Genomic DNA, 71,713 nt, shown 5'->3' with positions numbered 1-71,713 from the left:
ATTATAACTATGCTATAGACTTCGCGGACATTTTCGGACATTTTTTTGCCGATGTATGATACCATGTGTATGATGTTTGTGGACTGTGAAGCACTGGCAGTGTCCGTGGAGAAAATGTATAAAATGTAACGTTTTTGAAATGGATGCATCTGACTGGTTGCATTTGAATTGAGGCGCGTAATAAATAATGATACTGTTCTGTGAGGATGTGCAGTTTTCTCTTTTTTTCCCCATCCCATCGAGAGACCGCTATGTCCGAGACCAAGACAAGACCGAGACCAAATAGAGTCGAGACCAAGACAAGACCGAGACTAAAGAGTCGAGACCAAGACAAGACCGAGACCACAAAAAATTGGTCTCGAGACCAAGACCGGTCTCGAGAACTACAACACTAGTAATGACATCCATTAAATAATTTTTGACTTAACATTCACAGGTCAAATGTCATTTGCACTCACCCTTCCATTTGCTTCCACTAAGAGGCGTTACTTCAAGTTTGGGGGGATTTTAGAATTTTAGAGCTGCAGAGATCCACCGGTACAATGCCTCTGCAAAGTTTGAGGTAGCTCCATTTTTTACTTCTTGCATTATCGGCTTAACAAAAAAGTGTCTGCAGCAGTGGCAGGCGGGTCCCCCATTGGGGGAATATAAATATTAGCTTTAACATGTAGTTATGCTGTTCATACTGATAAAATTGCATGATACTGAAATTGCAAGTATATTGCACTATAATGTGTAAGGCAAACCATGCATACAAAAACAAGCGAATTACAAAGTGTGGGGTAATTATAACTAACAGCCCAGTTATATGAGTCCCAGGAAGCTTTTATTAAGTCTTTCACACATATCTAACAAACAGTCAAAAAGCAATAGTTAAGAGGGCATTGGCTACACATCAAGCAGGACTCTCCACTGAAGGGCAGGACAGTCCTATCTGGTTATACTTCTCTGAAGGAGAGGGGGTAGTAACAATGGAGCACAAGATTTCATTTGTTCAGATGGAGCAACAAAGTTTTATTATAAAAAAGGTCATGTGAGCAGCTTTAGTGTCTCTACAGAACTTGGTGTACATTAATGACAAGGCTGTGACTAAGTGCAATACCACTGCTTAACACAGATACCCAGTATTCCTGAATATCCCAGAATATCAAAGCTGACAATTTCCTAACATGCAGAAAATGCTGCAGCAATAAGCTCATCATGCAAAGAGGTGCTGTTAGGATAGGAGTACAGCTTGTGCAAAAGGTATTCCTCAGCATGCTGGCATCAGGGGAATCAATGCAGACAAATGGTTGTCTCCATTTACTCCAATCACACACCTTCCTTACTGAGGCCACTTCATACTGCATAAACCTCTAGGCCAGCTACTTATTGCATACAGGAGGCATCTGGCAATTCCTGGAGGTATCGTTATTAAGACACAATTCGTGATTTTTACATGCATTATATATTATAAGACCATCACTGTGAAGACAGAATGCAGCTTTAGAGATGATTGGTCTTTCCAGTCTTGTTTGCAGCAGAGTATAGTTTCAGTTGCAGGACTTCATACAGTCAATATGAATTATGAAATCCACATCAGGTTCCTCGTCAGGGTTATGGGATCTGAAGAAATACCAGCCTTTTTTGTTGCAGGTACTTATAGATTAGGCTGCTCGTCTTGGGGAGCTGGAGATAAGGGTAACCCTCTAATGACGCCGGCCCCCTCACTATTCTGCTCCTCATCCTCACACTGCTGAACAGAGCAGAGGTACTGCTGCAGAAGAATGCAGTCCTGATCCTCGACCTCAGTCTCCACAAAATCTCCAGGCTCGCTGCTTAGGATATCTAGCACTCCATGTGGCAGCCCTGATGACTGAAAGCCCGAGTCAGGCAGGAACAAGGGACCAGGGGCAGCGTAGGGGGATGCAGCACTGCTGCTCTCTGGTGTAGGGTGCTCAATGGCAGTGGGCACAGGCATGCCCCCCAAAGCACCCAGACGCTCCTCCATACTGTGCTGCCATTCCTGCATAGATTGTAGCTGCAAACACACAGAAGACACTAGTCTGTTATTAAGTACAACAATGTCTGTCTATGAATTTATACCCAACCATGACACTATTCCCTATTCTGCTCCCTGTGGTGGAATGTGTCTTCAAACTCTGTCAAACAGCTAAAAATAAGCACATCTTCCTAAAACTTAATCGCACAACAAAAAGCTATGTTAAAATGGCATGCCTTTGTTTAATCCACTATGGTGCCAACTTTATCAAAGAGCTTACAGAATAAGTAGAGATACTCCATTTGATGTTCCACCTACTTATTCCGATTATGATGACGTGATAGCAAAATACATTCAGTAGTTAACTTTGAATTTTGATCTGTTCCTAGGCTAGATATATGCTGTACAATACTTTCTACCAATGCTGGCCTTTGGCAGCACCCACGCAGCCATGCTTCCAGTTTCTGTAACGATTACGAACGTAAACATCTCATACAGTGTTAAACAGCATATAAATAAACTTGTATTCATTTATTTACTTTTCAATTACTGGTATTTAGTTTGCTACAATAATTGTTAATATACTTATTTAGCGACAATAGTTCTTTACTTATATCAATTTTTCAATTCAATCAATATATTCTACTTAGGTTACATTGGAACATAAACCAACAAGCACACGTAGTAACATTTCATATACTCATTTTGACTACTTGTAACTACCTCTCTTTGAAGGGGTGTGTAATCGTGAATGAATGTGTAGAAGAGAAGAGAAATAAAGTGCAAATATACTGATAGTAGAGCTATATCAATACTGCAATTCATTGATATATTCAGTGTGTCATGATTTTTCATTGATATTTTGAACCTTTACATCTATAAATGATTGCAGTACTGGTTATCTTTGGTAAAGTCAAATGTTTCACTTTACAATTTTTTCCAATATTTGCTGATTAAAAATATGCTGTTTGTGTAACGGATGCTATGTGCACTGCAATGCAAAAATGCAGTGAAGTGTTGACTTCTGAAACAATAAGTCAGATCTTTCATTCTAAATGTTTTTCCCCCATATGTGCTATTTTAAAAACAAATGTGTACCTTATGTATGTACAAATAAATGCACTCATCCTTGGCCGAGAAAAGGGTGTTAATGACCGTGAAATAAATTTGGCCTGTTTTAAAATTTTAGTACTTCCATTAATTAAAAAAAAGGCATGTTAACCATCTGGATACAATGATAATATTAATAATGATAATCATAATAACAATAAATCAATATTTATTTATTGATCCCCGTGGGGAAATTGTCTTCACGCCTCCGCTGTCCGCAAAGGGCTGCCACCCCTAAAGCACTGTGACATATTGAATCGTGACACGTATTGGTATCATGATCAGGAATGTACCATAGGCTAGTTGGCAATACCTGGCCCTAATTGGTTATATGATTTTTAAGGACTCACCTGTTTCCACAAAAACTTCACAGCCTCCTCCTGTACCATCCTCTGTAATCTCTCCTCCTCCTGCTGTTTACGTACACTGCATATACAAAATTATTACATACATACACAAATACACACAATAAGTTAGCAACAATTCTTCTGGGAAATGTACCCCAAGTCAGCAGGGGAGTATCACTAAGTCTGTGATAATGACATTCACAAAAGGCTTCTGTACTGCCAGTAGGTTAATTTTGGTTTGCTAAAGAAAAAAATACTTAAGTATAAAGAAATTTGAAACCTTAAGTCCAAATTCATCACAAACAACAAATTTATGGGCTGCCCCGCATACTGTTTGGAGTTCTTGATAAAAATTGCATCAAGAAGCTAGCATTGTAAAATCACTTATTGACAGATGAAAATTACAATGTTCTTGTTACAATGCTAAAAACAAAGTCATGACTATGTTAATATTGTGCCTAGGCTCAAGTGGAAGTATTAGTTACATGTAGCAAAGTAGAAAGATTACACTTTAAAATAATAAAGATACAACATAATAAACATGTATACCCATACCATAGTTGTTTATTACCAGGGATGCACAAAACTGGTGCACAAGTATACATTTACTGGGGCATTTTAACCTTTACACTACTAATGTGTACTTCATTTGCAGTATAAAGTTTAAAATGCATAGTAATTCCTTGTCATAACAGCACAAATGCACGCAATGTTTTGGTCTATGACGTTACTGGGTGACAAGGATTTTTCCGCTGTTATCTTTAGACAACTGTCATGTCTTGCACTGGATGCTAAGGATGACAATAAAAGTTTCTTCCAATATTTTAACTCCAAAAGAGCTCTAAAAGCTGAAATCTCTAATTAGCAGGATAGTAAGGGCCCTTTTAATTGAAAATGAAATTGATATAGTATAGTAAATGAGTTTAATGATTATTTTTCACGGATGTTCACAGTAGAGAACACAAGTAACTTGCCACCAATTAGTACGAATTCAGTGTCGTCTATGACCAATATATGTATAACTGAGGCTGATGTGGTACTAAGCCTAGCTAAACTCAAAATAAATAAAATCGCAGGGCCCTGATGGCATCTTACCTATAGTTTTAAAAGAGATGAGGGATATTATTAGCCAACCTTTAACTCTAATATTCCAGAAATCGTTATCTGCGGGTGTGGTACCTTCAGATTGGGAGCATGCTAATATAACACCCATATTCAAAAAAGGGGATAGAAGTAATCCAGCAAACTATAGGCCAATCAGTTTAACTAGCATTACTGGAAAAATAATGGAAGCTATAATCCAAGTGAAAATGGTAGATTATCTGGATGCAAATAACATTCTGAGGGATGGCCAACATGGATTTAGGAGAGGTAGATCCTGTTTAACGAATCTACTTGAGTTCTTTGAGGAAGCTACAAGTGAAATTGATCACAAAAAGGCCTACGATGTGATCTACTTAGATTTCCAGAAGGCCTTTGATGTTGTCCCCCACAAACAGCTCTTGCTAAAGCTCAAAGCTGCAGGGATTTTAGGAACTGTGGCAGCTTGGATCGAAAACTGGTTAACTGACAGGAAGCAGCGAGTAGTTATTAGAGGCACAATGTCATAGTGGGGTGCCGCAGGGTTCAATTTTAGGACCATTATTGTTCCTAATTTACATTAATGATATTGACACCAATACAGTAAACTGGTTAAATTTGCAGACGACACCAAGGTGGGTGGTGTAGCAGACACTGAACTAGCAGCAGCGAGGCTACAACGGGATCTGGATTTAATTAGCGACTGGGCTGATACTTGGCAGATGAAATTTAACACAGATAAATGTAAGGTAATCCATGCAGGGAGCAGAAATATAAAGTACAGATATTTTATGGGTTCCACTGAAACAAAGGTAGCTGATTACGAGAAAGAACTCTGTGTGTATGTTGATGCTTCCATGTCCCACTCTCGCCAGTGTGGGGAAGCAATAAAAAAGGCCAATAGAATGTTGGGTTATATCTCTAGGTGTGTGGAGTTTAAGTCAAGGGAGGTGATGTTACATTTATATAATTCCTTGGTAAGACCCCACCTAGAATATTGTGTGCAGGTTTGGTCACCATACCTTAAGAAGGACATTGCTGCCTTAGAAAAGGTGCAATGGAGGGCTACGAGAATGATTCCTGGTCTTAAAGGAATGTCTTACGAGGAGAGGTTAGCTGAGCTGAATCTGTTTAGCCTTGAGCAAAGGAGACTAAGGGGGGACATGATCCAGGTCTATAAGATTCTAACGGGTCTGGATGCTGTTCAGCCAAATGGCTATTTCAATATTAGTTTAAATCCTAGAACTCGTGGCCATAAGTGGAAATTAACTGGAGAACATTTTAAAACAAATTTGAGGAAGCACTTCTTTACACAGCGTGTAGTCAGAGTATGGAATAGTCTTCCTGCTAGTGTAGCGGAAGCTAAAACCCTGGGTTCCTTTAAATCAGAGCTAGATAAGATTTTAACAACTATTAGTTAAGTTCTCCCCAAACAAGCTTGATGGGCCGAATGGCCCCCTCTCATTTGTAAATTTCTTATGTTCTTATGTACATGTGGTCCACCGTTGACTGAAATGTTATGCGGCACATGACTGCAGAGATGTTGGTTCTGTGTGAGCCATCACAGTGCCTCACTTTAAACCAGCCAATCAAAGCAGAGCTCATCAATATAGTAATATTTTATTGAGTCCAGCAAACAGGGGAAACAAGTCTGTTGCATTCTAGGGCCAAATAATAGGGTTGTAAATGGGCCTGTAAAACCAATTCTCAGAATTGGAATCAGAATCAGCTTTTATTGTGGGCATTTTTCGACCCAACAGAGTTCCCATACCTTCTACAGTATGTAGGTACCAGAGAACAATTTCAAATACTGTAAAAATGCATTCTATGGCACTCATCTATTCAGAAGACCACAGCACTTTAGTTTCCTCAAAAAATTGGAATTTAACTGGAAACAAGTGATTGGCTGGTAGGAGGCTATTAACTCTATATAACTCAGAGCAGCTATGAACTTGGTGTAAAACTCCACTCCGTATACCTGTGCCTCATTCATTAAATTTTAAATGGTGGGGTTCCTTGGTGGGCATTATCTCTTACTTCTCAGCATGAGAAACACACGGTGTGGTGTGGGTGTGAGCATGTGAACTGTTTGAAATGCATGTCAATGCTTGAGACTTGAGAGCCCTGAAAGACCAAAGGGTTGATTCTCCCATCATACACACGTCAATAAAGCTCTTTAAAAATTGCATACTTAAGCATATACTCCCAAATAAGCACAGACACACCCAACGCACATAAACCAAAAAAGAAGGCGCAGCCATGCAAAAAACTAGAAGAGGGGGTTATGCACTCAGTGATTTTGGCAACAGGTAAAATGTGGAACATGGACTACTGTATTTACATTATGAACCTAATTTAAAATCTATTTTGAAAATGAAATCATGGTGGAAGCCTACTACGCTCATATTTGGTCACTCTCACAAACATGAGAATCCTTCAACAACAAAAAACGAAATGTTAAAGTGAAATACGACATTCGAATTTTGTGCAGAGCCACTGACAGTACCTTATTCGGTACACCAACATTATGTAATCTATAACTCTGATTTAATGATTCCTCAACCATTTTACCCAAATAAAACTGCAACAGTAGTTGCAGAGATCAAAAAACACAAACTAGATAAAATGTTTTTAAATCTTTCAACTTTACTACAAGTAACCCACAGCAGACAATCAATTAGTATAATAAGCTGTATGTTCATATCTTTACTCCACAACTGATTAACTACAAGAGGCAAAAATCAACATTATAGACAATAATGAGTCTGTCCAACAATTTTAGAAGTTGGAGAAAACTGGTGTTACGATAATGAATTCGTAGGAATAACCCATATTGTAAGAACGAATCCATATACAGTGGTACCTCAGTTCTCTAACTCATTAGAACTCAAATTTCTTACGTATTTAAATTTTATTATGTTTTTATTTATGTATTTGTGATTTGTTGTGTTAAGTGACCTTGGGTGTTTTGAAAGGCGCTGAAAATAAAATGTATTATTATTATTATTATTATTATTATTATTATTAATAATAAAAGTCAAACCAATGAGTTTGAAAAAAAATTACCTAGAACTCGATCTGAATCTCAGAAGTCAAACCGTGAACGGCGATCTAAGATAAGTTGTACACGCCGGGAAATGAGTCACGCGGCATGTCTCTCAGCGGAAACATAGAGTAACGCTTCAGTTTAAGCCTCGCATTCGCTGTGATAGCATTGTGCATGTTTACACTAGCTGAATACATATATTTAGACACATTTAGACAATGATAGACAGTAACAGTAATTATTATATAATAAAATACATGTCAAAATAAAGACTTATTATTTTAATATTAATAATAAACCATTAATACATTTAATTATAATAATATTGTCGTGCCGAGCGGAGATGGAACGGAGACAAAGGCGCAGACATCAGGGTATCAGGGAATACAAGGTTTAATTACATGTAAGGCAGGCAAAACGCAGACGGACAATACAATGACCGGACTGGGGAAACAAACTGAAACGTGGACTAAACACACAGGACTAACGACAACAACCAAAAACAGCTGATCACACGGGGATCGGACTATCGGGGCAGGACACATTGTTTTTTTTAACTTTACACATTGTTTGGATACATTTATTTTCTTACTTTATAAATTACTGTTTTGATAAATGTGCTTAGATGTGTTTAGTACAGTATATGCTCTTGTTTTATCCTGTTCATTTTGTGTTTAAATGCTAAAAAAAAAAAACATATTTAGATGTAATTTTTTGGGGCCGGGAACCAATTAATTGGTCTTTCATTATTTCTTATGGGGAAAATTCGATCAGAACTCAAACTTTTTAGGATTCAATCCGGAGTTCTGAACGGATTAAATTCGAGTTCTGAGTTACCACTGTACTTTGACTTTTTCCCTCTTCATTCAGAACAATTCTGTAAACAAGCAAATACAACTTTGACTGGTCAGATGAAACAAAAATGGACCTTACTGGCTATAAACATTCAAGGCGGGTTTGGCGTAAAAAGGATGGCTAACCTTATCCCAATTGTAAAATATCATGGAGGTTCTGTGATGTGGGGCCGTTCTTCCTCCATAGACCCTGGAAAGCTTGTTAGGGTACATGGCACTACAGACTCCATGAAATACCAGGGCATTTAAAAAAAATTGACTGCCTCTGCCAGGAAACAAAAACTGGGCAGTCACTGGATGTTCCAGCAGGCCAATGATCCTAAGCACATGTTCAAAAATGGTTAACTGACCACAGAATCAAGCTTTGGTCAAGGCTATCTCAGTCCCCTGATCTGAACCCTATTGAAAACCTATGGGCTGAGCTGAAGAGGAGAGTGCACAAGAGAGGGCCTAGGACCCTGGATGATCTGGAGAGATTCTGTAAAGAGGAATGGTCTAAGTATTCAGTATTTTCCAACCTAATATGTTGTAGGAGAAGACAAAGTGCTATTATACTGGCAAAGGGAGCTTGTACAAAGTATTAAATGATGTGGTGCCAATAATTGTGCCATATGTGTTTTTGTTCAAAATTTCTTGATGAAGGATTTGTTTTTCTTTGGAAAAAAATTATTGCAATAAGTCGGATTTCTCATTTTTTCAGTGTAAAATGAAACTACTTTAACAAAAGGTGGATTGCTTCTAACTTTTTTTTACAAATCTTTACAAGGGGTGCCAATAATTGTGAAGGGCACTGTATTTATATATAGTGTTCATATAAAATCTTGGGATGTCATCTTAATTTTCTAAAAATGTCGCAAATTTACTGGTTTCAAAACAAGTCCATTGACAAGCAATATTCAACATACAGTCCCATATCTTCTTATTCAGTATCAATTTTTTGACTTACTAATTCGGTTTTCTTCTTGTCCTTTTGCTATTGATTGGAAGCCAATGACTACAATGCAAGGTTATATTAAACACAAATGTCTGGCTTTTGCAAATGTGATATTAATTAAAAGAGTACGCAATGAGAGTTCTTGTCGTCAATAAACATTTTAACTCCTAATAGCTAAAACAGCTGTTTTAGAACTATAATTTGGGTTTCAATTTATTACTACTTGAGATTAATGCTTTACTTAAAAGTACTGGTCGTTTCTAATATGATATATTTATTTTTTGTAAACAAACGAATAAAGCAATGATTCTTGTTACAAAACCAGTAAATTTGCTATACAGGCATTGACAAAAGTCTTGTCACATAAGGACATAGTAACTTAAAAAGGCATATAACTTTATTTCTAATCAATCAATTGTTATGATAAATGGATCAATTTAATGCCAAGGGCGTTCACATTAATAACTGGGTGCAAAATGAAACAGTCAAAAAGTGTCCTGATGTTCACAGCTTGTTAAATTCCATAACACCTGTTTTTGCAAGGACAAAAGTCTTGTCATGTCTTTTAATGATTCAACCAATCACAGATTTGAGGTTCACCTGTGACAAATACTGTAATTAACATAATCCCAGGTGTGTATAAAAAGACCCCCAGCAAACCAGACCTTCACTTGAAGTGCAACCTGACTTCTGACAACATGCCAAAGATTCAACCACAGACCAAGTCTGCTGAAGACGTCAATGTATCCAAACATCAAGTGGAGAGGATTAAAAAAAAGATATGAAGAAACTGGTGATGTTCATGACAAGCCAAGGTCAGGCAGACCACGTAAGACAACTCTTCGAGAGGACCGTTTGTTGCTTCGAAAGTCCAGGGCCAACCCTTTTTCAACTGCAGTAGAGCAACATCAGAACTGGTCACCAGAAACCTCTGTGTCTGCAAGAACAGTTTCTCGAATTCTCGCACGCAGTGGTCTCCATGGCCGAATTAGTGCACAGAAACCAGCATTAATGAGAACACAACAAAAAAAGCGTGATAATTTCCCAAGGGCCACAGCTTGCAGCAAGAATGGACAGTGGCAAAGTGGCAGAAGGTTGATTTTTCTGACGAATCATCCATTGAACTGCATACCAAATGCTGCAAATACTGTAGGAGACCTGTTGGAACCCGCATGGACCCAAGATTCACCCAAAAAACAGTCAAGTTTGGTGGAGGAAAAATGGTTTGGGGTTACATCCAGTATGGGGGTGTTCGAGAGATCTGCAGAATGGATGGCAGCATCAACAGCCTGAGCATCTTGCTGCCCATTACATTCCAAACCATAAGAGGGGGCAAATTCTGCAGCAGGATGGCGCTCCTTGTCATACTTCAGCCTCCACATTGAAGTTCCTGAAACTGACGTGGATCAAGGTGCTCCAGGATTGGCCAGCCCAGTCACCAGACATGAACATTATTCAGCATGTCTGGGGTAGGATGAAAGAGGAGGCTTGGAAGACAAAACCAAAGAATCTAGACCAACTCTGGGAGTCCTACAAGACTGCTTTCTTTGCCATTCCAGATGACTTCATCAACAAGTTATTTCAGTCATTGCCAAGATGTATGGATGCGGTCCTCCAAGCTCATGGAAGTCATACATGTTATTAATTCTTTCTTCCAAGGCATCATGACTTTATGTTCTGATGTTATTGTAGCATGTTTGTGTATTCTAAATAAAGTATATGTATAATTTCTACATTATTTTTGTATATGACAAGACTTTTGTCCAGGCAAAAGTTGACCTTTCTGTCCTAATTACATGACAAAACTCAATGAATGATGAAAAACTTTATTTTGGTATAATAAGCATAATCTAGAGGGCTTTGCCTTTCTTATAAGCAATTTCTGATTCCAACTGATGAGCTACAGGTCAAGTTATTATTTGTTGTTCCTACAACTTGGTTAAGTGACAAGATTTTTGTCAGGCACTGTATTTTACTGAAGCATGCATCCCAAAATGGTCTCAAAAACGGCATTATTGTGTTTGACTGCATAGACAGGCATGACGTAATACAGCCCTTTAGACCACGTAATGAAAAATGCACTTAAGTCAATGACAAAATGTGCTTAAAAGGTCATTTACATATACTGTAGTTTGGGGTCTCTCCATACAAAGTGTGTGAAAAATGACTAAGTGCCCTTAAACCCCACACTTAAGTCAATGAGAGAATATACTTAAGTGCGTGGGAGAATCGACCCTCCAAGTATCTTCTATAGCTGAGCTGACATTTCCTTCCTATACTGCCACAAGGCACTGCTGTTGTATTTTTGTAGAAATTAGTCTATATTGTAGTCAATTTCTTTGAAACCAAGTGTAAATTTTCATCCATATGTTTTTATGAAGCAGTAGTAAGATCAAAATACATTTTCATTTATCACATTCATTAGGTAAAATGCCATCTGTCACTAAGCAGCACTGTTTCAATTTTAGGAAGAACTATCTGAAATTTTATGTTTTACGTTTAAAAAAAAAAATTGAAAAAGATTCTTTAAATACCTTTTCAGTTATTGCTGTAAAAATACCTAGTGTCAAAACTGTTATTTTCTTTGATATCACTATGTAATGCTGCTTCAATATTGTGGTGTCTGTCTCAAAATTTAATCACTTCCAGATTTAACTAGGGGCTGGACTAACCTAAGCAGCATGGGGCACAGAACTGTGGTACACACTGGATGGGATGTCAGACCATCAAAGAGCACACATACACTCACATGCCCAGTCATATACTATGGGCAAATTAATAAAGCCAAATCCACCTGCACTGAAGTTCTTTCCTCGGCTCAAGAGGACAGTCTGCATGTATCTGCTCCTATACTATATTACTTAAATAGACTTGTGCTCTTGTTAATTTAAGTGCTTTAGAGCAACTGGGTTGCAAAATCAAAGAAGATTGATAGTGAAATCGTACTGCTTTGCGAGTAAGAGAAACTTCTCTCTAATAAAAAAAAAAATTTGCTCACCATTCCAGCTCGGCCGAAAGGAAGGTAATGTGTTCTTGCATCCTGCGCAGTCGGATCTCAGCCCGGACCTCTCTAGCCTGCAGATGGTGCCGTCGGGTCCAGTAGCCACGCCACCATGCTTGGATCTTCAGCGCAGCTTCTGCAGCCTCACAACGTTGTGCTTGTTGCACGCTTACTTCCACGACGGTGCAATCTGAGCAGTCACCTAGGACCAGCTCTTTTTCAGGTTCTGTGTAAGGATACCCCTGGCCAGTCCCTGCGCCTGTGCTTTCAGCAGCTAAGGAGTCAGACTTATCCAGCTCTTTCTTTGTGGATGGCATGGTCACAGGTGGGTGCAGTAAGGCAGTGTCAGAGGAGAGTAGGCTGAAGCTGAGCTTATCCTCATCCGTTTGCACATCCTCCAGGTACAGTGTCTCCCCGCAAGATGCGGGGGCGGGACCACAAGGGGCTATACTGTAGGAATGATCACCTGCCACCCATGTGTTCACCTTTAAAGCTGGCTCAGCTGAAGACAAGTACACAAAGACACAAACACAGAAAGAGAAGAATAAAGAGATTCTTGTTGAACTTATGCAGATATATAAAAGACAAAAAAAAAAACAATCAGAAGCTTTCATGCAAATAACAGCCTTTGTGGAATTCACAAAAAAAAAAAAACACTACAGCATGTACATAGAGATTGACAGAAACTTATTGCTTGTTTTATAGGATTGAGCAGGACTGCTGTCACACACACCTATCTGCTTCCTGGACACCCCTGCCTCAGGTGTGGCTAGCCTATCCTTCAGCCCAGACTGCTGGGCATGGCGAGGGTGCTGCTGCTCTACATCCAGCTGCATGGGTCGTGCTGGGTTCTGGGATACTCTCTGGGTCTGCTGCAGCAGCTGACTTTGATGAAGCCTATGGTATAAACACACAACATTCTGGGATACCATCACATTACACCATAAGCATGGCATTCTGGGATCCACACTCACTCACCTCTGTTTGCTAAGAATTTTCTCCAGTTTAGCATCCTCTGCAGACTGGAGTGCAGAGGCAGAGGTGAGGGGGCAGACAGAAGCCAGGTACTGTACCAGCTGCACATGCTGCCCAGGCCGGAACAAGCGACCTTTACCCTGACTGTAGAGCCACTCTGCTTTTAGCCTTAAATAAAGAGCAGAGCAATTGTGTACTGGTGTACAGGTATATGGAACAGTATGGCCATTTACAGACATTTACCCTTCTTTCTGTGACACTATGTATCCATCCAGGATCTTCAGACTCAGGCACCAGCTGATGACGTATGGCCGGCAGTCGTATCCAGGCAAGGATGGTGTGGACAACACACAGGGATTACTCATGACAGACAACTGTTCCAGCTCTGGAAGGGATGCCAAGTAGGACACCTTAAAGGGCCAAAGTATACAAAGTGATTGAGTGAGGGGCAGAAAATTACTTAAGTAACATGCCTGAGTGTCTCTGTTACCTCATTAAGGTCTCTGATCTCATTTTCAGCGAGGGAGAGAACATGGAGGCTGGGAGGCAGGTGGGCCGGGCCAGTGCGTAGTGTAGTGATGATATTCCCATGCAAGAGGAGTGTCTATGGTACATATGACATGTCAAACACAGACCGTGCCCAGACTATGGGTTTCTTTCAGACAACGAGCACTGCCTCCTGACCTTCAAAATGGAGAGCTTGGAAAGGTCACCGATTTGAGAGATGTTGTTGTCAGAAAGGTCTAGGTGCTGAAGTACTGAGCAGTTGCTGAGCTGATCCATGACCTAAAACATGGTTGTCAAAGCAGGGTCACACACAGGGGTACAATATACTGTGGGTGTCACATAAGCTATGTTCACATTACAAGCCTCATTGTTCAATTCCGATTTTTTTCCTCAGATCGAATTTGCCTTAACAGCAGTGGTGGAGGAAGTACTGAAGCTTAGTACTTAAGTAAAAGTACAAATATCCTGCAAAATATGTACTCAAGTAAAAGTAGAAGTGCTACATCAATAATCTTACTTAAGTGAAAGTACTAAGTATTTACTTTTAAATTTACTTTAAAGTATTTTTTTAAGTAAAAGTACTCACACAATGGTTTGTCTCAACATCTGGGGTGTGCCATTTTGTAAAAGAATAGTAGATATACTGACTTACGCCTCTACCGATGTCATTGCTCGTAATAATTACAAGGAACTATACAGTATATGTGTATTGGAAAGTTTGGTGTGCTTATTGTGCGTTCACTCTGCAATACTGTGTGTACCCTAACTTAGAATTATGTGGATGACAAGTTATCTACTAGGTATTACCCACTAATATTAAGATAAACCATGTTGAATGGGTCCATGTTGAATGTCTCGTCTTCTTGAAATCAAGCCAGTCTACCAGCTCCTGCTGCTAATTGACGCACGCTCTGCCATCATTGGAGCTAATAAAGCCACCTGATTGGTAGGAAATGGCAAACAATGCCAGAACGCAATAGGCTATTTTTTCATGCAAGATTTTGAGGAAATTGTGTTCATAAAATGTAACGACTAACGGCATAAATTGTAGAAATGTAGTGGAGTAGAAAGTACAGATAGTTGCCGCAAAATGTAATGGAGTAAAATTAAAAGTATGCATTATTATTTTTACTTAAGTAAAGTACAGATACGTAAAAATGTACTTAAGTACAGTAACGAAGTACAAATACTTTGTTATATTCCACCACTGCTTAACAGTTTACATTCGCAATTACATGTGACCTGTATCTAACTGTAATGTGAACGCATCTGTTCTCCAAAATGGCACACATGTACACACTGATACATTTTGTCACAGTTGTAGCTCTCTGTTGGTGCTGACTGATGACGACAGAGCTCAGTGCCTGTGTACATATCCGATCTAGGACCACATATTGCAAGTGACTCAAATATGGTTTGAAAAGATCAGATTTCTGTGTACAAATAGCTCTGAAAATATCAAATGTGTGTCATGTTAAGGCAAAAAATTTGATTTGAATGTAGCCTTAATCATATGGTATAGTACCATTACCTTGATATTGTTCCCAGCCAGGTTGAGCCATTCCAGATGCACCAAATCCTTCAGTCCCTCAATATAACCAATGCTGTTGTTGGGCAGGTTTAGCACCCTGAGTTCAGTCAGGCGGGACACACCCATCACCCGGACAAGCCGGTTATTGGCCACAGAGAGCTGCCACATAACAGTGGAAAGCGGTTGACAGTGAAAAGCAGGAACACAATCAGCACTACCACAAGAAATGTCCCTCTAGCCCAGTTTAACAAAAATGGGCCTGTAACCCCCACAGCCAGATCAGCATCCTCAGACCAGTACCTGCTGAAGCCTGTGACTCTTGTCCAGGTGCTCCAGCTTTATGATATGATTGTGGTCCAGGATAAGTGTGTGGGTGTCCTCCTGACATGGAAAATTTGGCTCCAGCTTTTGAAGGCCCTGAGCTGAGAAGTCAAGTGTGGGGCCTGATGAAAGCAGACAAAATTAGATTGTTCACTACCAGACCTAATTAAGTATGACCCAAAGACTATAGTTAAGCAGAAAAAAAACTCTGATCAATATACCGTTTAGGTTTTGGTGAAAACATTTTATACTACATAATTCTTATTAATTTAACAGTTTACATATCTTTCTCTATAGAACATACAAGGTTCTGACAATATACCTGACTGTGACCCTCTCATTAAAGATAACATGCCTAATAATGTTTCCATGGTATACAAAATATGTTGCCCACCACAGATTTACTTGCCCACCAATGCATCAGAATCTACGCTCGTTGTCAAGTTGCCATAAAATAGCACGGTAACGGTATATTTATAGGACAATTCCCAAAACCAGAGACCATGATACTCACCACTGTTGTCTGGAGTTAGACTTGATACTCCCATGTTTATACAAGTTCCGTCGATGATTCGTTACAAAGAAATGCTTGCCTCGGTCAATATTGTTATTGACTATTGTTTAACGACTCGGTGGCACAAACGGAACTCTTCGGTATGTAATCTGAAACGTAAAATGCCCAGCTGCTTATCTACCTCAAAACACGTAAAAAAAAAAAAAAAAACATTCGCACTTTAGCCGATTTACCCATTTCATATAGAATAAACAGATCCTTTTCAAAAACAGCCGGATATATATATATATTTTTTTTTTTTTTTTGGGGGGGGGGGGGGTGGATAGACTGCGGGTTAAATGTTATATTGGGAGTTGTAGTCCATTAACGACGATCCTCCAAGGTAACTATAAGTTGTGTTTTTAAAAAAAAAAAAAAAAAAAAACTACAGTCGGTGACACCTGATAGGAAACATATATTTAGCTTTATATCACAGGAGTATATAAATTGAACCTTCAGAATTTATATAATGTGCCTTTTGTGCCTTCCGTTTATCTTTCCCCTTAATTATCGACTTGGGTGCCATGCTTTTCGCTTGTGTTAACACTAGGTAACCGCGGGGTCACTGCATTATTCGGTTACATGAATATTATGAAGTATTATTTTAAAACAAGTTGCCATTTCCTAAAATGTATACGATTACATATATGTGATTTGATGCTGAAACATATAGGAAATAAAAATAAACATTTCTTTCAAACTTAATATTTACTACCCAGAACCCTCTCTTTCTTTTCCTGCCTTTACAGTCGCCATGAAGTGAGTGGTTTTCAAGACTATCTGGAGCCATCTGAGCTTTAATTTCATAAACAAATGCACATCTGCTGTCTGTACTACTTAGTAGTATATAATAAACCAATAACCATATTTTATTTTTCTGCTACAGGGTCGAACTCTGCAGTTTCAGTGGGTATAAAATATATCCCGGCCACGGCCGACGTTATGCAAGGATAGACGGAAAGGTAATAGCCGCCGCGGACTGCGTCTGATACCTTGTTGTATTAATTAAGTTGCACTGAAAAAGCTCCGTCTGCTTTTGTCACACTACAGTATACAGCCATGTTTCTGTTATTAGCAGGAGTGCCTCCGTTCAGTTATTTGTTCAAGAAGTGTAGCAGTATTATAACGCTGGCATGCTAACAGCTGAATTGTAGTTGTCTATGGAGGGAAATCCCGGACATTTTTCAAAAGGAATTGCAAATTGCATATAACAATCCTCCCTGATGCAGGTCTTCCAGTTTCTTAACGCGAAGTGTGAGTCAGCTTTCCTGGCCAAGAGGAACCCCAGGCAGATCAACTGGACTGTGCTTTACAGGCGCAAGCACAAGAAGGGCCAGTCTGTAAGTCACCTGCTACTAATTATTTTATATTTTCCTGGTTGACAGTGCTGCCTCACAGCTCTGCATTCTGTCCAGTGAAAGCTTTTAGTTGTGTGAGACCAGGAGCCTCTATCATGACCAGACTTCTTGCTTAGTTGGATAACCCAGACTACCTTAAATCCTTAAAATTTATCTGGCTAAGCAAGAATGTTGCTTTGTAATGCAATTGGTTGCTGTATGGTAGATGTGTATTGTTCCCTGGTCCTCCTGTAAAAGGTAAATGAACAGATGGTGGTACTAATTGTTTTAGTGAGTTATAAGCTTAATGTTCTTTAACAGTGAATTTAAATACAATGAATTATTGCAATGAATTAGTCTTTGATAACTTTGTCTCGCTGTCCTGATAGGAAGAAGTGACAAAGAAGCGTACCCGCCGTGCTGTGAAATGTCAGAGGGCCATCACCGGTGCCTCCCTGGCTGAAATTTTGGCCAAGCGCAACCAGAAGCCTGAGGTGCGCAAGGCCTTGCGGGAGCAGGCCATCAGGTGAGTGTCCTGCCACTGTGTCCCTGGGGCTATCATCAGAATCAGAATCAGCTTTTATTCGCCAAGTGTGCTGGGGCACACAAGGAATTTGTTTCCGGCAGCTTGATACTCTCTCGTACACAGGCAATAAGCGACACTATACAAACAATAAATTACACTGTACAAGAAATACAAATGTGTAAACAAAAACTAAGAAAGTACATGAGATCATTCTGATCTCATGGTAACTATGGTTTCCATAGTTAAGGATTATTGATCTGTATAGGATTGGTGTGAGTGATGGGGGTGGCGGTGGTTTGTTCAGCAGGTTATAACTAAATACTTGTGATCAAAAGGTCATTGGTTCATATCCCAAGGCCTGCAGACTGATGGCACAGATGGGTCTTGGGGAAAGCGATGGGATTGAAAGTTTCAGTTTGGATTGTAAGCTTTTTTAGTTGTTATGGTTGGTTTTCTGGGTTAAAGCAAGAGTAATTGTTTTTTAAACAAGAGTGATCATGTTTGTGTGAAAGACATTGGTGCTTTGTATGTTTTTTGTGTTTTTTTCCTCCATATTTTACTGCCATATTGTATGACCAGGGCTGCAAAGGAAGCCAAGAAGGCCAAGCAGGCAACTAAGAAACAAACGGCAGTAGCTGCAAAGGTCAGATCATGTTACTCATCTGTAAATGTGTTATTGCGTACTCACATTTTGCCCGATTGCCTTGTACCCCTCCCAGTTAGGCACCTGGTGGTGACATGCATTTTTATACCACATCAACATGGTACAAATATACATGTTTAAAAAGGTCTTTCAGATATACCTAGGCTACTGGATTGCTATTCAAGGGCAAAGGGTTCAATTTGTGATGCATTATATTGGTTGCTTTATTGTGTTTGTTGTGTTGTATTCTTATTACCGTATGATAAATTTTCAGCTTTTAATCATAACCACTGATACCAAACGTGTAAAAAATCTGTGTACATTTATCATTAAGTTTTCAACGTTTGTGCTAAAAGACAAAGTATTTATGCATGGCATTACAATTGCCCTGACGTGACCTAATGCGATATATGCTTAAAATAGTGTCGCAAAAGAATTTAATAAAATGTTTTTTTGGAGATGCCACAGTGCGCTTCGCATTGAATAAAATGTGCTACCTGTGGAAAGATTGCTCTGCTATGGGTACAAAAAAGCAGAGAAATTTAGATATAGACTATGTGAAGTTCAATTTTGATTATCAGACAGTTTGAGAGAGAGTCTGTCATTCAAGTGGTTACTGGAAGGAACACATTTAATATATAAAATAAACACTTTCACAATAGGTATAATGTAATTTCTAGCTAATAATTTCACGCAGATGCTAACAGCTGCAACACTCAAGGACCTTCTTTCCTACATGATTGCAATCATGCAAAGTGCACTGTGGCATCATGTGTTTATGGCATTATTATTATGTATTTCAATTTTACACATTGTATAACATACTGGGTATACTTCAAGTTAACATTATTTCATTCTTTTGTGACACATATATTGCACTTTAGGGTAATTACAATGCCCTGCATAAATAATTAGTCTTTCTGCACTAACTTTTACAACTCGATAATTATTGTTTCTTGTTATTGCAAATGTAAGGAATAGATTAATGGGTTTCTATCTGGTGATAGCTAGAAAAGATAGTCTAGTGTGGTTAATAATTGTTCAGCTCACCATTATTACCAGATTGGTCATTCCATACACCACACATTTGGACCTCATCGTCACAGATTTTAACGAAACTTGGCATGCTGATTTGGTCACATGAGTAACTCATGAAACTGAATTGGACGAGTCTTGGCTCAATATTGAGGGAGATTTAAGCGAGCAAAGTTTGAACTTTTTTTGGGGGGGGGGGGAGGCTTTGACTTTGACTGGCTATATTTACCTTATTGTAAGTTGCACAGACGTGGTCCTTATACTGTTTTAAAGCTATTGTGCAGCTCTATAGATTGAATGAATATGCCATCCCCATTTGAATACAGTAGAGTCTCGCTTATCCAACCTTTGCTTATCCGACATTCAGTATTATCGGACGTCCCACTGCAAAAAAAAAAAAACGCATCAAGAACTGCAAGTTGTGAGCGTAGTCTATTTTTTGTTGCACCCGACTCTAATGCAGCTAATTAGTTACCCCTACTGTACAGTGGCGCGCCCGTCTACACAATGACTCGTGTCTGTCATTCACCCCACCCTCACTCACTCACTGTCACAACTCACTACTCAGTGCAGCGCAGTTTATCATTGTATGCAGATCGGTTTATCGTCTGTTACATGCGTATGTGTCTGTGTGTGTTCATTTGACAAACGTTGTTTTGTTGTAAAACATGATTATTAGGTTCGTAATATGTAAAATTATAACATAGTTTGACGTTTAATAGGCTTTGTCTTAACACCTCCCATTATCCGACATTTCTGCTTATCCGACTTTCTGCCAGCCTGTTTGTCGGATAAGCAAGACTCTACTGTAATTACTATGTAATAACTGATTAAAATATCCATCCATCCATTGTCCAACCCGCTTATCCTACTGGGTCGCGGGGGGTCCGGAGCCTATCCCGGAAGCAATGGGCATGAGGCAGGGAACAACCCTGGATGGGGGGCCAGCCCATCGCAGGGCACACTCACACACCATTCACTCACACATGCACACCTAAGGGTAATTTAGCAACTCCAATTAGCCTCAGCATGTCTTTGGACTGTGGGGGGAAACCGGTGTACCCGGAGGAAACCCCACAACGACATGGGGAGAACATGCAAACTCCACACACGTGTAAAAATGTAATACCAAAAAACCTATATTTCACAATTGATCAATTTTTTTACTAAAACTAGATCATAATGTCATGAACATCTCCAGAAAATTTGGTCTTCGGTTTTTGAGTTGTTGCCGAGATATCATTACTTATCTGAAATGTGTATCAAAACCACAATTCCTTACAATGCTGTTAGTAGTAGCAGAATAGCAGTTAGTGATCAATGCATGGTACAGGGTTATTATTTTTCATGACAACTACTATTGCCAGAACTAGCTGTGAAAATATAATTTAAATTGCTATACTCTCAATTTATAGTCCATCAGAGCCTTTGATGCAGCTATTGTGCCTTTGCTTGAAATTGTGTATGTCCGCCCTGTTGCTGTCACAGGTTCAACTACTAAAAACACATCCTGATGATCCATAACAAGTCTATCAGGATGGCATGGGAATGAATAGGATGGAGATGGTCCATGAGGATGCAAAAAGCTCAGTCTCAACTCTCCAGTGCTGGGTATAGTTTCTTCAACACATCCTAGCCACCAATTATCATCATATGCAGCCACGACATAACCTTTGATGATTGCAAAATCGAGTTATTGCCTCAGTGTGCACACCTCATTCACCTCTGATGAATGCAGGGCATTTATTAGCTATATTTACTAGCCATGTGGGCCTTTTCAATAGTATGGCAAGTACAGGTGTCTGCGATGACATTAATGAAGCTTCCATTAAATTTAATTGTAGCATATTTGTAACCTTAATTAATGTTATTACTTACACCTGTGCTTGTTATATTATTTCATGTCAGTTTGGCTGCCATTAAAAATGCCCATTAGTGATATGAAACTATGTGAAGATATCTTGGCAACACTTTAAAAACCAATTTTGTGGAGATGTTCATGACATTATGTTCTTGCTTTAGTAAAAAAAAATGATCAATTTTGAAATATAAGTTTTTTTTTGTTATTGATTTTTAAATATTTTAATCAGTTATTACATAGTAATAAAAAATGGGGATGCCATATTATTTATTCAATCTATAGAGCTGGACAATAGCTTTAAAACAGTATAAGGACCACGTCTGCACATGTTATGTTCTTATGTCTGTGCAGCTTACATTAAGGTAAATATAGCCAGTCAAAGTCATAGCCCCCCCCCCCCCCCCCCCAAAAAAAAAAGGTTCAAACTTTGCTCGCTTAAATCTCCCTCAATATTGATCCAAGACTTGCCCAATTTCAGTTTCATGATTTACTCATGTGACCAGATCAGCATGCCAAGTTTCATTAAAGTCCATGACGATGAGGTCCGAAAGTGTGATGATTTGACATGGAATGACCCAGATGGAAATTAATCTATGCAAATATTTTTAGCATGTATGTGAACAAGAGAGAGAAGTTTGACATGTTTGTCATTGTGTGCCTTAGCAAACGAACGCCTGCTGTGCTCCAAATTTGTGTCTGCACTGTGGTGAACGCACAGCTCTGGACACTCTAAGCATGATCAGTTTGCTAGTGCCCATTTTAAATACCAACATGATGCTTTTGATGAGTGCTGGGATAGTTTGCAAAACCTACAGACTGTTTACAAGGTGACAAAACTTACGTATGTGTAAATGAATGTATATGTGAGTGCCAGAGCATGTGAGCGGAGTGGAGCAGAGCGTGAGCGAGGAGCGGAGCAGGCGGAATTTAGTCAGCGCGCGAAGCGGTTTTTTAATTAAGGCTGGAGCGGTTGCTCTGTCTCGCTCCAATTTCGCTCTGATACCGCTCACATTACAATTCTGAGGTGTGCCCAGATCTACCCAGAATTCATCTGTACAATTATCAAGACTGTTACACAAATTGGCTGAGTTGGAAACAAAGGAAACTGATAAATCATGCAAGTGTACTATTCTTATCAAACGTATAGATGACAATAATGTAGAGCAAGAACAACAATGTGGTGAAACTATTTCAGTGAGTAAAGATTCACTTTGAAATCATTTTTCTCAGAAACATGAGAGTGTGCTACGCGAACAGGCGGAAGCCAGAGCAAAACGTGAGCAAGTTTTATATGGTTGTAGTATATCAAGTCCTATAAAGTAAATTAAAGTACAAAAGCCTATAAAGTAAATATTGGTAATCAAATAAATTAGTTTTGTCATTCAAAATAAGTCTAATAGGATTTTTTAAATTTCACATAACGCTGTACGTGAAATTTTATTTTATAGAGACGCAGCAGCAGCATCGACAGAAAAAAACTGAGGAATTTAAAACGTGGATGCTTAACTTGTATAGTCTTTAGGCTATTAAGCCCACTGATTCCTTTATTTTTAAGTCTATTTTTGTTTGGAATACCATTGCCAAACCTGTCCGTTATTGCCTATATGTTGCTTAAAAATAGATATTTTATGTTCTGAGTGGCAATGTTGCCATTGCTCATATTTCTTTATGATATAAGGCTTCGGTTTAAGGTGACATTTGTTAGGCATGCAGATTATTTGTCCCTCTTTTAAATTGGAGAGATTTGATTGGAGCGGGAGGAAATTTTAGTGGAGTGAGGAGCGGTGTTGAGCGGAGTGGCGTAGTGCGAATTAGAGCGGAGGAGCGGCGGAGCCAACAGCCTTGTGAGCGAGGAGCGGGAATTCTCACCGCTCCATTCTGCTTACATGCTCTGGTGAGTGCAGACTTGTCTCGAATTGAAAATCTCACGCCAGCCAGCTAACAAAATTTGGCTCTCTGAATTTGTAATACATAGAGAAACGGACACAAATCTCACTGCTGTGGTACGTCTGCAGGGAATATCAGAATATTTTATATTATCATTATTAATAAAATTAAAAATATAAATACAACACATTGTGCGCATGTGCAAACTACGTGGCTTGACCGGAGAACTATGAACGTTTCCGTGTACGCATACGCAGAGTGAATAAGCGTATTGTATTTATGTGGAGAAGTGTGAACCAGCCTTTAGAAAGCTGCCCTTGTAATGTGTTCACACACTTTCTAAGTATAGTTCATTTTCACTAGTGAGCTTGCAGTTGACATGGATGGTCCCAATACCAAAAAATTATCTGGAATAAGGAAGCTATATAATTATGATAGCTACAGATCATGCCACATGAGGCAGGATAGCATAGATTTAGTGTTTTGTCTTTTGGCTAGAGATCATAATTGTTGGGTTGAGATTTGCATGCCTCCAAGGTTAAAGGATTTACAGTATTGCCCTCTAGTCTAGTTAGGATAGATTCACACTACATACTTAGCCTAGCTGGCTGCTATAGTGAACCATGGTATACTACAGTGATATGAGTGGAGGCTAGGGACTGCAATCTTGAAATGTAATGTTTCTGTGGAAAATTTGCTCACTGTGCATTAATCATCTTAGGATATAGGTGATACCACAGTTTTCTGCTTTCTATTCTGATTCAACTTGTAATTGTGACTTCTGCAGGCTCCTACCAAGGCTGCTCCCAAGCAGAAAATTGCCAAGCCCATGAAAGCCAGTGCCCCTCGTGTTGGAGGAAAGCGGTAAACTTGGTGCTGGAGTTCGGCAGTCAATAAACTCACAATAAGACTGTTCCCCTTTTTGATTTTGTTTGCTGGATTTTTTATGGGATTGATTAAAGGTGATTTTGATGTATTACGTTTTGTACAATGAAATTTGCAGATCATGGTGCTAAAAACGACCTTTTGTCAGGTTGATACTTAAATTCTGATAATTATTTGCACCTGGTTTTGATCTGCCCATTCTTAGGAGTCTTGTTTGTACCCCTTCTCTATTAACAGAGTCCTAATTTATGAAAGTATCAAAGTAGTATGGTTTCAGGAAAAATATGGAAAAATGGTAACTGGAGTGAAATAGAAGTATCTTTATATTAGAAAGTTTATCAATATCTCTAAATTATAAGTTTATTTTTTCCAATTCAGTTTTATTTGTATAGTGCATTTATCACATTACATTATCCCTGCCCAAAACCTCAGAGGTGACAATGGCAAGAATAAACCTCCCAGTAGGAAGAAACCTTGGGAGGAACCAGACTCAAAGGAGTAGCCCATTCTCCAATGGTCGGCAGAGGAAGTCCTCATTTATACAACCCAAATTGCTAAAATCCAGGGCTAAATCAATGTGCTTACTAGCAGGGCCGAAAGCATGACCAAACCGAGCTGGTTGTGTATTCATCATCTGATGGGTCAAAATGCACTGAGATACTGGTGTTCTGCACATGGATTTTCCGAAGGAAAAAACATATATTTGATATATTATTCATTTTTAGTAGTGTCACATGTTGCGATGCATTCCCAAAAACGTGGAACTTGAAATTTTTCAACCTTCTTTTTAAAAAAAAAAAGAGTACTATAGAAAAGCTGAACGGAATGAATTTGTAATGCAAATTCATGCAAGAGGATTCTAATTCTGCTAGTGTTTGATATTTGCATGACACAACAATTCTCACAGATGTGCTAGTGGAAATTGGCACAGTAAAAATTATAATTGCAAATTTTAAATCATGATGTATAGCCTGTCAACAGTAAATACTCTTTGTTTTGGTTTTACGTCAGTATCGCTCTCCAAACTTGGCAACACCTTTACCGAGCTCACCCTTTTGCAGTGGAAAACTAAAACGAGCTCTAACCGTGGTGCAACTAGTCTCGTTTCATGGTATGGCTTGGGTATGTGTCGGTTCCCGTGCCAAAGAAAAAGCAGCAATAGTTGCCCCAGACCTTACGCATTTACTTGATGCAATATTTGTGTCTATTGAAATTATATGACCATAAAAATAAATGGATTCCTGCTTGATGTGGGCCAGTACTCACCAGTACACAATACCAGCATGTCTTTGTTTTTCTTTTCAGAATACCGGCACCTTTCAATATTTTCTGTTACTGAATAACAAGGGGAGTACCAGCACCTTTTACTGAATGGCAAGGGGAATATCAATACCTGTTGGTGATAAACTCCACCATAACAAGAATTAGTGGAAAACAATAACATAAAGAAATAGTATAATAAAATAATGTAATAAGGAACCCCCCCCCAAGTAAAGTTAAACTGAAAATTAAGAGAAAGCAAGGGAACCAGATACACTATATTGCCAAAAGTATTGGGACACTTGCCTTTGCACACACATGAACCTTAATGACATCCCATTCTTAATACATAGGCTTTAATATGGAGTTGGCTCCCCTTTGCAGCTTCAACTCTTCTGGGAAGGTTGTCCACAATTTTTGTAGTGTGTTTATGGGTATTTTTGACCATTCTTCCAGGAGATCAGTGAGGTCAGGCACTGATATTGAACGAGAAGGCCTGGCTCACAGTCCCCACTCTAATGCATCCCAAAAGTGTTCGGGTTGAGGTCAGGGCTCTGTGTAGACCAGTCAAGTTCCTTCATACCACACACCAAACTCGCTCATCCATGTCTTTATGGACCTTGCTTTGTGCACTGGTGTGTAGCCATGTTGAAACAGGAAGGGGCCATCCTCAAACTGTTCCCACAAAGTTGGGAGCATGAAATTGTCCAAAATGGCTTTGAATGCTGCAATATTAAGAGTTCTTTTCACTAGAATTAAGGGGCCAATCGCAACCTCTGGAAAAACACCCCCACACCATAATCCCCCCTCCACCAAACTTTACACTTGGCACAATGCATTCAGGCAAGTACCGTTCTCCTGGCAGCCGCCAAACCCAGACTCATCCATCATATTTCCAGACAAGTGTGATTTGTTACTCCAGAGAACACGTCTCTGCTGTAGAGTCCAGTGGCAACATGCTTTACACCACTGCATCCAACGCTTTGCGTTGTACATCACCCATGGACATCCATTCCATGAAGTTCTCTACACACTACACATAGGTGGAAATTAGCGGGAGAACATTTCAAACTGGATTTAAGGAAGCACTTCTTTACACAGCGTGTAGTCAGAGTATGGAATAGTCTTCCTGATAACGTAGTGCAAGCTGAATCCTTGGGTTCCTTTAAATCAGAGCTAGATAAGATTTTAACAACTCTGAGCTATTAGTTAAGTTCTCCCCAAGCGAGCTCGATGGGTCGAATGGCCTCCTCTCGTTTGTATATTTCTTATGTTCTTATGTTCACTGTTCTTGAGCTAATCTGAAGGCCACACAAAGTTTGGAGGTCTGTAGCTATTGCTTCTAAAGAGAGTTGGCGACTTCTTCACACTGTGCGCCTCAGCATGCATTGTTCCCACTCTGTGCTCCTGAGAGTGACCCATTCTTTTACCAATGTTTGTAGAAGCAGTCTGCATGACTAGGTGCTTGATTTTATATACCTGTGGCTATGAAAGTGATTGAAACACCTAAATTAAATGATTTGGAGGGGTGTCCCAAAACTTTTGGCAATATAGTGCCCCCCCTTGGATTGCCACCTTATTGTGGTGGAGGGGTTTGTGTGCCTTGGTGACCCTGGCGGCTATGTTGTCGGGGGCAATAAGTCAGACGTGTTCCCAATGCGGGTTGGGCTCCGTCAGGACTGCCCTTTATCATCGGTCCTGTTTATAATATTTATGGACAGGATTTCTTGGGGCAGCCAGGGTGTTGAGGGTGTCCAGTTTGGTGGCCTCAGGATTGTGTCGCTGTTTTTTGCGGATAACGTCATCCTGTTAGCTTCATCTGCTGGGGACCTCCAGCGTGATCTGGGGCGTTTCGCAGCCGAATGCAAAGCGGCGGGGTGTTGCCGGTGCAACATGTAGTAACACTGAACATCACATACAACAGGGCAAAAAGGTGCAAACAGGCAACACAATAAAGTGCAAAGGGTGCAATCACATCACATTACAGTACACAACAATTCACAATAAATATACGGAACAATAAAAGGACAGAACAGTACACAACGCTCCAGTATTTTTGAGTGGGGAGCCTTAGTGACTGAAATTGCACATGGTAATTATATTATATTGCACAGTACAATTGCACTGGTTACTATATTGTACAGAGTAACCATGAAAGTGCAGGTATGAGGTATTTCAGAAGAGCTATGATCTAAATTTAAAGTGCGTTCAGAGCCCTGATGGCTTGTGGAACGAAGCTGTTACACAGTCTTGTGGAGGCAGAATGGAAGTTATGATACCGTTTGCCAGATGGTAAGAGTGAAAAACACCCATGTAATGGATGGTAGTGATCTTTCACTATGTTTCTGGCTCTGTTGCAGCAGCGGGTCTTGAAAATGTCTTTCAAGTGAGGTAGGGGCACACCGATAACCTTCTCAGCTGCTTTCACTATCCGCTGCAGATAGTTCCGGTCCGAAGCCTTGCAGTTTCCGTACCAGACAGTGATGCAGCTGGAGAGGCTTTCGATGGTGCTGGTGTAGAATGTCTTGAGGATCTGTGGTGGGAGGCACGCTCTTTTTAGTCTTCGCAGAAAGTGCAGCCGCTGACGAGCCTTCTTAGCTTTAGAGGAGGAGTTGAGGGACCAAGAGAGGTCCTCCGTGATATGGACGCCCAGGAACTTGGTGTTTTGCACCCTCTCGACAACAGCAGGTGATGTTGGCCTGGGATCGCCTCGGCATCCCCTCCGAAGAGCTGGTAGAGGTAGCTGGGGAGAGGGAGGTCTGGGTATCTCTCCTGAAGTTGCCTCCTCCACGACCTGAACCTTGGATAAGCGGATGGTAATGGATGGATGGATGGAATATAGTGTATTGAATGTTAAATTACAACTGTCAATTTAGTGTCCTGAATGTGGTGCCAGTCCATAACAGTCCATACAAACACACACACAATCATACTCTATGGGTGTTTGACCTTTGAGCCATGGAGATTTACAGTGCCGTGTAAAGTAAGTACATCACTTGACCTGAAAATATAACACTTAAAAATTACATTTAGTAACCATTTATGCAATCAAACAACAACTTCTAATTTCTTGTTAGGGAAAATGCGCAATCCATTTTCATTACCTAACCCAAAAAATTAATTAGGTACAAATGATTATGTGATTAGAGTGTCTTTGATAGTACCTTACACAGTACAAACTGGTGTGATTTGGTCATAGTCATTGAGGTAGATTGTACCATGTCATGATCATGCCAAGATCAAAAAAGCTGTCTGATGCCTTCAGAATGCAGCTTGTTAATGCTAATGAGTATTGATAATGAAATATCTTCTGAAACAGCAATATTCTCCAGTACAGTGATTCGCTGAAAGGTATATTGCTTGAAGCCTCATTTCACACAGTGTGCAGTGACATCTGTCAGTGAAAATACATATGTGTGTGCATGTATGTGTATATACTGAGATTTTCTTCATTTGCATGTCACTCACTTTACATTTACTACATTTACTAAAAATATATTCAGTATTCTTTGCAGTATGTTCACCATTTGAATACCTTTATTAGCAAGAAAATGTCATATCTTTCATGCAAAGTAACCTCCTCTAGCAGTTGTAACAGCAAAGGAAATCTGAGGCATTCTTTGTACAAGGGACATTAAATACCACTCTGTTTCATGAGATGAAACAGTTAAATAGTGCCTTAGAGGATTGCCTGGTACCTTGGGTGGAGCCTAATTGTAGGCGGAGCTTAGTGGTGGGTCTCGTTTATGACATTATCACCGACGATTGACAGGTTCCGCTGCCAGCGCCCCCCTTCCTTCCGACCCCCCCTCCTCCACAACCCTAGCTAAAATTACAAATAACTAAAATTAAAGTTAGTAATTTTAAAGCTTGTATTAAAACAATGTTTACATTTGTTAATGTGATATTTCGAGTTTAAAATTTAATGTGATATTTCAGCTATAATAGCATTTAGGGCTGTGTAGTGCTTTTAACGTTAAGTTAAAACATATTAAGTTTTAAACAGAAAATGGCCAAACTTTTTAAAGAAAGAAAAGCCAGAGCAGGTGGAATTTAAATAAGTACAAACATGCCCCGAATGAAACACTGTCAGAAGAGCAAATGCTGAGTTTAAACAAGCACAAGTCCCGAATGAAACCAATTAACATACAGCACATTGTTTTACAAGAAACAAAGCACCTAAATATTATAACACAAGTTTTAAAAAACGATGAAAAAGCCGTATTCAGTTTAACAGTTTATTTCAATGTAAAATAGAAAAGTATTTCACCAGCGACCAGATGTCCAAGGAGCCCCGCAGCTCTGGTCCTGCCCCTTCGAACGACGCGCTTGAAATGATTTAAATGTTTTTTACCATTTAAATGAGGCGGGCACACTCACGCATGCGCATTGAGAACACACACACTCACACACATTTCAAAATAGCACCACCAACAGGGCTACATACAACCTGTTATTTCAAATAACTATAACCATAACGTTTTTAAGTAATGAAACTTTTTTCGGCCAATGTGTTATTTAAAATACAACACCCTAAGCCAGGGCTCTTCAAATCTGGACCTTGATTCTAAATCCAGGCGTTGTTTTCAGTTCTCCCAAGTAGTTAGTTTAATAATTACTTATTCTGATTGGCCAGAGGCTTCACACCTGGCTCACAGATGAAGAAAGGCTGGAAAACCAGCAGTGCTCGGACCTCCAGGACCCTGATTTGAATAATAGGGCCCTAAGCATTTTGAGAACAAGAATCAAGGAATAACGCGGTCAATCCTTGTTAAAATGAGCATATGGCATTACCCCAACAGTGGTGCCACTAATGTTTTAAACTAGAAATAATTCTCTTTAACATAAATGTACTGTTTTTAATTTACTGTTTAATACAATGTATGTGAATAAACTAAATAAGTTTTAGGGTTGAATTTATGCGTTTTAACATAATGTGGCATCGGTGAGCCAAGCGCTGTCTGGTTTATTTTCATATGTCCCAGCATGCTGCAGTATTGTACTGAAAATAGCCACTGTCTATGTCATGCATGTAGTTAATGTTCCTGGTTGCATGCATTGTGTGTTCTGTACTAGTGCCCTGCTTAAGTTTAAACTTTATCCCCGTCTGTTTGACGGTATGTAAGTTACCCACCCATGTGTAGTTCCCATTGTTCGTACCGTGGTTACAAGCAAATCGATCTCTGATTTTGGTGGCCGTTTACGGAAATGGTGATACAGCTTTTGCGCAAAGTTCCTGCTTTGAAATAAATGAAACAGCTGATTCTTTAGCAGGTTATACTTGACTGATAGAAATGTGAATGTTGAGACCTGCTTGTCCCGGTCCATATCCCAGAACGCTCGAGCGGCTGTATCATTATCATAATCATTGACTATAACACTGTGTGTCAATTCATCCAATTTGCTGTGTATGTCCCTCTCATTTTTCAACTTATTTAAAACTTCATCAATAACCCTTTAACACAATTCTGCCATCTCCCACAATGGTTCAAACATCAAGACCCCCTTCACTATAACATTTTTCAACCACGGTCTACACAGTTTTTTTGACCACTTTTCAAAATTATCAAAAAGGTATTGTGGTTCTGGATCATGGATACATGAATGCTGCTGTGGGTTTGAACAGAAAGCGGCGCATGCCTTACAATTCTCCTCTAGGTTCTTGTCTATTATTGTATCCAGAATCCATACCACTACTCCTATAATAAATTGTATAACATTCAGTGGTCTCATGCTTCCGCCCTCAGAGTCTTCCTCCCATGATGCCAGCTCTGTAAATCCCCCGATGAGAAGCTTATCAATCTGGGTTGCCATTTCTGGGGTTTGCCATCCATCATCTGAAACTGAGAATTTAAACACATTCAGACTTTGGTCAATTTTAAACAGAAAAAGCACCAACACTGTAAACTATGTACACTCAACAAACAAACAACAACAAACAAATTTATTTTTGTATAGCGCGTTATCACAACATTATATTGTCTCAAAGCGCTTTACAGCATCCCCACCCAAAGCTCCCAGTGAGTAAGTCATAGGCGACAGTGGCAAGAAAAAACTCCCTAGAAGGAAGAAACCTTGGGAGGGTCTAGACTCAAAGGGGGAACCCATCCTCCAGGGGCCGGCAGGGAGAGTCAAATAGGAGAGATGGCTAAGTGCTATGTCATACTGTCCAAATCATAAGATTTGAGACACAACCGGGGAGCAAGGAGGAGATGACAAGCCGGTGCCGACACTCCTTCCAAACGCCAGGCTACCAGAAGTAAGGCAGCGGGTCATACATGGAAGATGACAGGCAGAATGGTGAGCTGGATGCAAGGACATCATGGGTAGTGGCGACGTGACATGTAGCAGGGTGTGCTGGATATCTTGATAGATTGAGGTCTCTAGGCAGCACACCCCAGGAGGAGTAGGGGAAATAAAATGTGCAATTAGTCAAAGTAGGGGAGACTATAGGCAGTGCTAAAAGGTAGATGAGTGCAATATGAAGTGCAATGTGCAAGCTCCGGCAGATATGGCCATGGCAGCATAAGTAGGAGGGAGAGGCAAGTGGGAATGCAGGCATGGGGAGTCCCTGAAATGTCAGCACTCCAATTCCACAAGGGATTATGAAGCTAGAGTGACAGCACTGACAGTTCAGTTTATCCAAAGCCAATGGCACTGATCCCCACCCAGCTCTACACCTCACACTATAGGTTTAACTGGGAGTGTGAAGTTAGTTAGAGCTAGAACTAGTGTCCCTATAAGCTAAACTAAACAGGTGTGTTTTTAGGCTAGACTTGAATATTGAGAGTGTGCCTGAAACCCACACATCCGGTGGAAGACCATTCCACAGCTGAGGAGCTCTATAGAAGAAAGCTCTGCAGCCTGCCGTAGCTCTTTCTACCATAGGTACTAACAGATATCCTGCGCCTTAAGAACGAAGCAAGCGTTAAAACTGTCGGCACTTTTTTGCTTAAAGCTGGGGTGTCCAAACTTTTTGCAAGGAGGGCCAAATTTGATAAAGTGAAGATGTCCGGGGGCCACTATTTCCTGAGGGTTCTGAAATGGAACAGGCTGCAGACCAATCTGCTGGTGTCCTTCTATCGAGCCACAATCGAGAGTGTGCTGGTACATGCCATCTCCGTGTGGTACGCTGGCTGTACAGCTGCCGATAAGAAGAGACTCCAGGGGGTCACTAGAACAGCAGAGAAGCTGATTGGCTGTCCACTCCCCTCCCTGGACTCCATTGCTAGCTCTAGGTGTCTCTCCAGAGCAAGGGCGATCATAAAAGACCACCTCCATCCTAACCACCACCTATTCAACATACTGCCCTCTGGAAAAAGGTTCAGATCCATCAGGTGCAAAACCAACAGAGTAAAAAATAGCTTCTACCCGTGGGCAGTCAGAACTCTTAATGCAACAGAACTCTTAATGCACCAGATTCAATTCAATTCAATTTTATTTATATAGCGCATTATCACAACATTACATTGTCTCAATGCGCTTTACATTTCTGCCTCGTAAGGACCCCCCATTGAGTAAGCCAAAGGCAACGGTGGCAAGGAAAAACTCCCTAAGAGGAAGAAACCTTGGAAGGAACCAGACCCAAAGGGGGAGCCCATCCTCCAGGGGCCGGCAGATGAGTCAAACAAACAAGATGATATGACTAAGCTAATACAGACAAGATGAAATGACTAAGCTAATACAGGGGTTGAAATATATGTCTCAATGCAGCAGCCGACAGGTGCAGGCACGTGGTGCTTGATGCACGATGGCAGGATTAATAGACACACAGCCGCAGGATGGATGGCGAGGCATCGTGTTGAGCCAAGGGCAGGCAGGTTGGAGGGTAGTTGCCGGAGGTGGAGGTAGTTGTCTTGCAGGCCGCAGAGGCATAAACTCTTCAACGACATTGTGCTCCATGGAGCACACCCCAGAAGGGGTGAGGGAGGAAGTAAGAATAATTGTGTATTAGCCAGAGTTGAGGAAATCAGAGGCAGTGCAAGCAAAATGATCGAGTGCAATATTCGTCTAGGCTCCGGCAGATCTGAGTATAGCAGCATGAGAAAGAGGGAGAGACAGGCGGGAACACAGGCATGGGGACTCCCTGAACATCAGCACTCTAGTGTAGAGCCAGAGTGACAGCACTGACGCCTCAGTTTATCCAAAGCCAATGACACCGATCCCCACCCAGCTCACTAACGCACCCAGATCACTAACATTACTCCTTCAATCCTCCCCTCACTGCTATCTTTTTAAGCTTATGGTGTCCATAAGTATGTATGTGTGTATGGGTGTGGGTGTGTGCGTGTGCACGTGTTTGTGCAGTTTTCGTCCATACTCCATACTCACTGCTGCTACTGACTATGGCTCTGTGCAATATCTTGGCAAATGTGCAATTACCAACCTACCCAATAGTGTCACTTATCTATGACAAAAGCCCTTCCACCTTATTTATTATATTTATGACACCCTTGCATATACCCCCCAATGTCTCTTGTACCTATACATTGTATATACTGTGTTTCTTATTCTTATATCTTGTACTGACACTTTCTTGCATCTTTGTGGTCTTGCTAGCTAATTTCATTGTCCAGGCAACTGTACAATGACAATAAAAAGTCTTGAAGTCACTAGTTCCTTCTGACATTTTTTTAACCACAAAAGTTACATGAAAATACACACTGTTATAAAACAATTTTCATTGTCACGATTACCTTTATTTTTTAAATGGCAATGTAACCAAACATAACATCAACAGTTATAACCAAATCTTATTAGAGTTTAATAAAATAAGTGACATAAGTCTAAGTTTATTATTGTGCTTTAGGCTTTTCATTGTTAATAGTGACAGATGTTACCGTTCAAAAAACACTCAATTTCAGATTGAACAAGGAACAGATAACTTGCTGATACTAATGAGAAGGGTGATACTGAGATCTAGATTTCAGTAAAGAGACCAGGTCTGGCTTGAGGGCAGTGGTTGAGATGCGTAAAATGTCACGTAAGTGGGAGTCAGTCATCCTTGACCTCAATGAGTGAAGAAGGGATGCAGAGTAGAGACCTGCGCGGGACGAATTTTTCAGTCCCGCTACCGCAAGATTCTGTCCCGCTCCCGCAAAAAATATATATTATTTTCTCCCGCTCCCGCCCGCAGTATTCAAGTTTTGTCCCGCTCCCGCCCGCAAAATCCCGCAGGTAAACATATAAGTAGTTTTATTTTTACCGCTTCTTCCCGCTACTCTGTTATTTGTTTCACTTGCTTCCCTTTTGAGTATATATAAAAAAGAAACAGAAAACAAACAAATATGTTTCGTTTTATTTGAGTTTAATTAAATGGAATGATGAACATTGGACACGAACGAGGATATAGATATAGCCTATAGTTCCGCGCATGAACCACGCGAGAATTAGCTTCCGACCTTGTGCCTGTAAATTATTATTTTTATTTAGTCGTTCTTGTTGCTTTTGTGCAGTAGATAAATAATAGAGTATTTGTTTTTAATAAATTAATTTTAAGATAATTCCATTTTGCGGGAGTCCCGCGATTAATTCTATTCTCCCGCAACCCGCACATACATGAGGACCTTACCGCCCGCACCCGCATTCACCCATCAAATCTTGTCTCGCGCCGCACTCGGTGCGTTGGATCCCGCGGGAGTGCAGGTCTCTAATGCAGAGCCAGATAGCATCGGAACCGTGTGGTGAAAGGAGGAATTACATTTTTAAAGTATTTATTTATTCTGACAGAGCTAGCGGGCCATAAATAACACATTATGAGACCGAAGCTGCCGGCCGTATGAAATCTGGCCGAGGGCCGTGATTGGCCGCGGGCCGGACTTCGGACACCCCTGGCTTAAGGTAATCTTGCTTGGTCTCTGGCCCCTCACGGTTGTCTCTGAAAGTAACCGCTGTTGTGCTTAATAGATCGTCGTTATCTGCAACTGTGAGCATAAACACTTTCAGTCTTTGCCGCATTTCAACAATAAAACCCATAGAGATAACTATGAACAATATCTTACCATCATGACCATCCTCTGTTTCACGGGCCTTACCCGATCGGGCTTGACAACATAGAAAACTCATGGTCAAAATAATAGCAACATGTTTTCATAGTAGCTACATCTATATCCTCCTGAGACCCCACCCATTCATTTATGTCCATTTTGTTTTTGCATCTATCTTTTCACTGATGTAAGGAAACATATTTATTCCTGTTGTACACTAAAGAGGACATGCTGTGAAATTAGAAATAAGAATAAATTTGAAAAAATCTAAACTGTAAGATGTCTTATTTCCTTCAAAGACAAAAAACCTAAAATTGAAGGACACTTTTTCCCTTGTGTCTCAGGAGGATATATCAACAATTGAAAAATACGGCAAAAAGATTTAGCATGCCTCCAGCTTAGCATTTCCATCGTTGCATTGAAAGTTGATCCTCGCAGAGGCCGGCTGTTTCAAGCTTCCAGATGTATCTGTATATTGTGCTTGCCACTCACTCAAAGCGTGAGGTGGGTGACCCCCCCCTCCCAGCTGGGGGGCGTTTCCATCAGGCCAGCTAAGACATTCTTTTTTTGAATGTGTATTTGATGCTTGATTGATTCTAAATGCAGCTTACTAGGTACTATTAAATGTAATTAAATAACCATGTCCACCTTCTTTAAAATAACAAAATAACAGTTACTGCTAAACTGTTTTATTCCTTGTTTGAAATATCAGTGGCTATGCCCTGCTCATTTTTCAAAGACAGAATTACAGGTCACGTCTTCACCAAAACTTTTGTAAAGCAAAGTTACCCCCTAAAACATTATGCATAAAATGTTTCATAGCGGTCAATAGTTAGTGTGCTAGGCCCCGTTCCCCCCGCTGCATGTCTAAACATGTGAAACAAAACTAGATCATATAATTTCGCTCTAAAAACACGCTGGCTACGCTTTTACTGACATAAAATAGCGCATTTATTTAAAATAACACGTTAACAAAACACAGCTACTGTTTTTTACCATTTAAAACCGCCATACCCACTTTCATATCTAGCTAGAAAAGATTGACGAGTCCAGAGCACCATTAAAAATACGCTGCTAAAAGTTTTATCTTTAAAACGCATTTAAACCAGTACATTAATAAGCACATGTAATGTATTTTATTCTTTAAAGACTAATGACCCCCATTTTGCTGACATATGCTGTACCGTATATGGCATGGCGACTGGCAGCCATGTTGTTTAACCACGCAACCCACCGAAAACATCAATCACGACATAATAGAGGGCTTGCTAGGCCCCATTCCCCCCGCTGTGGCCATTCGTCGCCTGAAATGTCTAAACATGTTGGGTGTGTTGTTACTGCTATAAAATAGTGCATTTGTTTAAAATAACATATTAACAAACACAACTATTCTGTTTTTACCATTTAAAGCCGCCAGACGCTCTAGCTAGAAAAGATCGACGAGCCTGGAGCACCGTTAAAAGTACACTGATAAAAGTTATTATCCTTAAAACGCATTTAAAATGGTTCAATAATCTTTAAAAGAAAAAAATACATTGCAGGTATTTATTAATGAAATACCTGTAATGTATTTTATTCTTTTAAAGACTATTGAACCCACTTCGGCCCCATATGTTTTTACCTTGTAGGTCGTAGGAAAGACTATCAGTATGATGCATCTGCAATCGCTTGGTGATGACATCATAAACGAGACCCACTACTAAGCTCTGCCCACAATTAGGCTCTGCCAAGGTACCAGGTAACCCTCTCTTGCCTTTAAAGTTAAAGGACAGTCTATAATCTGACTATTACATCACTAAACAACCAGTTTTTTGGATGTTAGACATGCACTGTTACTCTTTCAATGTTATAAAGGAAACTTTTTGTTTTACTTTTCATTCATTAATTTTCATTTCATTCACTCAACTTTCCAATGCTTAACAAGAATAAAAAATCTGCAGTTTATGAAATAAATGGAAAAATGAAGATTTTGGTGTTTTAGTATTAGGGCTGGACAATAATTCGATATCAATATATATCGCGATAGATTTTTTTTCAATAACGGTGATACGATTTTTAAACACATTTCCGATATTTATATATATACACACACACACAGTCGAACCTACTTATCTCGTCCTCGGTTAACTCGCCAACCCTATTAAGTCGCCGTTTTTGAAGTGGAACCGCCAAATTCCCTCTTTGCCTTAGCATTTTCTCATCGGTTATGTCGATTCTTTTATGTCGCCGAACCCTAATATCTCGAGCACAAAAGAGGGCCAAAATCGCCACTTAACATCGGTTATCTCGATCCCCGTGACGATTCGCCGGCTTTTAAAAATGTATCACAAGTGCTAAACAGCGCATATTCAAATCGCATTCGCATGGTAATTTGCTGAGAAACGCAGCTGTGAAATGCGATCCAGGTAAAACTTTTTTAGACAGCATAAATAATATTGAAGCATTTGTTTTCAAGCAGACTGTTAAAGCATTTTAGACTTTGTAAAGAAACCATAGTAACCGCGTGTATGATACTTTTCAGAGCTGTGTCAGAGCGAAATGACTCGTGAATTTAATTTTGACAGTGGTTAGCTTTTTGTAAAAACGAACTACAGTACACCCCGCAGGTTTTTTGTGATTTTGTGAGCGACCTTTGTGTTTTCAATGTTGGAGAATATAATTAAAGGTTTGTATCGAGAAACAACGGTGGTTTTTATTGTATACTGGTAAATCTCTGCTGTTAGTTGGTGCACATATACCTTTTGTTAGCCAATATGTATGTCGGGGCCGGTGTTCTGTCGATATATGCTACCTTGTCGAAAAATGCTACCGTAGTGCTAATCGATAGCCCTAACTCTTACCATAACCCTAACCCCCCAAAACCCCTAAAACCCTTACCTTAACCCTAACCCCTAAAACCTAACCCTAATCCCAAGACTGTGGAAATGCACATGCGCAGAAAGGCTCGATAGCACGTCTCGATAGGTAGTATTTTTCGACAGAACACCGGCTCTACGCTGGGGCAAGAGGGGGCAACGCCCCCTTAAGTAAACGTCCTGCCCCCTTAAATCAAACTTTTAGAAGTTGAGGAAGAAAATAATAATTACCCACAAACTGAATATGGACAAGATTTACTACAGTAGGTGAAAAATCCACTGAAAAAGGCACAAACGAGATGATAAGTTTCACTTCTTGTTAGCTCTTTCCCTCCGCGTTCTGTTTGTGCGCAGGCTCACACGGCACTCGGCAGAGATCCCCCACTCACCCTCCCCCCAGCTAAACATCCAATCACTGTTAGTATGCAAATGAGCCAGTTTCTCAGTAGGCCAAGAGCATCTGGCTGCAGATCTCCGCCAAGAGCATCTGGCTGCAGATCTCCACCAGGAGCATCTCCACTATAGGGACGGAAACACGTGTTCTCCACAAGTGAGTCCGGAAATGACGTTATGCAAACTTATGGAGCCAGTACCAGATATCACATGAGCTCCACGCACAGCCTGGATTTGTCAGTGGGAAGGTGTTTAGCTTTGTCGAAAGAAAAAAGTGGGTAGAACAAGCAACAACGGTAGCATTCGACCGGTGATTTATTTTTCTCCAAATTTAGCTTTAAATTGGTTACTTATGCTAACACCGACAGTCTACTGAAAAAGAAAAAATATTTATAAAATTATAAATAAATTTATAAATATTTGTCTTGTGCGCACAAGTTATTATTTGGAAGGAATAGATTAGCTGCGTATAGCTGTCATGTTAGGTTTATTTCAGGCCGCCGTACTACGTTTGCTAGACCTGGCATTAGGGTACAGTAACTTAGTAAGATACAACAGCCTTGTAATTAATATTACTGGAAGGAGTAAATACAACGCTGCCGCGTACTACTTTGACATTAAGGCTGAGGTATACAGTCCGTATGAATGGTCGTGACAGAGGTGAAGCGATATGAACAATATTTTTTTCTTTCATTATCGGTAGTCAATAATAAAACAGGTATAAACAGGTCAAATAAATACAATAAATAGGTGTCAGTAATGACCAGAAATGTTAGGGGAACTTGGTGAGGCGAACAAATCAACAAACGGAGTAAAGTACGTGGTAAACATAGGCTTGACGCAACCGAACCAAACATCGGTGTCAACAATATTAAAGATGCACAAAATTCTAGCCTGCGTGCAATAAATTGTGACCAAGTTATATAAGTTATTATGTAGTACGTTGATTATTTGAATATGATTCGCAAATTGACGGAATATAGCGTTATGCCTACTAATATTGACACCGATGTTTTGTTCGGTTGCGTTAAGACAGATTATGTTTTCTACTTTAATTGGTTTGCTAATTTGTTCACCTCACCGAGTTTAAGTAAAAAAAAATTATACTACTGACAACTATTTATTGTATTTACTGTACCTGTTTATCATCGTGTATTATTATGATTAACGATAATGACCGAAGGAAAAATATTGTCATGTCGCATGAATTCATGTTGCTTCACCTCTGTCGCGACCATAAACACGTACGGACTGTATAATTCACCCTTAATGCCAAAGAAACAGTTTGCAGCATAAAAAAAATGGAAAATGAGTTCATGGTCCCACTGCGCATAGTGACGTCGGAATGACATCTTTAATATGTCGTTTTTGGACGTCCAATTTTGGTCCACTGAAGGGGTTGTTTTGTAACGCCAGGCGACGTCTTTTTTTGACGTCTAATGAACGTCTAGTATTGACGGCCGTGGGACCTCCATGTATGGGCTATTTATAGTCCAAATGTGGTCGTTGTGGACGTCTTATAATACCAAAAGCAGACTAATTTTAGACATTGTGTATGTCGTGTCTCGACTAAATTCATATATAAATGAACAATTTCACCATGCTTTCAATTAAAACTTAAATTTATAAATAACGTATTGCTGCGATGGGCAGATGGAGGTATCGCGAGCAGAGAAACACGAAGACTACTCTGTCGGGGAACATCCACTCAATTAATAATCCGTACAAGAATTACATCAGGCACCCAAAGAGCACCAAACATAATTATATGCAAGAAACACACAGTTGTCAGACAACGAACTGTAAGACGCATCCACGGTGGGACATTTGTGTAAGCTAATTACACACGAGGATCAGACCGGGTACACACAAGACACATATAAACACATGCGCAACAATAAGGAATTACCTATTAATTAACAATAACAGCAACAACACAACAATGGCTATTTACAACTGCACGCGGGGCAGTGTATACAACAGAACAGTACAGAGCTAAAGTATCATGAAAAGTAAAAAACATAATTTAGCATTAACCTGGTTTAGCAAGCTGGATGTTAATTTGTTCGACCGGGCATCAAGCTGCTGCCAGATTTTGAAATCCCGCGTTCTGCACATGCACAAAAGTGTCCGCGAGGGACGTGGATAAAACTGTTACAGCTGCTCTGCACTACTCAGTTTTCACATGGTTTTCAGAACGAACATAAAAAACAATGCACGATATAATTTATTGTCATATCAGCGCAAATGCACATAAAATACGTACGCATTGGCATAATAAATCATGTTTGTTTCGAAATAATCATCTGTATTCACATTTATTATGTTGATAACAACAATGTTGATATTTGTAAATAAAACTATATTTCCTGCACCTGTCATAGTCGTCCAAATAACGTCAAAAAAATTACGTTCAAATGTTGAATGTCATATTGACGTGCAAGTTGGGTCATGGATGGACGTTCAAATTGTGGACCTAGTTTGGACGTTGTATAAATGTCCAGAATTGGTCATGGACTGACGGACCTAATATAGACATGATCTGCACGCCTATCCGACGTCCAATGTTTAGTGGGGTGTTACTTGTTGACTGTAAATAAATGTCTCTCCAGTTTGATTTGTTTAGACGTCGAGACATAGTTTTGGTAGACATAGTTGTCATATTACTCTCGGCCTCAAACACAGAGTAAATTATCTTGTGCGCACAGAATAACTTGTGAGCACAAGAAAATAACTTGTGCCACACGATTAAAAAAAAAAAAATCACCCTATGGGACTTAAAATGAGAATTTCACACGTACCGAAATAATAAAAATAACACATGCTATTAACATCCCTTCTTGTAGAATTAAAATACATTATTAACGTCCGTTTCAAATGTTAATAATATAATTTATTTATTTATTATTCACCAAAATAATAAGTATATACTTTAAAAGACTCGATTTCTGTTCGGTCGAGTTAAAGTCCGGGCTGTGTGTGACGATTATGTGATATCTGGTACCACCTCCATGTTTGCATAACGTCATGTTCGGATTCGCTTGTGGAGATTTTTCAGATGCTGACTCAAAACCGAGTGAAAGAAGAAAATTCCCACAATGTATTGTTATGCACAAGAAAAGAAAAGAAAAGATGGCTAGCGTTGTGGGGAAAGAAGCTCATAAATTTAATACATCTTTATAAATACGCTTTCAAAAAAATCTAATTTTTAGCGGAAAATCTTAGTTTAATGTAAGTGAAACGGAGTATTAGGTTGAATTTTTCAAAAACAATTTTCTGAAAATCGCTAATTCCGTGCGTAGAGACAGAGCAGTATCTCTGTAGTATTTATAGAAAAAGAACCGAGCAGGGGTGAGTTTCACAAAACCGTCGAAGAATTAAGAACGTATTTATTCAGAGAGAGAGCATTCAAAGTCCTCTCGGGAAACTCACCCCCGTACTTTTAAAAAAGTTGAGTTAATAAAAAATTATAGGCTACTGTACCGCGATGCACCATATATTTAAGCATGCGGCGTTTGGATAGCATTTGCTAAACGGTACATAAAATAATGTTTATTCTAATTTGTATGTTAATCGCTGTGTACATGCACAGAAAGTCACATTTATAAAAGGAAATAGTAACAATGTTTTCGTTTCTATGCTTCTCACTTATACTCTTACTCGCGTGCCCCTTTGTATGTCTTTTTCACTTCTCCCTGCTTTCCCTGCACCGATCACCTGCTTTAAATTTCTACTCAGTCACACACAACACCCTCGATTTTTACACATCTGCACGACATGACCATGTACATATGTACTCAGCTTCACCACAACCAGATCCGACCTTATAGTGCACACAGACATATAGGATACACACGCACACAAGCGCTCACAGGCTTGCTCATATCTAACTCATTTGCACGTGCAATATTAGCTACACACACATGTCTATGGGCACACTAAGGTTTGTCTCATGGAATGTGCATGTAGCTGGCTCCAGAGAGAAGAGGTTAAAAATATTTAGCCAGCTTAAAAAACTACAGGCAGACGTTGTTTTATTACAAGAGACTCATAGACCTGCCACAGCTACAGATGAACTTAAAACACCTGAGTTTCCTAATGTGTTCTCCAGAGATGGGGACAAGTCGCATATGATAAAGTCCAAGCAAGTTTCAAGTGTTAACCATCAAGTCTCGAGTCAAGTCTCAAGTCACAGTTAAGACAAATCAAGCAAGTCAAGTCAAGGGTTCACCCTAAGCAAGTCAAGTTGAGTCCTGATAAGTTTCAAGCCAAGTCAAGTCAAGTTGCAGTACTAAAATAAACAGAGGTTAAATTTTCGATACATGTTTATTTTTGCACAGAATTTTTTTTACAGAATTATCTGCATATTATGTATCTTATTTGCATTGCTATATTTAAATTATATGCATATCTATGCTACATTAATATAGCCCAGTGATGAAGTTATGAAGCTTAATCGTCATCTCTGCGGTGGACGCGCACTATACACGTTTCATACATAATATATAATCTGATATATTTGTTTTCTATTTGAACTGGTTTCATTGTTATACAGCACACAACATTTTGTTGTTATTGTGAGTGTACACAAAAAAATCATAGACACTTAACGTAACCGATTCGAACGATGAAATTATTCTTGTCTGTATGACCAAAAAGTTTTGAACGAGTTATTGAAGAAGTGATTGCACCGACGCTTTCATCTTAGATTTTCATGCAGTATAACGTTACACGAGCTGCCATTCAACTAACCACACGCAGTCAGTCCATACAAACGCTTGAAAATGCGCACATTTAATATAGACATTATAGTTTACATGTAATATCGAGAAGCCCTTTCATTTCAAGTTGCACTCAACATTAAAATGTGGCTACGCCACTGGTAATGTTATAGCGTTTTATTTATGAGATGATCATCACATTTCTGATAAAAAAACATGCAACCAAGGCCAAATTATGACAAACAGAAAAGATTAATTTAATTAATTAGTAATCGTTTTATTAAATTGACTATAAACATATAAATATCCAGCTACAGCGGGATCTTAATTTAATTAGTGACTGGGCTGACACCTGGCAGATGAAATTTAACATAGACAAATGTAAGGTACTCCATGTAGGGAGCAGAAATATAAAGTACAGGTATTTTATGGGACCTACTGAAATAAAGGTAGCTGATTATGAGAAAGACCTTGGTGTGTATGTTGATGCTTCCATGTCTCATTCTCGCCAGTGCGGGGAAGCAATAAAAAAGGCCAATAGGATGTTGGGGTATATCTCCAGGTGTGTGGAGTTTAAGTCAAGGGAGGTAATGCTAAGATTATACAATTCCTTGGTGAGACCTCACCTAGAATATTGTGTACAGGTTTGGTCACCATATCTTAAAAAGGACATAGCGGCCTTAGAAAAGGTGCAGCGTAGGGCCACAAGAATGATTCCTGGTCTTAGAGGAATGTCATACGAGGAAAGGTTATTTGAGCTAAATCTGTTCAGCCTCAAGCAAAGGAGACTGAGGAGGGACATGATCCAGGTCTATAAGATTCTAACAGGTTTGGATGCTGTTCAACCGAATAGTTACTTCAGCATTAGTTCCAATACAAGAACTCGTGGCCATAGGTGGAAATTAGCGGGAGAACATTTCAAACTGGATTTAAGGAAGCACTTCTTTACACAGCGTGTAGTTAGAGTATGGAATAGTCTTCCTGATAACGTAGTGCAAGCTGAATCCTTGGGTTCCTTTAAATCAGAGCTAGATAAGATTTTAACAACTCTGAGCTATTAGTTAAGTTCTCCCCAAGCGAGCTCGATGGGCCGAATGGCCTCCTCTCGTTTGTATAGTTCTTATGTTCTTATGTTCTTAAAGAATTCGACTTTCTTACCTTTCCTTGTGGTTTTTGAAGTGCCGGATGAAATTTGATGTTGTGGTTGTCGTGTCTGATACTCTCGCGTTGAATTCTCTGCATCTGGCAAATCATTTTTTGTTAGTACGGTCTAGTTCAAAGTCCTTATAGCCAAACGTGACTATATGAGGAGCTCGACTATTGTCTGCCATGTTTGGCGCGGTTTGAGTTGTGCAGCGTTCTTCTTCTTCTTCTTGGTAACGTTAAGAGTTGTGCAGCGTTAAGGGCGCAGGCGCCAATTATGGTGCTGCTGAGTCATAATTATTTTATTAAATTATTTTATTTTATTAAACGAATTATATTTAAAAGTTCAAGTCATTGTCGAGTCTTCCACTTTAAGTCAAGTCAAGTCTCAAGTCACTTACTCTCAAGTCAAAGTCAAGTCAAGTCATTTTCTTACTTCAATCAAGCAAGTCTCAAGTCCTGAAAATTGTGACTCGAGTCTGAATCGAGTCAAGTCATGTGACTCGAGTCCCCCATCTCTGGTGTTCTCAGCCTGTTATAACTCTAGGCAAAGGGGAGTAGCAATTTTAATACATAAAAATGTTAATTTCACATTACTAAACACAATTATAGATCCAGAAGGTCGATTTATAATAATTAAATTATCTATACTTAACAAAAAGTTATGTATTGTTAGTATTTATTGTCCAAATGTTGATAACCCTTCATTCTTCCATGTTTTCTTTACCGCACTCTCTGAACACCTAGATAGCGCACTCATTCTTGGGGGCGACCTCAACTTCACACTAAATAAAGAAATGTACAGGCTCAGTACAGCTGCTCAGCGCAATTGGGAATCCATAAATATAGTTAAGCAGTACATGAGCGACCACGGACTTAACGATGCATGGCGTTCTCTTCACCCCAACCGTAGGGAATATACTTTCTTCTCACACGTCCATCACTCTTACTCTCGTTTGGATTATTTCCTAGTCAGTAGCTCACTGCTAAGTGACATTTCAGACACTGAGATACACCCTATAGCTGTCAGCGATCATGCTCCTGTATCTTTAACCCTAATAAATAAGAAAGCCATTCCACCAATTAGAAACTGGAGATTTAATACATCATTGCTTAAAGATGGAGATTTTATTAACTATTTCAAAAAAGAGTGGGCTTTATATTTAGACTATAATGACCTGCCTGGAACATCAGCATCTGTTCTCTGGGAAGCAGGCAAAGCTGTGATGAGAGGTAAAATAATCTCATTCTCATCACATAAAAAGAAAAGAGAAAACAAGTATATTCAGGAATTAGAAGAAATCCTTAGAACTTTGTAGTGTTGTTTTCGTCAACGAAAATTTTGACGAAATATCTTCGTCAATGAACCTTTTTGACGTGACAGAGACGAGAGGAGACGCAATGTAAATGCTGCTCATGTGACGATAACTATAACGAAATATATCGTGTAATATTGTTGACGAATAAAAACGAGACTAAATTTGGTTTACAAAATAAAAACTATAGTAAAATGTCTTCATTTTCGTTGACGAAAATAAGACGAGACATTATTTCCTCTCGTTTAATCGCGTTATTATTATTATGCAGTATTTCTGTTTCCTAGCTGTGTCTCCCCTTCGGGGGCACAGATGGCGGAGAAATGCGGCTACAAAATATCGGGAAAAAACACCACAAACCTTAAAACCTTAAAAGACATTCCAAGCCATTCCACAATGACATTGAGGTAAGTAAAGACATTAACGTAATGTTACTTTCTATTTTAGAAAGCTCATGCCAACTGTGGTTAACATGTTATCGTTAGCAATAGATGTTATCCTGCTAGCTTTGGGCATTTTGGAGAAAATTATATTTCATAAGCATGGACACTTGGCAATCTGTACAAAACATCTTTCTGATAAGATGTTTGATAAGAATACGTGGGTAAAGGGAACACTTTGAAGCTATGTAGGCATTTTAGCAAGCTAAAGCTAAGTAGCAAACGGAGAATGACAGCTCCGTTGTCTTGAATCCTGGCGATCTAAACTTTAAAGCTTCCTTTACTGCATGACTAGATATATGTCGAAAGGGGTAGTGTTTGAAACATTGAAATAGCGTTTTTCAAAACATTGTGCGTGGGTCTGGCTTGTCAGGCTAGTTATCATCCACGTAGTACAGGTAGGCTCTGACTACAGCTCATGTAAATACCTGCTAATTGTGGAATAATGTTTTTGTGGAAAGGATGTTCGTGAATGATTCAGAACATGATTCATTTTGATTGGCATCCCTTATGGTCTCGTGAGGCCTATTTTTTCTGTTAAACAATTGTAGCTGAAAATAAACAGCCAAATTACCACCAATAGTTTCAGTCATTGAGGGCAAAATATGCCTAATAGAAAGGATTTATGCTACTTATTTACAACAGTTAGATTTTCCAGAGGCTGCATCTGTCCTGACATTGTATCTATTCCTGTGCTAGATTCCAGAAACAGCTTCAGTGAAGCAAGTCCCACGCAAGAAGATGGACATTATTTTATTTATTTATTTCATTTAAATTTGTGTGTACTTCTAAGTTCAAACATGTTTGGTTGGCAAAATAAATGTTATAAATTCAAATCAGAGCGTCATCCGTGTCTGGAATGGATGTAGAGTATTCTTGAGTCTATAAGGTAACAATAATATGATAATAAGAACCTTGTTTTAATTGTGAAATGTGTTTGACTAAAAGAAAATTTAGTTTTTGTCTATTCTACTGGGTATTTGTACTATATTGACTAGGTAAAATAGAATTGCATGACTAAAATAAGAGACTAAAATACCACTTTCATTGACTAAAACTAGACTAAAATGTAATCAGTTTTCATTGACTAAAACTATACTAAAATAGTCATGGATAATTCTGACTAAAATATGACTAAAATGCTCAGACTTTTAGTCGACTGAAACTTGACTAGACTAAAATGAGTATGGACATGACTAAGACTAATAATGACTAAAATGACAGCTTGACGCAAAGACTAGACTAAAACTAAAATTAAGACAGGCCGCCAAAAACAACTATACTTAGAAGAAGCTTATGTATTATCCCAGGAACAGGAAATGCTGAACAAAATACGTAAAGCAAAATTAGAATTAAATGAAAATATTCATAAAAAAACACAATTCTTAGCACAAAGACTTCGCTGGCAAAATTATGAATATGGTAACAAATCAGGTAAATTTCTAGCTAACCAGTTAAAAATAAATAAAGAAAAAACAACTATATGTGCTGTTAAAGACTTAACTGGGGATACAGTATATGACCCTGAAAGAATAAACAACACTTTCAGGGACTTTTACAAATCTTTATACTCACCACAGATAAACCCATCTAAAGACGAAATTGATCAGTTTCTTGATAGTATAACCCAGAGATGGGGACAAGTCGCATATGATCAAGTCCAAGCAAGTTTCAAGTGTTAACCATCAAGTCTCGAGTCAAGTCTCAAGTCACAGTTAAGACAAATCAAGCAAGTCAAGTCAAAGGTTCACCCTAAGCAAGTCAAGTCGAGTCCTGATAAGTTTCAAGCCAAGTCAAGTCAAGTTGCAGTACTAAAACAAACAGACAAATTTTCGATACATGTTTATTTTTGCACAGAAAAATTTTTACAGAAAAGATGAACTTATATACATATATTATGTAACTTATTTGCATTGCTATATTTAAATTATATGCATATCTGTGCTACATAAATATAGCCCAGTGATGAAGTTATGAAGCTTAATCGTCATCTCTGCGGTGGACGCGCACTATACACGTTTCATACATAATATATAATCTGATATATTTGTTTTCTATTTGAACTGGTTTCATTGTTATACAGCACACAACATTTTGTTGTTATTGTGAGTGTACACAAAAAAATTATAGACACTTAACGTAACCGATTCGAACGATGAAATTATTCTTGTCTGTATGACCAAAAAGTTTTGAACGAGTTATTGAAGGAGAAGTGATTGCACCGACGCTTTCATCTTAGATTTTCATGCAGTATAACGTTACACGAGCTGCCATTCAACTAACCACACGCAGTCAGTCCATACAAACGCTTGAAAATGCGCACATTTAATATAGACATTATAGTTTACATGTAATATCGAGAAGCCCTTTCATTTCAAGTTGCACTCAACATTAAAATGTGGCTACGCCACTGGTAACGTTATAGCGTTTTATTTATGAGATGATCATCACATTTCTGATAAAAAAACATGCAACCAAGGCCAAATTATGACAAACAGAAAAGATTAATTTAATTAATTAGTAATCGTTTTATTAAATTGACTATAAAGAATTCGACTTTCTTACCTTTCCTTGTGGTTTTTGAAGTGCCGGATGAAATTTGATGTTGTGGTTGTCGTGTCTGATACTCTCGCGTTGAATTCTCTGCATCTGGCAAATCATTTTTTGTTAGTACGGTCTAGTTCAAAGTCCTTATAGCCAAACGTGACTATATGAGGAGCTCGACTATTGTCTGCCATGTTTGGCGCGGTTTGAGTTGTGCAGCGTTCTTCTTCTTCTTCTTGGTAACGTTAAGAGTTGTGCAGCGTTAAGGGCGCAGGCGCCAATTATGGTGCTGCTGAGTCATAATTATTTTATTAAATTATTTTATTTTATTAAACGAATTATATTTAAAAGTTCAAGTCATTGTCGAGTCTTCCACTTTAAGTCAAGTCAAGTCTCAAGTCACTTACTCTCAAGTCAAAGTCAAGTCAAGTCATTTTCTTACTTCAATCAAGCAAGTCTCAAGTCCTGAAAATTGTGACTCGAGTCTGAATCGAGTCAAGTCATGTGACTCGAGTCCCCCATCTCCGGTATAACCCTTCCGAAATTATCAGATAATCAAACGATGGCACTGGATTCTACGCTGACACCTGGTGAACTCCAGGAAGCTTTGAACAGTATGCCCAATAATAAGGCTCCAGGCCCAGATGGATTTCCAGTAGAATTCTATAAAGAATTCTGGACAATTCTGTCACCAACATTCTACAGAATGTTGCAGGAAACCAAGGAAAATGGTAGACTACCACCAAATATGAATTCTGCCAACATTAGTCTCTTGCTAAAACCAGGCAAAGACTCTATATTGCCTACCAGCTATCATCCAATATCCCTTATTAATGTTGACCTTAAAATAATCTGCAAAACTCTCTCAAAAAGAATAGAGAAGATAACCCCTCACATTATTCATCCTGACCAAACTGGTTTCATAAAAGGGAGGCACTCATCAACAAACACACGTAGATTACTCAATCTGATAGACTATTCGTGCCATAAAAACCTTCAAATTACAATATTGTCTCTAGATGCAGAAAAAGCATTCGATAGAGTTAGTTGGAATTTTTTATTTGCAACATTACACAAATTTGGTTTTGGAACCTCTTTCATAAACTGGTTAAAAATATTATATAGTTCCCCAACAGCATGTGTTAGGACCAATGACCAAACATCCTCTAGCTTCTGTCTCAAGAGGGGCACCAGGCAGGGATGCCCTCTCTCCCCCTCACTGTTTGCAATTTTTATTGAACCACTAGCAGCAGCAATTAAACAGGCTATAGTAATTAGAGGCATCAAATGCAAGAATGTGGAACATAAGGTCAGTCTTTATGCGGATGATGTGTTACTCTTTCTCCAGCATTCACAAACCACTCTCTCTCTCAGGTAATTACATTAATAAACTCTTTCTCAAGAGTCTCAGATTATTCGATAAACTGGTTAAAATCCACAGTTCTTCCAATTAACTGCTCCTTTCAGAATTCTTCCTCCACTCCACTGCAATCTGGAGATATCAAATATTTAGGTATTAATGTTTCACCTAGGCTGGCAGATTTAACTAAATTAAACCACATCCCACTTTTAAACAAGGTAGAGGATGATCTGGCTAGATGGAAGTCCCTACCCATATCACTCATGGGACGGGTCGCCTCAATAAAAATGATGGTGTTGCCAAAAATAAATTATTTATTTGCAATGATCCCGAGCAAACCATCACCTGACTGGTTTAGATCTCTGGACTCCGCCATCTCTAAATTTCTTTGGAAAGATAAACCATCGCGTATTAGCTTAAAAATATAGTCCAATAGAGGAGGAGAATGGACTCAACCTGGGTGTCTATTGTCTTATGTAGTTTGGGAGTTGACTGAATGGTGGGGTGGGTGTAGTTTTTCCTCTGTGGTGGGGTCCGGTTGGCCGCCCCGGGCTCTGTTGTGGTCGGTGGTGACGCTGCTCTGGGCCTCGGTCTGGATGGGCCTGGACCCCCCGGGCTTGGTGGATTCCGGGGAATGGGAGTGCTTATGGGGGTCAGCGGGGGAGCTGGCTCCAGAGGGGGGGTACTTGCCCCCCCCCCAGTCCTTTCCTCCCCATCCCTAAGTGCTTCCCTCCTCCCGCTCCGTCACTCCAACACACAGGTAGGGCTTTGAGGTGCAGGTGCGTCGCTGGGATGCAGGGGAGGTATTCCTCCTCTGTCCCCCCGTGGCCACCTGTGTCTCAATCATACACCACAACTTAGACACTCTCATTCCTTACTCTCTCATGACACATTTAGGGCCTTGGGGGTGGGCACACAAAATGGCGTCCGGAGGGCGGTCTGTTCACTCAGCCTTACTTCTGGTGCCAGTGCCCACTTCTCAATTTTAAGTTGCACATAGACATTGAGGGTTCTGGGGAGGGGCCGAGCTGACACCAGCTGTTGATTGACAGAGGGTGGTTAGCGCATGCCCTTCCCCTGTTTTAAAGCGCTTTAGAACAACACGCACCAACACCACATATGAGCGGGCGGAGGGAGGCATGGGGTCTTTTCACACCCCCATTCTCTGTTCGGCATCTGGAGCCGGGGGCTGAGAAGAGCTGGCCGTCCGGTCGGGGTCTGGGCTGGTGGGCTTCTCAGCTGCTGCAGGGTCCGAGGTGGTCTTCTTGTCCCCACGCCAGAGGAAAAAAAAAGGGTTCCATCTTCGGGGTCTGGTGGCGGATTGCCCCTCTGGGGGTGGTGGTGCCTGGATCTCGGAGTATAGAGTATATATGGGGAGTGTGAGTGTGTGTACGGTGTTCATTTCTGTGTGTCTCCATGTTGAGCGCATGGGTAAATATTTGTTTATGTGCGCATGAGGGTGGGAACGTATGCTTGTGTATGTGTACGTCTGTTTGTCTATACGCATGTGTCAGGTTGGGTCTTACACTCCACCTGGAATAGCATCTCAGGCTCTGTTGCCCCCTCCCATACTCCCTGCCGGTGGATGAGGCCCCCGGCTGCCAATGCGTTGGGGGTTCTCGATGTCCGGGGCTGGATGCTCTGGTGTGTGCTGGCTCACACTCGGCGGTTGCCTGCCGTGGCCTGGCCCTTCCGGCTCTGTCGGGGGCCCGGCTGGGGGGTGGGGGGGCCCTTGGATCTCTGGGCCTGGGGTCCGGTCTGCCCTGGTGTGGCCGACCGCCGGCGGGGCCTGCGTGCTCGCCGCCACGGCCCCCTGGGACTCCTGTGATGTGACTGCCGGATGGCCCCCCTCCGGAGCACTCCTCTGCCCTTTTCTGGGTGGGGGCTGCAATTGTCCCTACGGTGGTCCTCCTGGGGCTCCCGTGCCCTGGGGGGCCTCTGGATGTCTAGGGCCCGGGTCTCCTCCGTGTCGACTTCATGTCCTGGGTGGGCGGGGCTGTGGCTCCCCACACACACTACTAGACATTTACATGGAGAAACCTTAGGAACACCAACGCGCTGACACACACAGGTGTGCACACAGGTGCTCACGGACGCGTGCTCATGGACACACACTGTCTTGATCGGCTGCTACTTCTGGGCATGTGTTGTAATGCTGGTTGTGCGTGCTGTTCAACAGCATTTAACGTTTGGTGGTCGTTGTGATTAGTACAGATGTTGTATGTTGTCTTTCTCTTTTCAGCAGACATGGAAGCAGATTATCTGTTTTGTTTTTTTCTTTTCTCTCCTCTCTCTCCCTCTCTCTTTCCCCCTTCTTCTCCTTTGTTTCCCCCCTTCTCTCTCCCTCTCCTTCTCTTGAGGAAGTAAATAAAAATAAAAAAAATTAAAATAAAATAAAAATAAATAAATAAATACAAATAAATAAAATAGTCCTCCGCAGAGGGGGGGTGGTGGAGGGAGTATTAAAAAAAAATTAAAAAAATAAAAGGAAATAGTATGCCAAATACATTAAATGAAAATTAGGTACATTATATTATGAACATAGACCTTTTTCACAACTTCCGCATTTTTGACCGGAAATACGTAATCGTAGGGTATCTTTACTTCCGCCGGTGTAAAACAAATAGCGCATGCAGCGACCTCTTCTTCTTGCAGTGTACCGGGCTGTTCTTGTAATGCCCAAAAGCAGTCACATCTATCTTTTCATTCCTTCCCTGTTAATGGTGAAGTTCGACGTAAATGGATTCAGGCTATCCGGCGGGATGAAGGACCAAACTTCACAGTTAAAAAGGGGAGCACTTACGTCTGCAGCAGACACTTCACCTCAGACAGAAGCAAACACCGTATTTTAAGCATAAATGACACAAGGCCCAAGCTTTTAAGCAACTAGAGGCATGCCCGAGCGAAACACTGTCAAAAAGAGCAAATGCGAAACAAGCACAAATATTTTACCCAAAGTTTTTAAAAACGAGAGAAAGCCGTAATCAGCTTAACAGTTTTATTTCATTGTAAAATACAAAAAGTATTTCACCAAACGCCATTGTTTTAGATCCATTGATAGCGGCTCTGAGTTCCGTCGATGTGCTTAGAGTGTTTTATTTAAAATAACACATTTGCCGAAAAGTGCTTCATTACTTTAAAAACGCTATGGTTAAGGGGTTTATTTGAAACATGGCACTACCTATAGCTAATAAATGTAATTAGAAAAAACGGGGCCAACTTCTTTAAAATTAACAAAACACAGCTAAAATGTTTTTTGATGCTTGTTGCTAAATTTTGCTCACTAGTTCCTACAGCTACTCAATTCTTGTTGCCTAAATGATTTACATCACGCTCACACTATTTAAAAATTTCGCTACAACAAAGCGATCCTTATACATTTTAAGTGTTTTTTGATTTAGTTTGATTATCAAACTGTAAAGCCCCACTCTTGGTTGTGCGTTTGTGCAAATGTCCGGGCTTTTCTGTGTGCGTGTGTAGGGTGTTCATCTTGCGTCTAATGTTAAGGTATATATATAATATATATATATATTATACTAATTTAAAATAACATATTTTTGTTTGCCTATTAACAAATACATCTAAAGTTTTTCTACCTTTAAACATTAACAAAAGCCGTTAATGTCTTTCCTTTAAAAATTACATGTGGTGAGCAATTCAGTAACAGTTACCTTGATACTTATGGACAAATTCTTTGTGGAAAAATTTGTAGCCTTTATCAAGTTTGCTCTTTCTCGTGACGGAGATTTCCTCCACGAGTTTAGCAACATCCGCAAATGTAAATTTGGGCAAATTTGTCAGATAGGTTGTCTATATTCTCTGCTGAATTTTCTCTGATCCCGGGTTTTCTAATGCATTGACGCTTGACCGGAACTAAGTTTACCCTACGATTACGTATTTCCGGTTTTCGTGAAAAAGGTCTATTGTGACACAGGTAAAGCGACAGGTAAAACTTTAGCCAGGCACTCTAGCTGACACAAACACGAGTCGTTTTTAAACGATATCTCATAAAAATCCACAAGCGTTAGCAGGCGTCGCAGACGTCTTCTGCGAGTATTCATCAAACGGAGTATGATGATTAAAATGCACGCAGTCGACAACGCCATACCTTGAGCTGGCATTGTTACAAACAAATGCAAAGTCGCAGGTGTAAAACGTATGTGCAATGATCGACTGCTGATGACGTAAGCGAGTGGTGTCCCGATCCCTACCCCTTGTGGCTACAATCTGTGAAGTCAACTTCGGAAGGGAGGGCCAAGTGTTACGTGGGCGTCCCCTTGGCCTGGTCTAGTCACTTGGGTCCACAGCAATGAGTATCCTGCGAGCCCGATCACCCTCAGGGGAAACGCACCACCTGGCCATAGTGCCATAACTGACACTCCCTCACAATGCAGGTAATGTGCCTCATTCGGGACTCCTCTAGCAACCGCTCATTTGACACAAAGTCAAACCAGCGGTACCCAAGGATTCTCCGAAGAGACACAGTATTGAAGGAGTCCAGTCTTCGTCTCAGCTCACTGATGCTGGTCATCCGGACTTGAGGGAGCAGACAATTTTTGGACCACCTTTTCCCGGTCCTTCCCCGTTAGGGGTGAGCAGTGCATTTACAAACGAAAGGAGGCCATTTGGCCCATCAAGCTCGTTTGGGGAGAGCTTAACTAATGCTAAAATCTTATCTAGCTCTGATTTAAAGGAACCCGGGGTTTTAGCTTACACTACATGTACAGGAAGACTATTCCATACTCTAACTACATGCTGTGTAAAGAAGTGTTATCTCAAATTCAGTTTAAAATGTTCTCCCGCTAATTTCCACCTATGGCCATGACTTTTAGTATTTAAATTAATATTGAAGTAGCCATTTGGCTGAACAGCATCCAGACCTTAATCTCCTTTGCGCAAGGCTGAACAGATTCAGCACAGCTAACCTATCCTCATAAGACATTCCTCTAAGACCAGGAATCATTCTTGCAGCCCTACGTTGAACCTTTCCAAGACAGCAATGTCCTTTTTAAGGTATGGTGACCACACCTGCACACAGTATTCTAGGTGGGGTCTTACCAAGGAATTGTATAATCGTAGCATCACCTCCCTTGACTTAAACTCCACCCACCTAGAGATGTACACAACATCCTATTGGCTTTTTAATCGCATTAACATACACATCGAGGTCTTTCTCATAATTAGCTACCTTTATTTCAGTGGAACCCATAAAATATCTGTACTTTATAGTTCTGCTTCCTACATGGATTATGTTACATTTATCTACATTAAATTTCATCTGCCAGGTATCAGCCCAGTCGCTAATTAAATCAAGATCCTGTTGTAGCCTCTGTGCTGCTAGTTCAGTGTCTGCTACACCACCCACTTTGGTGTTGTCTGCAAATTTAACCGGTTTACTGTATGTATTGGTGTCAATATCATTAATGTAAATTAGGAACAATAGTGGTCCTAAAATTGAACCCTGCGGTACCCCACTATGAATGCAGACCCACTGTGACATTGTGCCTCTAATAACTACCCATTGCTTCCTGTCTGTTAACCAGACGATCCAAGTTACTACAGTTCCTAAAACCCCTGCAGTTTTGAGCTTAAGCAAGAGCCGTTAGTGGGGTCAACGTTAAATCAAAGGCCTTCTGGAAATCTAAGTAGATCAAGTCGTAGGCCTTCTTGTGATCAATTTCTCTTGTAGCTCAAGTAGATTAGTTAAACAGGATCTACCTCCCCTAAATCCATGTTGGCTATCCCTCAGAATGTTATTTGAATCCAGGTAATCTAGCATTTTCACTTTGATTACAGCTTCTATTACTTTTCCAGTTATGCAAGTTACACTCATTGGCCTATGGCTTGCTGGTTTACTTCTATCTCCTTTTTTGAATATGGGTGTTATATTAGCATGCTTCCAATCAGAAGGTACCACACCAGTAGATAAGGATTTCTGAAATAGTAAAGTTAAAGGTTGGCTAATAAATTAAATGCTGGCCACATTATTTGCCTCGCGAGCTCGCAGCAGTATTCGTCATAGCGGTTTACATCCCACCGGATTCTAATGCTAATGAAGCTTTGAGCGAGCTTCATGACATCATCAGCTCGCTCCAAAACAAGCATCCAGAGGCATTCTATGTGGTAGCGGGTGACTTCAACCATGTAGATTTAACAGTTACTCTGCCAAACTTTTACTAACATGTCACCATACCGACCATGATGTCACCACCACAAAGTAGGACACCATCTACAACAACCAGAAACCCTGGACCTGACGGTGGGCATAAAGAGGGCAAAGGCTGTATATGCCCAGAAGGTAGAGATTTTTCCTCCAGTGACATGTAAAGCATGTGGAGGGGTATCAAGTGCCTCACTGACTACAAACCCAGTGAGGCACAGTGCCCCAGGGATCCTTTCCTGCCTGATGCCCTAAACACCTTCTACACTCGCTTTGAGGACCCCAAAACCATCCCTTCCTCCAGCACCAGGCTCCCTCCATCACCTGGAGAAATGCCCCTCAGGTCTGTAGGACCCTGCAGAGGATTAACCCAGGCAAGGCTGCAGGCCCAGATAACATCCCTGGGCGGGTACTCAAAATTTGTGCACATCAGCTCTCTGAGGTGCTGATGGACATCTTCAATGCCTCACTCGCACAGGCAGCTGTTCCAAGCTGCCTGAAGACAGCCACCATCATCCCAGTCCCCAAAAGCTCCACAGTGGAAGGCCTGAATGACTCTCGGTCGATTGCTCTCACCCTGATTGTCATGAAGTGCCTCGCGAGTCTGGTTATGGCCCACATTAAGAGCTCCATCAATATCACTGCAGACCTACATCAGTACACCTATCGCAGGAACAAATCCACTGACGACGCCGTCTATGCAGTGGTTCACACGGCTCTCATCCATCTAGAGAGCAAGGACTCGTATGTCCACCTTCTGTTTGTGGACTTCACATCTGCATTTAACACAATAGTCCCACATACACTGGTGAGAAAACTTAGGACACTTGGACTGAGCTCTCCCATCTGCAACTGGATTCTGGACTTCTTGACTAACAGACCACAGCATGTTAAAATCTACAACCTCTCCTCCTCCACCATTACCCTCAGTACTGGCTCCCCCCAGGGCTGTGTGCTGAGCCCCCTCCTGTTCACCTTACTGACATACGACTGTTCAGCTAAACATCACAGCTGTCAGATCGTGAAGTTTGCGGATGACACGGTAGTGGAGGGATGCATCAGGAATGATGACGAATCCGCAGACAGACAGGAGGTGGAGCACTTGGAGGACTTGTGCCGGAAAAATAATATCTGCATCAACGTAAAGAAAACTAAGGAAGTAATCGTGGATTTCAGGAAGCGCAGACACCACCCCCCCCCCATGCATGTCAGAGGAGCACCTGTGTAGGTGGTCTCCAGCTTCAAGTACCTGGGTGTACACCTCACCAGGGACCTCACTTGGACTATAAATACATCGTCACTTATTAGGAAAGCCCATAAACGCCTCTATTTCCTCAGGAAGATGAGGCGAGCTGCACTTAGGAGCACAGTCCTGAACTCCTTCTACAGGTGTTCGGTGGAGAGAGCATTCTCTCTTTTTGCATCACAGTATGGCATGCCGGCTGCAAGGCTGCAGAAAAGAAAGAACTGCACAAGGTGATGAAGGCAGCTCAGAGGGTGGTGCGGAGCAGCTTACCCACCACCACTGACATTTACACCACCAGATGCAAGAGAAGGGCTTCTTGCATTATGACAGACCCCACCCACCCAGCGCACAAATTATATAATGAGATATTACTATAAAATGAGATATTACTCATTGCTGCAAAAGGATTATGTAAATCATTAAAAAATAGCTTAAATAAAATTGAAACTGAAATTAAATTAAAATGAAGAGAGCAATAATGTTTAATAGCCGCTGTTTTGGGCAGTTACATCGAATGCCGATTTCTTTATTTTTAACAACAGAATACTAACAATAATTCTCTGGCTTATAGGGTACTCCATTAATTTATTCCCATACAAAATGAGCTATCATTTGTTGCTGCAAAAGGATGATTTAAAATATTAAAAGTTGCCTTGAACAATGTTTGAAAAAATCACACTATGATTTTGAAATTTTTGCAAAGGAAAAAAGTTGCCAAAAATTTACCAAAAATAAACTGTAGCTAAATAGAACTTACCTGCCAAATAGACTTATGGAACTTATAAAGTCAGTCTTTACTGGGAATGGTGTAGTGAACCAAGCATGCATGGCACAAGGAACGTAGGGAGAAAAAGATTGATTAACTTTATTAATTCCTGGGGAAATTTCTGGTGCAAAATCAGTAAGAGCACAGTGCACAGAGGAACATATATATATATTGACAAACACACAAGGTATGAAGACAGTACACATAGTACACACAAAGTAAATGTAGTGCAATAAGTACACTTTACATAAATAAATGAAATTTTCTGAGAAAAAGAATGATACCAAAACTAAATATTTAAAGGTAAGAATAATAAGTATATGCAAAGAAATTGTGTGCATTTAGAACAGAAAGCAGCTCACAAAACAGGATGTTTCCTGGTGAGTTATGGCTGTGGGTGGGAAGTGGGATGTCCAAGGAGGAGACGTCATGGTGTCTTGATGGTGGCAGGCACGAACAATCCCCGGGAGCAGGTCATAGCAGACTATGATGGAATGAGCCAGTGGCTAAATGAGCTCCAAGACAGTACCACCTAAAGCAGATGGGCAATATTGTGCAATTCTGCTAATATCCTCTTTTTTGCTACTGCCTCAAGTGGGTCCAGGGTCATTCCTGTGATGGAGCTGGCCTTGCTGATGAGTTTGTTCAGGCGTTTGGCATCGCTTGAATTGGCAGCATAGAAAAGGATGCTGGCTACTATAAACTGATAAAACATACACAGCAGCCTGCCACACATATTACAAGACCTGAGGCTTCTCTGAAAGTAGAATCTGCTCTGGCCTTTCTTGTACAGTGCTGCTGAGTTGTCTGTCAAGTCCAGTTTGCAGTTCAGGTGTACCGCCAGGTACTTATAGCCTTAAGTACATCAATAATTAACTAGTAGTACATCTATAAATACCTGGGCTTTAAGCCATTGCATTAGGTATGTGGCAATTCTACAGATGGAAGGATTGGTACTCTCATGCCCACAACATGGCTGAGCTCTTCAGGTGAATATCACCAACATCTCTGTGTCCACTATTGTCCTAGGTACTGCTCCTCTGGGTTCTTACCTTGTGCTTTTGTATTTATCAATCAATTACTCAATTGCTAAGCTAAAAGACCCATAATAGGATTTTTTTTTGTCTACCTCTTCAAGTCTAAAACAAAATACTTTACATCAATACCAAGATTCTTAAAAGAATACAAGTTGTATATTGCTTTGGATGAAAGCTTCCTAACCCCCACAGGCATGAAGCCATATGAGTTGTGTGGCACTCAAACTCTTTGAAACAACACATACACATGGGTGAATCTCCCAAAGTCAGAATACCCACATTCACACTTGCTGAAACACACACCACTTACCAGGCAAGATCATGCTGGACTACAGCTCCACAAGTAGGGCACTTAAGTGGAGATTGCCATCAGTGTTCTGACAGAGGTCATGTTGTCTGATCGGAGTATCATAAAGGTTATTATGTGATGGCCCAGGAGATACTGTCAGGCATGGATAAATTGGAGGACTTGATAAGCCAAATATCTTTGAAGCCATAAAGACCATGAATGTAGCTGATTTGGAGTGATATGTCCTTATGTGGGCTCTCTTAATATCTGTGACTGTCTAGCTTCAGCTATCGCATCATCCCACTCGTCCACACATTTTGATTTATATTGTAATATTCACACAGGTATGGACTGCTATAACTTGTCTAGCATGCTGTACCACACTAGACAAGAGGTAGAATAACTGTCTTCAAGGAATCTACACCAAAAGCTACTAACATTAAAGCTACGTTTAACTGTATTACACAATATTACAAGAGAATAGAGGCACACTATAGCACATACACAGACAGACACTAAAAGCTCACTTTCATCCCATTCCATGACTCCTTTCAAAGGGGACATGCTGATAAACAGAATGCCATAAAACAATGTTTTGAAACTCAGTGTTTTAATGAAGTATCTTCAGGCTCTGAGCAGTATCTGAGTGGGCTGTGAAAATGTCCTTTCAGGTGAACTGTTCAGTCTTGATGCTACACAGCCATAATCAGCAGAACATTAATAAAATGCTCTTAGCACATTAACATTGTGTTAAATATATACAATTTATACTGTAGACGCAAACAAATTGAAGTTAATTTTACACGAAAAAGTAATAAAAAATAAAATGAAATAAAAAAAAAAACTTCTCTACACATACTCTCTGCCCTGCCACAGACTCCCTCCAACATGCTTCAACTAGCAACAATAGGGATCAATTTATTTATCAATTTGGGATTTAAGTTTCCGCTCCCAAAGCTTCTGGTGGTCAGAGAAGCCATGCTTGCCCTTGTTAAAAGAGTTGGGGCCAGCTGAAGTGGGCGTGTCCCTGCAGAGGATTTAAGAGGGGGAAATGTAGTTGGAGATAAACCAAGAAGTACACTTGAATTAAACCTACTGGTCATAAAATGTTTGTAGCTACAATTAGCTAAATTATCATTATACTAAACAGAGTGAAAGTAGAATAAAATGAATTAGTACAACACAAGAGACACGTTAATCAAAATAAGCAGACCCAATCGTGTGACTTGAATGGGGACTCACCTGCCTATGTTCTTCATCCTCATTTTGGCCTCTGGAGGCATCTCTTCTGGTTCACTCTGCAGTCAGAGGCAGCAGCATTGTTCAAGAACAATAATATAAATCTTACACTTTTTAGTTTTTAGAGGTGTGTGTGCATGTGCTTTTATTTACAACAATGTAGGGACCAAATGTCCCCACAATGTGGTAAAACCTGTTACTTTTTAGCTTGTGGAGACATTTTTCAGGTCCCATAACATAAACCTCAATTTTTGAAAAAACTTGCAATCAAAACTAAAAATGCCTAAATTATTTAATTCTGTTTGTCTCCACAAAGATATGAATACAAATGTGTGTGTGTGTAAGGAAATTGGAATCTGCTTACATCCTCATCCTCATTAAACACAGAGGCCAATGCCGGTTTCTTTGCAGGAAGAGCAGGGACAGGCTCTTTCGGTTTCTGTGTTACACAAAGACATCTGTGTGAGCTACACAAAACCTGGATCATTTCCCAAAATGAAACCCACTGATACAGTAAAACTCAATTTTGTTTAACAATATAACAGCATGCCTCCACTTTGTCCTCTTATTGTGTTTCACAGGTTTCATTCAGGTAATCTGGTTTCCCCCACAGTGCCAACACATTCAATTAGGCTGACTAACATCTCCAAACTTTGGATATAAAATCGATGTATGGATTGACTACAACAGCAGTACTACTGCACAGCAATTAATACAATGCACAGAGCTACTTGGGACACACAAGGCACTGATACTTACGTTAGCACCCAGCTTAATGGAGATAGGGGCAGGCTTCTTAGCAGACTGGCTGGTTAGCCCATGTCCACTCTTGGACATTTTGGGCAGCACCGGGTGGCCCATAGGCTCCCGGGCTGATCGCTTCCCTGCAACCCCCCCTCCATTGCTGGAAGAGACAGTCTTAGTTTTCACACTGCCTCCCCTCTCCTCCGGTCCTGCTGGAGTCGAAACAACTTACCAAGGTGAGCTACTTTTTACCTGGGAGATGGGAGCAGCTGCAGCCTGACACTGGGCCAGCGGGTAAAGAACTGCAGTTATTAACCAAGCTAAGGGACCCCGACATGAATATTGACCATACTTATGCCACAGCATAACGTAATTAAAATTACAACATAAAAACCAAGAATGCTCGTGTCCTCAGACATAGTGGTGTTAAAGCTTATCACTAATTGGCTGATCACTAATTGTTACAGTATACAAGAAAAGCTGGCCACCTCTACGTAGTTAGTTTCAACGGAAAAACGTCGTTCTCCTGTCTCTGGCAATCTAGTCTATCAAACAATATGTCATAAAAACTATTCATGCAGGCTGGCTAGGCTCCGTCCTACTTAAGAATAGGCCGAAACGTTACAAACTAACAGCAACAAAACTAATGACTTAAATAACTTGTCAGGCATCAACTAAAACATGGTTAATGTACCTTCCGTCTTGGTACCTCAAACGCGCACACACGACCATCTACCCCCTTTAAGATCGTATTTGCCTAACGAAATAAATGTTAAAAACAAAACATCGTGCTAGCTATTTCATTAGCCTTAGTCCGTCGCCAGACGGGTATACACTCCCAATAGTTACACTATGTAAAAGCCTGTATTTCTCGTCTTAAAATGATCATAGCTCTATGAATACAACTACTTTCCGAAAACAGTCAGAATGCGAATTGGAGCTTTGAAGAAAAACACTAATTTCACCTCCATCATCGGAGAGCTGTTCGTCATTACGCCTTTCCTCCGCCATTATCACTGATAAAGCCGTAAAGCCGTCTGTTTCCGCCGTGTGACCCCTTCCGCGACGCTCCCGGACTTGTAGGAAAGAAGCAGCACAGTAAACATATAAATAAAAAGGAAATTTGCAGTTTTCTTTGGTCAGCTAACATTAGTTAGAAGGTAAATCCAATGATCGGCAACAGATTGTTGATTATTAGACGTCGGCTTTACCCAGACGCGGTTAAGATGAGACGAACATTGCAGTATAATATAAACTATTTTTAAAATTAATATCAAAGGCTTTCTGGGGGCGATGGAGGGCAGGGAAATCCAAAGACTGCAAGGTAGCTTTATTTAGGCAATTCACTTTATTAATTATGTAAGAGGAAGGAAACTAATAAGCAAAAAGACGAATTACGATTTTAAATATTTCTCGATATGTTTGATTTAAAATATCCCAGTATAGCTAAATGTATATACGCGATTTTCCAACTCATGTCCAATAAACCAATACCCTTGTTGTGAACCCCGACAACGAAAACTAATCCTGTGATCATATATGAACTGCCCGATTGTTTTGCAATGTGAATGTAGATTAACTACATAAACAAGGTAGTTTTGTTAATTTTGACCATTTTATAGTAACAACATGCGAGTTACGACTGATGGCCCACAAATAAGACAAATTTGTCAATGTATGGTTTCGTCACACATCTTGGGTCGTGGTTTACTGAAACTGGGTTGGAAATCGCATACATGGTAATTTGCACGTCTGCAACATACGTATTAATACACAATCCGGGTCATCGAGTCCCTCGCCGGAAGAATATCACAAAATCGATGGTTTCATGACTCTTCACATAAAACGCAGTTGATTTCGAATAACGAAATGAGTTTCCTGCTCCCCAAGCTAACATCAAAGAAAGAAATTGATGAAGTTATAAAGAACGTAGCAGAAAAGGTTTTGGTTTTACGGTTCGGAAAGGATGACGATTCGGTGTGTCTCCAATTGGATGAGATAGTAAGTATTAATGTAACAAAGATACGACTGTCGCATTGTGAAGTTAAAACAAGCTACCTTTGAGATTTACGACAGTGGTGTTTGAGCAGTGGCTCAGTTTACGGTCATCTGTAAATTGCCCATAGTATATTGTGTGTATGTGGCTAGCAACGGACTGACATCTTGTCCTGGGTGTACAATAGCCCACGACCCCACTATACGAGGTCAGAAATTGGATGGTAATGTGATGAGGAACTAAACGGTCTGCGGTGAAGGGTATACCAGCCTTTGTTTAGTTCAAGTATGAAATGTGACTGGTATCCAAGCAATCAGTAATAAACTTAAATGTAAATCCGAGAAATTAAATGTAAAATCACATTTTTCTTCGCAAATACACTTTAGTAAAAAAAAAAAAATGTTGTAGGCAGTAAAATATAGTCAGATTTTTTGCTTTAGTATATCGAAGGGAGCAAATTCAGCTCCGCATTGCTCACCTCTGCCAATAGGGAGTTGTAGTCTATGGAATAAACGTAGTAAATGAGACTGAACATTGGCAAAAGCCAATTTTACCAACAAGTTTGTTATCCATTACATTTAACAGTTTGATTTGCATTGCGCAGTATTATGGTTTAATGCTAGCCTCTTCTCTTTATTTGCAATGGACAGCTGGCAAAGACCACCCATGACCTTCGCAACATGGCATCAATATATCTAGTTGATGTGGACAGAGTTCAGATTTATGCACGTTATTTTGACATCAGCTACATCCCTTCAACGGTTTTTTTCTTTAATGGACAACATATGAAGGTTGACTATGGGTAAGACTATGTGGCATTGGTGTTTGTTTTTGAATATCTAAGTACTTCTGTGAGATTAAATTTTTCTATAGATTGTGTACTCTAACCAGATGCACAGATCAGTAAAGAGTTTAAGGGTCATTCCATCATAACTTACCAAATTAATCCCTTTTGAGAAAATATATGGTCAAAATTAAACTCAAAATGTTTTCAACCCTTAGTGGAGCTTTTGATTTTTTCTGAAGGAGAACAATTTTTTAAGATTGACAAAATTCTATAAGCGAGGGCAGCTTTTTAAAATCTAGGAAAGAAATACAAAAAAATACCTGACGTATGATTTTTTTAAAAATTGATGTTTGCACACATAGGCCTACATGAAACATGATCTGTTCAAGTTAATTTAACAGCTACATAAATTCAGGAACACATATCAAATTGAAAATCAGTGGACAACATCTGAAAGATCTTATTTATGCCTACCTAAATCCATTATGATTTGAGCCATTAGTGAGCTTAAACATATGTAAGTTCAGAATAGCGACTTACTTTAACAACATGTTCACAGAAAAACTTGTGTTTTTGCTCAACTTTTTTGCTAAACCAGACAAATTTTATAGATTTTTTTTTTCATGAAAATCCATGACTTGATCTACAAGACTCTAGGTGAGTTGGTGTGGAATGACCCATAACTTAATTATTTTAGCTTTTTTAAACTACTCAGAAATCTGGAACTAGCATATTTATGTACTATATGTTTTTCTTTTTGTGGTTAACATTAAAATGTGCATGTGGGTGTGTCTGTTTTTTTCCCATGTAATCTTCTACAGGTCCCCTGATCACACAAAGTTTGTAGGGAGTTTCAAGACTAAGCAAGATTTTATGGACTTGATTGAGGTCATTTATCGGGGAGCCATGCGAGGAAAACTCATCGTCCAAAGTCCCATTGATTCTAAAAATATTCCCAAATATGATCTCCTCTATCATGGAATATAGTTTATCAGATGGTATTTTTGTTTCTAGAGCAACTGAAAGCAATCCACCCTATCAGTAACCTTCATTATTTTATAAATGTAATATAATATTTAAGTTACATGTAACTGAGGTCTGAGACAAGAAACAGACTGTTATACGCTAGGCAATGATCATGTTTCTCACTCTTAAGGCAGAATTTGTTTCAAAAGAAATTCTGTCCATTCCAGCATTGAATCTGCAGCCTGATTTCTGTGTTAAATTAACTCAGTATTTTATTTTATATATTATTAACAGATGATTTGTTAACTTATTAATTCACCCACAGACTTACCTTGCCATTGAACTAAATGGTTTCTGCTGCCCACCATTTGAAATATATGTGAAAATGTCTAGGTTGGAGTATGTAAAAATAACTTTTTAACAGCTACATGTGCTTAAATGTGTTTACTGAAATGAGAAATGTTACAATGGAACCAACAGCTATGAGTTAAATAACACTTGGCTTTGGTTTTGTTATGGCTTCAAGGCACCAAACAACAAAAGCAAATGTTACTACCCTTGATACATCATATGGACAAAAGTACAGCCAGATTTACAAACATTTGTGTTAGAATGGGTCATTCTGAATAGTTCAGTGAATTCAAGTGTGGTACTGTCATAGGGCACCACCTTTGCAATAAGTCAGTTTGTGAAATTTCTTCCCCGCTAGATACTCCACAGTCAACTGTAAGTGATATTACTGCATAGCAGAAGAGTGTAGGAACAAGAAGTTGCCACAAAGTGGCAGACCACATAATGTAACAGAGCAGGGTCACTTAGTGCTGAGGTATATAGTGCGTACAAGTCACCAACACTCTGTTAACTCAATAACTGCAGAGTTACAATTGTACTCTGGCATTAACTCCAGCACAAAAACTGCGAAGGGAGCTTCAAGGAATGGGCTTCCATGGCCGAGCAGTTGCATGTAAGCCTCATATCACCAAACTCAATTTCAAGTGTCGGATGCAGTGATGTAAAGCACACTGCTACTGGAGTCTGGAGCAGTGGGAACGAACAGTCATAATCCCTGTGCAGAGAGGCTTGGGTGACTAAGGCGGGAGGCATCCAAACGCTGGCAGCACAACGGAAACACGTGGAGTGGAGGAGATGAGGTCATTGCCACTAGCCAGCCATTCAAATGCGTGCACCACGGCAAGATAAACATCCTTATGCAGCCCAGGGAAGTATGAGAAACGCAACAGCAATGTAGTGCTACACAGGGGCGGACTGGGACTAAAAAACAGCCCTGGACTTTCTCCCAAATAGGCCCACCAGCTAATACTAATCAAGCTTTAGACAAACCCCAGATTTGTATGTTAAGTGTCAGTTCCACAATAGCCCACCACAGAAAGACAGAAACAAATTGCACTTAAATGGAAAACAATGAGATTTTCCCTCCCCAAATTTTTGGTTTAACATAGAGCTTTATTTAGCCCTCTTTCCCACTTGCTAGCATGTCACGAGTGTTAGGAGTGGGTGGTTTGTTTTCCAGTTTCTTTCAATACCATGGTCTTCTGTCTAGCTGCAGAGATGACCTTACTACTGACAAGATAAAATCACAGCCATCTCGCAATTAATTTTTAGAGCGTCTATATTTTTTATATAAAATATATTTTTCATCATCATGCCAGTCCAGTTAATAGATGCTGACTGGATGACTATAAGAATAAATGTAGAATAGGCCTGTTGTTTTATGTTGAGGCCACTTACCAGTACCTCTTCCTCCCATGAAATTTCCTCTGCTGTCTGTCCCTTGTGACCAGTCTGTGGATGCTCAACAGGTTCAACTTTCACCTGGTCTTCAACACTCTTGCTGGGTGATTTAGCGTTTTGATCTACATTACTGCTGCTGGCAGTTAAACTGCAGCCAAAAAGCTCTATGAGCTTTTTACATTTTGACGCATCATTTTCGAGAGACTTGGCTTTCTTTTCTTTTGACTTTTCCCATCCTCCTTTCTCCTTACGTTTTTCGGCTTGCCATCATTCCCGCAGCTGCAACTTATGATTCGCTCTTTTTTGTTGGCTTTTACTGATGGATTTCACCGGACAAATGATCGTATTAGCGCCATCTGCTGTTAGCTGATTTCCCATTTGTTACGATCCCCGGTCTAGGGTCAGGGACCGCCAGAAAGGTAAGGGATAGGGAAAGGGGAAGACAAGACAACCAGGGAATAAGGGAACGGGAACAAGGGACACAAGAGGTTCTTTTTTTATGGTTTTTTTTATTTTTCACAAACACGTTGTTACGATCCCCGGTCTAGGGTCAGGGACCGCCAGAAAGGTAAGGGATAGGGAAAGGGGAAGACAAGACAACCAGGGAATAAGGGAACGGGAACAAGGGACACAATAGGTTCTTTTTTTTATGGTTTTTTTATTTTTCACAACACGTTCACAAACACGAGGTGCAACGAACTTCGGGAGTGATCTATGCCAAAACAACAAACAAAAACAGCTAAACGAACACGTCCCAACTAAGCTAATACCTAAGTGAAAACAAGTAAACAAATGACAAATACTACGCCTGACTCCCTAACCAAAAACACACGATAACCACGATCCGCAAAACAAAAGGCAATCACTCCTTACGCACCAAAATGAGACAAACAAACAGCCAATACACAAGGACAAGAAATCACGGTATCCGAGGGGGCGAGCAAAGGAGAATAGTCAAGAGCCGGGCGAGAGATCAAAACCAGTAAATCAATAAAACAAAGCGAAAGTACCGAGAAGGGGAAAAAGCGAAAGCCGTAGTCAAGAAAGAAAGCAGTCATACACAGTAATCCAAATATCCAACAAACAATCCAATAAACAAGCAATGAGCAGAGCTCCTGGGATTCGTCGCCGGCCGGCTCTTCAGTATCCGGACCGGAAGTGATGCCTGACGCATCGCAGGAGACGTAGGCGGAGTCGAGACGAGGGGGGGCGGGGCCAACTCGCAGTCGACGAATGGGGCAGAGGCGGGAGGTCCGGAGAGTCGGCAGGGCTCCTCCTAGAACTTACGGCACGTAACACCCCCCCACACAAGAGCGAACCCGGCAGGTGTTCGCAATCACAAATTTCAAAAACCAAGACACCCCACTTTCGGCAAACAAAGATAAAACTCAAGCACGGGAGAGCGCGTCGGCCACGAGATTAGCAACCCCTTTTTTGTGCTTAATTGCCAGGTTGAAAGACTGAACAATCAGAGCCCAGCGCATAAGACGCTGGTTTGTGTTACACATTCGATTCAGGAACACTAAAGGATTGTGGTCCGTATAAACGACCACCGGTTGGACGCTGTCACCGAGGTACACCTCAAAATGCTGTAAGGCCAACAAGAGGGCGAGGGCCTCCTTTTCGATAGCGCTATACGCTAATTGGTGCTTCACGAACTTCCTATAGAAGTAGCATACGGGATGATCGAGACCGTGGCGATCTTCTTGCAGGAGGACGGCACCGGCGCCTATGCCACTAGCGTCCACCTCCAGCTTGAAGGGGATAGAAAAGTCTGGGGCAGCCAACACAGGGGAACTACTTAATAGCAGTTTCACAGCCTCGAACGCAGCCTGACATATAGGAGACCAAATGAACTTCGTGCCTTTGCGAAGCAAATGGGTAAGTGGGGAGACAACATCAGAGAAGTTCCGGCAGAAACAGCGGTAGTAGCCGGCCATTCCCAGAAACCGCTTCAATTCCCGTGGTGTCTGTGGGACGGGAAATGAGCCTATGGCCTGGACTTTCACGTCCAGGGGCTTGACCTTCCCCTGGCCAACCATCTTCCCGAGATAGCTGACCGTACCTTGACCGAACTCACACTTCTCGAGGTTGAGCACTAGTGAAGCCTTCCGTAACCGGGTGAATACTTGCTCCAGCAACCGAATATGCTCCTCCCACGAGTCCGAATAAACAACCACGTCATCCAGATAAGCCTCACAATTAGGGACATCAACAAGAACTTTGTGCATAAGCCTCTGAAAGGTAGCTGGGGCGTTTCGTAACCCGAAGGCCATCACGGTGTACTGAAGGAAGGCGTCCGGGGTAGCAAATGCAGAGACCTCAGAGGCGCGGGGCGTAAGGGGAACCTGCCAATACCCTTTTAACAAGTCTAACTTAGTCACGAATTCCGCAGAACCAATGTGATCAACACAGTCCTCCATACGAGGAAGAGGGTACGCATCCGGTCGAGTCACGGCATTAAGTTTTCGGTAATCTGTGCAGAAACGAAAGGTGCCATCGGGCTTGGGGACAAGTAGGCAAGGTGAAGACCACGGGCTTTTGCTGGGAACAGCGAGACCAGTGTCTAACAGGTAGGTGGTTTCTTGGGACAACAGAGCCCTTTTCCGAGGGTTGACGCGATAGGGATGTTGCTTAATAGGGAGATGATCACCAACATCAATGTCGTGCACAATCACAGGGGTACGCGAGGGAACATCGGCAAAAAGGGACCGGAAACGTTCTATCAAAGACGTAACATCACTCTGGGCGGACCGAGGTAGGTGGCTGAGACGGGACGGGAGGTTTTTCAGAGCCTCTGAATTAGGGAGGCGAGCACAGGGAAGACAGTTCCTACCGAGGTGTAAATCGTCATTCTCCGGAGAATACTGACTCAGAGACACGATGCCTGCAGGAGTGGGGACCGGAGCAGAGACAGACGAAGGAGCGGAACCCGAGCGAACAAGGTAGGGTTTTAACATGTTAACATGACATATACGAGATTTCCTCCTGCGATCAGGAGTCTCTAACACATAATTAGTGGGGCTAAGTTTTTTCTGTATTACATATGGACCCGAAAAACGAGCGCGCAGGGAGGATCCGGGCAGCGGCAGAAGGACTAAAACACGATCCCCTGGTTGAAAGCACCGTGTCCTTGCGGACTTATCGAAACGGCCCTTCATCTTCTCCTGCGCGATTCCGAGAGACCGACGAGCTAACTCCCTAACGGCTGACATTCTATCACGTAGGGAGGTGACGAATTTGGACACGTTATGCAATGGGGGCGACGCATCTGGGGACAACCACTGCTCCTGTACAATTTTTAAGGGACCTCGAGCAGTGTGGCCGAATACTAGCTCGGCAGGACTGAAGCCGGTGGCTTCTTGCACTGCACCACGTATAGCGAATAGAAGAAGGGGCACCCCCTCATCCCACTCCTTCCCTGCGTCCAAACAAAAAATACGCAACATGTTTTTAAAAGACTGGTGAAATCGTTCCAACGCCCCCTGGCTCTCAGGGTGATAGGCGCTGGAAACCGTATGGCACACCCCCAATTCACGGACCACTTGAGCAAACAGCTTGGACATAAAATTCGAACCCTGATCTGACTGTACCCGCCTAGGAAGCCCGAAAGTGGTGAAGAACTTAATCAAATGCTTGACTATAACCGGGGTACGAAGACTGCGTATAGGGATGACTTCCGGAAACCGAGTAGCGGTACACATGAGGGTAAACAAATAACAATTCCCTGAGCGAGTCTTTGGTAAGGGGCCGACACAATCTATGAGAACGTGTTCAAAAGGTTCTCCTATGGCAGGAATCGGACGTAGAGGAGCTGGGGCAATGGTCTGGTTTGGCTTGCCTACCACCTGGCAAGCATGACAAGACCTACAGTATCTCTTCACATCAGCGTTCACTCCTGGCCAAAAGAAATATGCCAGAAGCCGAGTTAACGTCTTCCTAACCCCTAGATGACCCGAACACGGGTGATCGTGAGCGAGGGATAACACGTAGTCCCGATATAACCCGGGGACTACCACCTGAAATAACGTAGCCCACTCGAAAGGTGAGTCCGGAGGGGTCCACTTCCGCATCAGCACTCCGTTGCGATGATAATATGCGGTGAGGTGGTCCTTTAACTCGCCCTTATCTACCGCAGAAGTACGACAAGCCTCCAAGGAGGGATCGTCCGCTTGAGCCGCGATCAAAGCATCAGCAGTGGAGGGAACCTTAGGGGACACAGCAAGTTTCACAGGAATCGGAACGTAAGGATCAATATCAGACGAGGGAGTTGGCAAAGCGGGGTCAGCCATAAACGTG

General features: G+C 40.6%; 4 protein-coding genes across 10 annotated transcripts; 2 read left to right on the top strand and 2 right to left on the bottom strand.

The window, feature by feature from the left end:
• Window positions 1-804: 804 nt before the first annotated feature.
• cep97 (centrosomal protein 97) lies at window positions 805-16,492 on the bottom strand. Its single transcript, XM_023808005.2, has 11 exons — window positions 16,202-16,492; window positions 15,667-15,809; window positions 15,367-15,525; window positions 14,013-14,114; window positions 13,819-13,932; window positions 13,572-13,738; window positions 13,332-13,496; window positions 13,087-13,250; window positions 12,351-12,855; window positions 3,442-3,517; window positions 805-2,020 (listed from the first exon to the last, which is right to left on the bottom strand). The coding sequence occupies exons 1-11, from the start codon at window positions 16,233-16,235 to the stop codon at window positions 1,640-1,642; spliced, it is 2,010 nt and encodes a 669-aa protein (XP_023663773.1). The 5' UTR covers window positions 16,236-16,492; the 3' UTR covers window positions 805-1,639.
• A 429-nt stretch (window positions 16,493-16,921) lies between these two features.
• rpl24 (ribosomal protein L24) lies at window positions 16,922-24,505 on the top strand. Its single transcript, XM_072700914.1, has 6 exons — window positions 16,922-16,999; window positions 17,127-17,202; window positions 17,470-17,580; window positions 17,967-18,103; window positions 18,683-18,746; window positions 24,317-24,505. The coding sequence occupies exons 1-6, from the start codon at window positions 16,995-16,997 to the stop codon at window positions 24,395-24,397; spliced, it is 474 nt and encodes a 157-aa protein (XP_072557015.1). The 5' UTR covers window positions 16,922-16,994; the 3' UTR covers window positions 24,398-24,505.
• Window positions 24,506-60,523: 36,018 nt separating this feature from the next.
• LOC111853637 (PEST proteolytic signal-containing nuclear protein) lies at window positions 60,524-63,808 on the bottom strand. Of its 5 annotated transcripts, none has more exons than XM_023830772.2 (6): window positions 63,677-63,808; window positions 62,879-62,989; window positions 61,929-62,125; window positions 61,534-61,608; window positions 61,173-61,228; window positions 60,524-60,957 (listed from the first exon to the last, which is right to left on the bottom strand). In XM_023830772.2, the coding sequence occupies exons 2-6, from the start codon at window positions 62,922-62,924 to the stop codon at window positions 60,849-60,851; spliced, it is 483 nt and encodes a 160-aa protein (XP_023686540.1). In that variant the 5' UTR covers window positions 62,925-62,989; window positions 63,677-63,808; the 3' UTR covers window positions 60,524-60,848. The 5 variants fall into 5 exon arrangements, with proteins under 5 accessions (XP_023686540.1, XP_023686543.1, XP_023686544.1 ...); XM_023830775.2 differs by having other exon boundaries at window positions 61,929-62,122; XM_023830776.2 differs by lacking the exon at window positions 63,677-63,808 and adding an exon at window positions 62,146-62,195 and having other exon boundaries at window positions 61,929-62,073; window positions 62,879-62,967.
• Window positions 62,980-66,163, top strand: txnl4b (thioredoxin-like 4B). Of its 3 annotated transcripts, none has more exons than XM_023830778.1 (3): window positions 62,980-63,073; window positions 64,560-64,711; window positions 65,518-66,163. In XM_023830778.1, the coding sequence occupies exons 2-3, from the start codon at window positions 64,590-64,592 to the stop codon at window positions 65,681-65,683; spliced, it is 288 nt and encodes a 95-aa protein (XP_023686546.1). In that variant the 5' UTR covers window positions 62,980-63,073; window positions 64,560-64,589; the 3' UTR covers window positions 65,684-66,163. The 3 variants fall into 3 exon arrangements, with proteins under 3 accessions (XP_023686546.1, XP_023686545.1, XP_023686547.1); XM_023830777.2 differs by lacking the exon at window positions 62,980-63,073 and adding an exon at window positions 63,781-63,914; XM_023830779.2 differs by lacking the exon at window positions 62,980-63,073 and adding an exon at window positions 64,036-64,117.
• Window positions 66,164-71,713: the final 5,550 nt, after the last annotated feature.

Source organism: Paramormyrops kingsleyae, chromosome 16 (genome assembly GCF_048594095.1).
Source record: "Paramormyrops kingsleyae isolate MSU_618 chromosome 16, PKINGS_0.4, whole genome shotgun sequence".
NCBI lineage: Eukaryota > Metazoa > Chordata > Actinopteri > Osteoglossiformes > Mormyridae > Paramormyrops > Paramormyrops kingsleyae.
Note: the sequence above shows the minus strand (reverse complement) of the source record. Positions and strands in the feature narration are given on the sequence as shown.

Excerpts from the sequence above, each read along its gene's own strand:
- txnl4b (XM_023830777.2), top strand. The coding sequence starts at position 63,783 with ATGAGTTTCCTGCTCCCCAAGCTAACATCAAAGAAAGAAATTGATGAA. Across the intron at positions 63,915-64,559 it reads GTCTCCAATTGGATGAGATA|CTGGCAAAGACCACCCATGA; the intron begins GTAAGTATTAAT and ends TGCAATGGACAG. Across the intron at positions 64,712-65,517 it reads CATATGAAGGTTGACTATGG|GTCCCCTGATCACACAAAGT; the intron begins GTAAGACTATGT and ends AATCTTCTACAG.
- LOC111853637 (XM_023830771.2), bottom strand. The coding sequence starts at position 62,279 with ATGCTGTGGCATAAGTATGGTCAATATTCATGTCGGGGTCCCTTAGCT. Across the intron at positions 62,074-62,145 it reads GTAAAAAGTAGCTCACCTTG|CAATGGAGGGGGGGTTGCAG; the intron begins GTAAGTTGTTTC and ends TGTCTCTTCCAG. Across the intron at positions 60,958-61,172 it reads AGGATGAAGAACATAGGCAG|GGACACGCCCACTTCAGCTG; the intron begins GTGAGTCCCCAT and ends AATCCTCTGCAG.
- rpl24 (XM_072700914.1), top strand. Across the intron at positions 17,203-17,469 it reads ATGCAAGGATAGACGGAAAG|GTCTTCCAGTTTCTTAACGC; the intron begins GTAATAGCCGCC and ends TCCCTGATGCAG. Across the intron at positions 18,747-24,316 it reads AAACGGCAGTAGCTGCAAAG|GCTCCTACCAAGGCTGCTCC; the intron begins GTCAGATCATGT and ends TGACTTCTGCAG.
- cep97 (XM_023808005.2), bottom strand. The coding sequence starts at position 16,235 with ATGGGAGTATCAAGTCTAACTCCAGACAACAGTG. Across the intron at positions 13,933-14,012 it reads CCAAGCTCTCCATTTTGAAG|ACACTCCTCTTGCATGGGAA; the intron begins GTCAGGAGGCAG and ends TATGTACCATAG. Across the intron at positions 3,518-12,350 it reads CTTTCGGCCGAGCTGGAATG|TGTACGTAAACAGCAGGAGG; the intron begins GTGAGCAAATTT and ends TTGTATATGCAG.